General features: G+C 43.1%; 1 protein-coding gene across 1 annotated transcript; it reads left to right on the forward strand.

Annotated features, from left to right (window-relative positions):
* The first annotated feature begins 15,457 nt into the window (after positions 1–15,457).
* On the forward strand, positions 15,458–58,544 carry LOC120915484 (5-hydroxytryptamine receptor 3A-like). The gene is made up of 9 exons (XM_040326035.1): positions 15,458–16,146; positions 19,481–19,644; positions 24,753–24,797; positions 28,328–28,437; positions 38,239–38,408; positions 40,667–40,818; positions 51,822–52,026; positions 53,661–53,888; positions 57,229–58,544. Exons 1-9 carry the CDS (start codon positions 16,092–16,094, stop codon positions 57,495–57,497), a joined length of 1,398 nt encoding a protein of 465 aa, XP_040181969.1. The 5' UTR covers positions 15,458–16,091; the 3' UTR covers positions 57,498–58,544.
* Positions 58,545–60,948: the final 2,404 nt, after the last annotated feature.

Here is a 60,948-nt window from a genome sequence, read left to right on the forward strand (position 1 = left end):
GTTACTGATGCGCTAACCACACCAGGTATAAATACACAATAACTAAAATTATAAATATACACAAGCAGCAGCCATAGCAAAAGAAGTGTTCACACATTAAAAACAGTTTGTTAAAGAGGGTGTGAAATGATCTGTTAATAAATAATATATAGCAAAGATTCCTGTGCAAATAAATACTGTTCCCGTGCAAATGCAAAATTACTAATAAATATTTCTTCAGTGCCAATAAGCAAATGCAAAATTAAGGTTAAAAATAAAACACAAAAAGTGCAGCAATAGGCCCGGATTCACAAAGCACTTACGCCGACGTATCTCGAGATACGCTGCGTAAGTGTAACTATGCGCCGTCGTATCTGTGCGCCGTGCCCACAGAACTAGATACGCCTGAAAATAGGCTTCATCCGACCGACATAACTTTCCTACACCGGCGTATCTTGGGCGCATATTTACGCTGGCCTCCTCATTGCAAATATGCAAATGAGGGAGATACGTCGATTCACGAACGTAGTTGCGCCTGACGCATAATATACGCGGTTTGCGTAAAGCTTACGTCCGGCGTATAGTTATTCCCCATCTATGAGGCGCAACTCATGCAAAGGTATGGACCAGGCAACAGCCGTCATATTTTACATCGTTTACGTAGTAGTACGTGAATAGGGCTGGGCGTAGGTTACGTTCACGTCGCAAGCAGTGATCCGTCGTATCTTCGTGAGTAGTTTTGACGTGATTCTGAGCATGCGCACTGGGATACGTCCACGGGACGGCGCATGCGCTTGGCCCATCATTTGCATGGGGTCACGCCTCATTAGCCTGACTCACGCCCACTACCTCCTACGATGGCTTACGCCGAGGAAGCCCAGCGTATCTTTACCAGCGAGTGGGAGCAAGTGCTTTGTGAATACTGTGCTCGCCGCTCTGCGTTATGTCGGCGTAGCGTATATTCGATACGCTACGCCAGTATAACTATGCGCCAAGGTATGTAAATCCCGGCCATAATGTGCAAAGTAAAAAGTGAATAAAAATTTAAAGTCAGAAAATAAAAAATAATTATTTCTGTGCAAAAAAACGTTCAGTTTCAAAACAGTCTTAAATGCAAACAAGCAAAAAACATTTCTATCATAAGAAAGTGAGTAAGCTACTGGCTTCCTGCCGAAGACAGGTGTAGTGAGGACTACTAAGCCCTTCAGTAGTGCTGAAAGAATGCCCCATAATAGAACCAGATTTACTCTCCTGCCTGTCATGTTGGCTGACATCGCTACATAAGGTGGCTATGATGTTCAGATGCTGCTGGAGGAACATACAGCAATTACTTTTGGTGGCTGCAGCCATATAGCAAGACCTTAGAATTACCTTTAGAAACCGCAAGGTGATTGTGCACTGGTGCCTTCTACCATTGTGGGTTTCTATGGAGCTAGGCATAGCTACTATGGCTAGCTAATGACTGTTTGCAAGTGTGCCATTATTGATCTAGACATATTGTACTTCACCTAAGTTAGACAAAGCAATCTCTATATGGGATAGGCAAACACAAGCACACAGGCTCCTGATGCAATAACAGCAGCCAGGCTGTGAACTTATTGCAGCTTGAAGAGCCTCCCCAATAATTCTTATACCAGAAGCTGGCCTCAGATAAGGGTGAATGTCTGCCTGGTAGAAAAAAATTGAGCATCATCCATGATACTCTCCTCATCCACACCAACATTCAAATACCCAGGACAGGTCCCCAGAGCACATCCCTTAAGGGGACATCCTCCCAAAGTCTGCCCCATAAGTTACAGCACAGATGGAAAAAGGCAACGAACAGCACCCAAATGATTCCGTAGCAAGTGCGTTTATCCGGCTACAATCACCTCAAGCCCAAAAGCTCAGGATGCACTCATAGATTTAGTAGAGTGCATCTTGTCAGAACATGATGAAACCTGAACCCTAGACCATGAAGTTGATTGCTGGTCTACTGAGTTGACTTGACATGATGGAGCTAGAAATCGGAGCATCAGTACAGGGTCCATCTTAAAATACAAGAGGAAAGTAAAGGCTGAAGCCTCGTACACACGACTGAGAAACTCGACAGGCGAAACACATAGTTTTCCTCGTCGAGTTCCTTGTTAGGCTGTCGAGGAACTCGACAAGCCAATTTTCTCCATTCCCGTCAAGGAAATAGAGAACATGCTCTCTTTTTGGCTCGTCGAGTTTCTCAACAGTTTCCTCAACGAAAATGTACACACGATCAGTTTCCTCGGCAAAAAATATTTCCTCAGCAAGTTTCTTGCTGGTTTTTGTCATATGTACGAGGACTGAGAGATAAACCTTCCATCCTGACCACATCCAACCAAGAGGTAGAAACTTCCTTTGGGTGAACTGAACAAGGAAGTCCTGTTTGAGGAGAGCGATAGAAACTAACTCAAGCAAGATGGAGAACTGGGTTTTAACAAACCTGTCTTATGTTAAACCTGTAAAAGGTTCCATGCATAGAAGGTCAGCAGTCTTGAACAGTCACCTCCCCAAGTTAAGGCTATGAGTGAACTACTTAATATCCCATGAAGTCACATGGGCAGCAATATTAAGAGCTAAATTCTGATCTAGGCCCAGCTACAGGAGAGGACTTGTCCAGTGAAGACATTTTTGGGGAGAAAGTCCTGAGGCTCAGGCCTCGTACACACGGCCGAGGAACTCGACGTGCCAAACACATCGAGTTCCTCGGCCAGTTCAGCCCTGAAGCCGCCGAGGAGCTTGGTGGGCCGAGAGCTCCCATAGAACAACGAGGAAATAGAGAACATGTTCTCTATTTCCTCGTCGAGCTCCTCGTCGGCTTCCTCGGCCGAAAGTGTACACACGACCAGTTTCCTCGGCAGAATTCAGCCAGAAACTCGGTCGGAAGCTGAATTCTGCCGAGGAAACTGGTCGTGTGTACGGGGCCTCACACCAAGATAAGTTATCACCACATGTCCAACAATAGATTTAACATGAAGAAGTAGACCTCCCTGCTTAGAATCAAGGAATTCTTAGACTCCATGATGCCTGGTCTCAGAATTTGAATGGGCTGTTGTGTGGGTGTTAACTTTTTACTACTCTAACATGTATGGTGCCATGGAAGCACCGGGAAAACACCTTGGCTGACCTCCCATATGGAGGCTGGCCCACTGGTTTAAGAAATTTTGTTTTTTTCTATTCAGCCAAAACTCTGGGTTGGATTTACTAAAGGTAAATAGACTGTGCACTTTTCAACTTACAGTAGCACTCTGCAAACGCAGTTTCTCAAGCGCTTAGTAAATGAAGTGAAGAGAATCAAGCTTCAATTTGCAAAGAATACCCAATGGGATAACAGCCGATCGGCTTCTTAGCTGCATTGGTTGTTATCCCAAGAAAGCCGACTGCAGCCAGGCATCACCTCGGTACAACCCCTTCTAGCAGAGGCCGCATATTTGCGTACAGTCAGCCTGAAGGGGTTAAAATGTCTGCGGGCCGGGTACATGTGAATTCATCACGTGCTTGGACAAGCCGGTCATTTAGCGGCGGTTGGCCGGATGCGGCACGTGGGCCATAGGTTGCCGACCCCTGCTCTATGTGATTGATTTATTAAAGGCAAATAGACTGTGCACTTTGCAAGTGCAGTTGCACTTATTTGCCCCAGAGCTGTAATAAAATGTAATTTTGTATTGCATTATGTTTTAAGCAACATTCTTAGACATATATTATTTATCTGCTTTTTGGGGGTTTATGTATTACCATATTCAGAAAAATAACTTTTAAGAAACCACCTGAAAGCATCGTAAAACTTTAAGATTGATATTTACCCACAAGTGGTGTATAATGTAAAAAATTTTTTATTTCAACACAATTACATAAAAAGGGTGGAGATTAGATATTGATAATTATAAAAAGGAAGAACTGTAACTAGCTTGATGCTCTTTGCTGTGGACAGATTAATGATTCCCAGCCATAGAGACGCCTGAATTTACCTCCAGACAGTTGCACAAACCATTTGTTGGTTAATTCCAGTTATTACAACATAACAGATGCATTGCTCAACCTGTCTCTCGATATAGACAAGAATTTCAAGTCCTTTTTTAGGCAACCATCAGTGGAAATGGCAAGTTCCTGGATTCGGAGCATTGGGCTATATTTCCTCATCCTAATCTGTTCAGGTAAATCTTTTTAATGAGTAAATGTTATGGAGAATACATGCACCTCATTTCTCCCAGCCGTTTTAGGAATACAGAAAGGAGTGCCAGACCAAAATTGGATAAAAGAGTCCTAGATCATTTTAACTGTGTTATCCTGTGTTGAGTACTGATGAAGGGAGGGTGGTATTGTTTATATATTACTTTTTTATTGACAATTAAATGATCTTTGACTCTTGTTCTTTTCTGTATTTCTATGCTTTGTGTTACTGTTGGGTTCTCATTGGGGAAAGCCCTGCAGAGTGGGAGCTGCTTGCCAGGGCTATTGAGCTTGTTTGAAGTTTTCCTTCATCAACTTGATGTCTAAAAGTTCCCAGCAAATGGAGTGTAGTATTTAAATGCACAATTTATTCCAAATGATTAAAAACACTCACAAGAACAAGGTGTAAAAAGAGCTCATCTGGTGCTTTACAGAGCCCCTCTGATCCATCTCACGGACATTGTGCTGCATTCAGAGACCACAGGTGTATGTGCTGTGTGTGGGCTGAATGGCATCCTAGGAACCAGGAAGAACCCCTATTCCTAGGATGCCATTCAGCCCACATACAGCACATACACCTGTGGTCTCTGAACGCAGCACAATGTCCGTGAGATGGATCAGAGGGGCTCTGTAAAGCATCAGATGAACTCTTTTCACACCTTGTTCTTGTGAGTATTTTTAATCCTTTGGAAGAAGTTGTGCATTTAAATACTTCACTCAGGTTGGTGCTTCCTGTTTCTTTCACCATTTGCATTCACAGAGTTGGCTTTTCTCTGAGACCTCGTACACACGGCCGAGTTTCTCGGCAAAAACCAGCAAGAAGCTTGCTGGGTTTTTTTTTTTGCCGAGGAAACCGGTCGCGTGTACACTTTTCGACGAGGAAACCGACGAGGATCTCGTCGGGCCAAAAAGAAAGCATGTCTTCTTTTTCCCCGACGGGAATGGGAAAATTTGGCTCGCCGAGATCCTCGGCGGCTTCACAAGGAACTCGACAAGCAAAACTATGTGTTTTGCCCGTCAAGTTTCTCGGCCGTGTGTACGAGGCCTGAGGATGGCTGCCACCACTTGTTTTTTTTATTTTTTATTTGGACTTTCTTTCCCCTTCGCCCCTTCATGATAGTATTGTCGCCCCAATGTATTGTATTGAATTTTATCATTTTAAGAATTTTTATTTAATTACGTGCTCACAGATATCACTGTCATCATCCACAAGGCCTTTATTGTATATTGTGTATTGTTATTCTTCTGTTTATTTTGTATGTTGTTCCAACTTTTTATCTTCTTTAAAATTTCCCAGCGCCTCTTTGAGTATGCTGTTCTGGATCACAATAATTTTAGGTAGCAAAGATTTGTGTTTGGTGTTTGACAAAAGTGTATCAGCACACAAATATTTCTGACCTTTCCTCTTCACAGAAACTGAAATTGTTAATTCTCAATTAAAGTGAAAAAGGTAAAAATTTTATTTTACTATTGGATACAGTAGTTTTTATTTTTTATTGCGATCTGCATTATTGCAGGGGTTTGTTACCCCCAATTTTTCCTAATAACTTTTGTCTTTAACCACCTCAATACTGGGCACTTTCACCCCCTTCCTGCCCAAGCCATTTTCAGCTTTCAGCGCTGTCACAATTTGAATGACAGTTGCGCGGTTGTGCAACACTTTACCCAAATGAAATTTTTATATTTTTTCCCCCACAAATAGAGCTTTATATTGGTGGTATTTGATCACATCTGTGGTTTTTATTTTTTCCGCTATAAACAAAAGAATTTGGCTGTGAAAAACATATTCTAAAACCCCAAAAATTAGTGTAATAAAATATAAGCAGCGCTGTAAACAATATCAGATGAAATATCCGTTTTCACAGGTATTCAAAAATAATGCTAATGTCCATAAACATCACCATGTGACAAAAGTGAATATGTGCACAAATTTTAAAAAATATATAAAGGTCTTTAAATATTAATTAAATATAAGTCCATATAACACATCAGGTAGGTTTGTTAAAAAATAATGATAATAGCTTTCAAGCTTCCACCACACCCGGTGTCAGTGAATCCTCTCCCTTCAGATGCAAAACTCACCAACTCAAATTGCCTTACACTCTCGTGTTTGGCGTGTAAACGTGTACAAAAAGACCTCACTGGTAGGTATAGCAGATAATCCTAGTTCCAACCAATTCACTGCCAGAAAGCTCCGCATGTAAATAAAAGAAGTGCTCAAAATAGCGTGATACCGTAAAGTCAGTTTAATACCACACTCAAATCTTCAAATATAGCACTCACATGAATCTCAAAAAATAGAGCAATACACTGCACAGCAAACACTCGTTCAGAGATTAACCGAAAACCGAGTATATTGGTCACAGCAGACCCAAGGTGTCAACTGATCGCTCACCACCTCCCCTCTGTTCCTTCCTGGATCTCTGCTTCCTTGATCGGCCTTGATACGTCACACGGTCACTTCAGATGTTTGCCGCACAGCCACGTCCCGACGTGTTTCGTCATAAAAGACTTAGTCATGGGATGGAAGATCAATCCCATGACTAAGTCTTTTATGACGAAACATGATTTAAGATTTAAGTGTGGTATTAAACTGATTTTACGGTATCACGCTATTTTGAGCACTTCTTTTATTTACATTCGGCGCTTTCTGGCAGTGAATTGGTTGGAACTGGGATTATCTGCTATACCTACCAGTGAGGTCTTTTTGTACACGTTTACACGCCAAACACGAGAGTGTAAGGCAATTTGAGTTGGTGAGTTTTGCATCTGAAGGGAGAGGATTCACTGACACCGGGTGTGGTGGAAGATTGGAAGCTATTATCATTATTTTTTCACAAACCTACTTGATGTGTTATATGGACTTATATTTAATTAATATTTAAAGACATTTATATATTTTTTGAAATTTGTGCACATATTCACTTTTGTCACATGGTGATGTTTATGGACATTAGCATTATTTTTGAATACCTGTGAAAACTGATATTTCATCTTACATTGTTTACAGCGCTGCTTATATTTTATTACACTAATTTTCGGGGTTTTAGAATATGTTTTTCACAGTTTGATTTTTTTCAAAGTAGCTGCTTCACTCTTTTGCCAATTTGATTAACATTATATGTTCATAAGCGCAGTGGTGGGAACACAGAAAGGGCGGATTCATCTTTGTTACCATTATTTACAAAATAATTTGGCTGCTGGCTGGAGGATCTTATGTATGGTATGAGACAGATGCAACACCGTGTGGTGCCATACCTGGTGCAATCTTTGCTGATTTTGAACAATAAATATGGCGTTAAGCAATATATTCTTTTTTATTTTCCTTGAAATTGAAGCTTCACTTCTGTGAGTGACTGAGTCTGGCAATCCATTTGCTGCTTTAATCCCGGATATAAGATTCACATTTTGTGAGCCTATTTTGGTGGGAGACGTATCCCAGATATAGGTACTAGACACCTGGCTTGACATTGATGGTGGCTTTAACCACTTGCCGACCGCCACGCACCTATGTACGTCAACATAATGGCATGGGCAGGCAGATTGGTGTACAGGTACGTCGATTTGAATATGCCGCCCAGTGAGCTCACATGCGCCGCCGGGGCACGCGCCTGCTGCGTGCCTCTTGAGTGCGGCCACGGGTCACAGGAATGGGATGTTCCTGGGAGTGCCGTGATTGCAGTCGGTCAGAGCAGAACCGGGGAATGCCTTTGTAAACAAGGCATTCCCCTATTCTGCCTAGTGACACTGTCACTGATGACCATTCCCGTGATCAGGAACGGTCATTAGTGTTACAATAAGAATCTCTTCATAGGGAACACTTAACCCCTGCAGTGCCACCTGGCGGTTAACCCCTTCACTGCCAGTGTAATTTTTACAGTAATCAGTGCATTTTTATAGCACTGATCGCTGTAAAAATGGCAATGGTCCCAAAACGGTGTCAAAAGTGTCCCATGTGCCCGACATAATGTTGCAGTCACAATAAACATTGCTGATCACCGCCATAACTAGTAAAACAAAATTATTAATAAAAATGCCATAGACAGTCCCCTATATTATAGAAGCTATAACTTTTGCGCAAACCAATCAATAAACGCTTATTGCGATTTTTTTTACCAAGACTATGTAGAAGAATACGTATTGGCCTATACTGTGGAAAAAAAAAATTTTTATATATTTTTTGGGGATATTTATTATAGCAAAAAGTAAAAAATATAGAATTATTTTCAAAATTGTCGCTCTTTTTTTGTTTATAGCGCAAACAAATAAAAATTGCCCAGGTGACCAAATACCACCAAAAGAAAGCTCTATTTGTGGGAAATTTTGTTTGGGAGCCACGTCACACGGCCACGCAATTGTCAGTTAAAGCGACGCAGTGCCGAATCGCAAAAAAAGCCCGGTCTTTAACCACCAAAATGGTCCGGGGCTTAAGCGGTTAAAGAGACAAGTGCAGTTTGAACTTTGTTATGGGGTCAAAAAATAAAAGTGAGAAAACACCCAACAGGGGTGGTGGAGGTCTCACATGGATAGCACATTTTGCTACATCTACAATGGAGTTGGACTTTTTGGACTTTTTATCACTGATTGCACAATGTACACTTTTCATGTTCACATTGTCACTACATTTATTCCACAACTTGTCACACTAACAATGTTAATACGTGATTTCATATTTGATTTATTATGATTTAATAACACAAACATTTTATTTATTTATTTAGAGTTTTAGTAATGAGTAACTGGTGCATCTTTTGGGCTACATGGTCCAACCTGAGAAAATTCTGGTGAGGGCCCGCCATTAGTCAAATAATAAAGGGTAATGCACAAAGCTAATCATGGGAAAATGGGATTTTTTTAATGAAATGTCAGTGGTTCGGAACAAACTGTGACAGTGGTTGATTTCTAGTGTTAATTTAGTTGACTAAAACAACTAAAACATTTTAGTCGACTAAATGAATACAATTTTAGTAGACTAAAATACGACTAAAACTAAAACAATTGAGATGACTAAAATACGACTAAAAACAATTTTTTTGGAGTATTTGGAAATGGGTCGGTGCGAAAAGCACCATGCTTTTGAATGTCCCTATGCCCCAACACATTAAACCGAGATTGTTATTTCTACTACCAATGCATTTGGAGTAGCACTGTGGCTATATTTATATGTTATATTTAGGTGATCATTGGCCTCCGCTCTGAGCATTTTAGGCTGGATGGGATTTCTGCCATCCTGTTTTTGAATCCCTCTGCTGATTCCACTCGTTGCAGGCAGGGCTGTTTCAAGTCTTTGACTTGCTCGGCCCGTTCTTTCCAGCTTGTTGTGTGGCCTTGGTTACCATGGCTACCGTTAGGCCGTTTCTGCATTGCAAGACTCTGACACGGGGCGACATTCCCCATGCTTCACTTCCTGTTGTCTCGAGGTGACGCAATCAGTCCTATTGACTCCCTCTCCATGAGGCTGTCGGTATTTGTTCCTTCTCTATCCATCGGATTACGTGTGGGAGATGGCGCGGCGCGCCATTGAACTCAGGGGACGTGTCCCCAGCACGTCAATTCTGACTCCCCGTCTCACTTACCTGCCTGATTGGTCCTCATGACAGGACATCAAGCACATAAAATGGAGACATCTGTAGTTATCTGCTCCTGTCAACAACAAGTCAGTCAGGTAAGCCATGATGTCGCCACACATGGTGATCGTTTTGGATTTGAAAGGACATCAGAAGCCTTTATCCTCGTTCTCCCACTTTATATTTTTTACCCAGAATCATAACAGACACTGGTTACCAGTGTTGAGGGGACCTCCTTGCCAACTTTCCTTACTGATGCTAGAGCCTTACCATCTTCCCCTTGTGGCCATATTTTGGACAGTGAGACGCAATATGGTAGGTTTTCTTCCCCAATTGACAAACTATTTTTTGGCTTCCAAATGCCCCTTTGCAGATATGTACTACATGTATGCTTCCTTATCGTTTTTTATATTTATTTTTATTTTTTTTACCTCCATAGGGACGTGAGTGGAAACTGGCTCGTCCTGGATGAACAGGTAGTGCTTCTTGCCCTCAGGGGGCACTTGATGTGTTGGAGCGCCCTCTGTGGAACTGCAGTGTATAGGATATTGTCCATCTATCATGTGCTGTGAATACCCTCTCCGGTCCTGTTCATTGTGGGGGCTCAGTTTGATCAACTCTTTACCTTTTTTAATGGATGCTACAGATGCTCACGAATGTGTATACAATGTGTTTATGGTTATTATTCAGACCTTTTAATATACACAACATATGGATAATGTGTTTTGGGGCATGGGATAAACATTTGATGTATGGGATGCTTTTACAATTTCTGTTTTTTCTTTTTTCTTCTTTTTTCTATTTCAGACATAAGTGTTTTTTCAACACAACTACTTTTCCCTGAAGAAGAGGTTTACCTTTTATAACCTCGAAACGTTGGGTTCCTATTGTCATGTTCATGCCGATAGAATTGGTTAATGTATTGTTACAATTTATTCACAAATTGTCATCTGTGCATTGTGTTTTTCTCTTTTTTGCCTATATATAATTTTTGATATGTTATGTATTACAGATTTTTACCTTTTTCAATAAAACATTTATAATACTTTTTGAATATATTTATCTATGAGGTTTCACAGCTACCCAATTTAAAGTCCCAATGAGAGGATTTGCACTCTTTGAGTGATCTGTTTCTATATTGTACAGGGACGTGGGTTGGCTGAACTCTTATACCTATACAGGGGAAACCCCACTCTAGTTTTTTAATTTTTATGAGTAAGGCATAGAATGTGGGGATGCGTGGGAAAGGATTCACCAGGTATCCCAGAGTATCACTATCAATCAGGCCTTTCATATGGGCTTGTGTACATAGACCCTGAAACTCATTCTCAATGGGGATCAATTGGGCAGTACCATTCCCTATTATTGAGTATGTCAAAGAACATACAGTTGTGTTCAAAATTATTCAACCCCCCAATGCTGTAAAGGGTTTTAGGGAATTTAGTGTACATTTGTAATTGTATTCAGAATGAAATCCTACAAGGACTTCTTAAAGAACCATATGCAACTAAAATGACATCAATTGATTTTGTAATACAGTAGTAAATGTTTATTTTGCGAATTCTTCATTTACACAATTATTCAACCCCTTAAAGACTACCTCTCTGAAGAACAGAGGTTCATTGAAGTGTTTTCAATCAGGTATTGAAAACACCTGTGGATGTCAGGGAGCAGCAATAAAGCCTAATAAGCACCAATTAGGCAGCTTTAAAATGACTGTGATACTCAGCTCCTTCTAGACATTTACTGGTGTGGTTACAAACATGGTGAAGTCAAGAGAATGGTCCAGGAAGACAAGAGAAGAGGTGATTGCTCTTCACAGGAAGGGCAATGGCTATAAGAAGATTGCAAAGATGTTAAACATACCAAGAAACACCATAGGAAGCATCATTCGCAAAATCAAGGCAAAGGGCACTGTTGAAACGCTACCTGGTCGTGGCAGAAAGAAGATGCTAACTTCGACTGCTGTGCGCTACCTGAAGGGTAGAGTGGAGAAAAGTCCCCGTGTGACTGCTGAGGAACTGAGAAAAGATTTGTCAGATGTGGGTACTGAAGTTTCTGCTCAGACAATACGGCGCACACTGCGTAATGAAGGCCTCCATGCCAGAACTCCCAAGCGCACCCCCTTGCTGTCTCCAAAGAATAAGAAGAGTCGACTGCAATATGCCAAAAGTCATGTGGACAAACCACAGAAGTTTTGGGATTGTGTTCTGTGGACTGATGAAACAAAATTAGAACTGTTTGGGCCCATGGATCAACGCTATGTTTGGAGGAGGAAGAACAAGGCCTATGATGAAAAGAACACCTTGCCTACTGTGAAGCTTGGCGGGGGGTCAATCATGCTTTGGGGCTGTTTTGCTTCTGCAGGTACAGGGAAGCTTCAGCGTGTGCAAGGTACCATGAATTCTCTTCAGTACCAGGAGATATTGGATGACAATGTGATGCAGTCCGTCACAAACCTGAGGCTTGGGAGACGTTGGACCTTTCAACAGGACAATGATCCCAAGCATACCTCCAAGTCCACTCGAGCATGGTTGCAGATAAAAGGCTGGAACATTTTGGAGTGGCCATCGCAGTCACCAGACCTAAATCCGATTGAGAACCTCTGGTGGGACTTAAAGAAAGCATTTGCAGTGCGCAAGCCTAAGAATGTGACTGAACTGGAGGCTTTTGCCCATGACGAATGGGCGAAGATACCCGTAGATCGCTGCAAGACACTTGTGTCAAGCTATGCTTCAAGTTTAAAAGCTGTTATAACTGTAAAAGGATGTTGTACTAAGTACTAAGATTGAATGTCACTTGGGGGTTGAATAAAACTGATAATGATGTGAGCACAGAAAAGACATTTGTGGTTATTTCATTATAAATGTTATGTTATATTTGTCTGACCTACACGTGCCTCTTTGATTTAATTGTAAGCAGGATGACTGAATGATCAAAATCAATGTCAAACTGGCCAAAACAATCAATTTCAGTGGGGGTTGAATAATTTTGAATACAACTGTACATTGATACTGAAAGTGGGACATCAGGATGATGTTACCACCTTTATCTGATGGGTTTATGTCCAATTGGGTTTGAGTTCTAAGTTGTTTTAGTGCCAGTAGTTGTGGTTCTAAAAGGTTTGAAGGAAGAGAAGAAGAAGAAGGCCATTGTGCACACTTGAGGTCTCTAATGGAATTTTGAAGAAACATCCACACACTGGGACACAATGATAATTCCGGAAAGTGACGTGATTTAGGTTTAAATTTATTCACCTTATAAGTGGTAGGTACAGTAGTATCGTCTGGTACCTCGAGCGGGGGGATCAAGTCCTTTTTGTCCCTCATCATATACGATCATAATATCTCTCAAAGCCCTACAGTCTTTCATACTAAAGCCCTTAATTTTGTCAGATATTTCTCTTTCGTTTTTTTTTTTAACTTTACATTCAGAATTGAACATGTAACATGAATATGTTACTATGTATATTTTTGTAATAAAAATCTCTTTTACTATCTTAATTCTGACTGCTTAATATCAGTTAATATACGGTAGCATCAAAGTCCAAATACAAGCGGTCCCCTACTTACACACAACCGACTTACAAACGACTCCTACTTACAAACAGAGGGAGACAACAGTTAGTGAGAGGAAATCTATCCCTAGGAAGGGAAATTCACTCCTGTTATGCCACGTACACACGACTGGACATTCCGACAACAACACCGAGGATTTTTTTTCCGACGGATTGTTCGCTCAACTTTGTCTTCCATACACTCGGTCACACACATGTTGTGGGAAATTCTGAACATCGAGAACACGGTGATGTACAAAACTACGACAACCAGAGAAAAATTAAGTTCAATGATTCCAAGCATGCGTCAAATTGATTCCGAGCATGCATAGGATTTTTGTGCGTCGGAATTGCATACAGACGATCGAAAAAATTGAGAACCAGCTCTCAAACATTTGTTGTCGAAAATTCCGATGGAGCCTACACACAGTCAGAATATCCAACCAAAAGCTCACATTGAACATTTGTTGTCCGAAGTTCTGACCGTGTGTACGCGGCATAAGAGTTTATTATGGGAAAAAGATGTCTCCACTGATGCTTTATCACCAGTCTATGTTTCCCAAGCAACCCTAAATTTTTTAAACCCAATTGTCATAGGGACAGAAAGATAAAATATTCTGAACAGGGGCACAGACAGCAAAACAAATGTTACAGGGGTGATAACCCTTCCCTATGCTATCCAAAAGGTTAAACATTTTTTTTTTTTGGCTGGAACTACACTTAAAAAATGTACATGTTCCGACTTAGACCCCTTTCACACTGATGAGTTTTTCAGGCGGTACATCGCTAAAGATAGCGCTGCTATACCGCCTGAAAAACTCCTTCACTGCATATTCAATGTGAAAGCCTGAGAGCTTTCACACTAAAGCCTCGTACACACATCCGAGGAACTCGATGGGCGAAACACATCGTTTTGCTCATCGAGTTCCTTGTGAAGCCGCCGAGGATCTGGGCGAGCCAAATTTTCCCATTGCCGTTGAGGAAAAAGAAGACATGCTTTCTTTTTGGCCCGACGAGATCCTTGGCGGTTTCCTCGTTGAAAAGTGTACACACGACCGGTTTCCTCGGCAAAAAAAAAAAACCCAGCAAGCTTCTTGCTGGTTTTTGCCGAGAAACTCTGCCGTGTGTACGAGGCCTGAGGCAATGCGCTGGCAGGAGACCAAAAAATCTCCTGTCAGCAGCATCTTTGGAGCATTTAAAACAATGGGAACCGCGGCAATACCGCCAGCAATGCGCCTCTGCAGAGGCACATTGCGGGCGGTATTAACCCTTTATCGGCCGCTAGTGGGGGTTAATGCCGCCCCGCTAGCGGCCGAATTCCGCAGCAAATCCGACGGTATAGCGCCGCTATTTTTAACGGCGCTATACCGCCACCGCGGCCCCCGCCCCAGTCTGAAAGGGGCCTTACAAACAGATTCAACTTAAAGAGGGGGTTCACCCTATAATTTTTTTTTTTTCTAGCATTAAATTAAGCATAGTAGCGCGAGCTACAGTATGCCTTTATTTATTTGTTTGCCCCGTACTCACTGTGTAATCCTATAGTGAAGATTCCGACTCCCCGCGGGGAATGGGCGTTCCTATCCAGAGGGAAGATGATTGACAGCCGGCTCTGGCGCGTCACGCTTCCCCGGAAATAGCCGAAATAGGACTTGGCTCTTCACGGCGCCTGCGCATAGTCTGTGCGCAGGCGCCGTATAGCGCCGTGAAGAGCCGAGACCTACTCCGGCTATCTTCAGGGAGCGTGACGTGCCATAGCCGGCCGTCAATCATCTTCCCTCTGGATAGGAACGCCCATTCCCCACGGGGAGTCGGAATCTTCACTATAGGATTACACAGTGAGTACGGGGCAAAATAAATAAATAAAGGCATACTGTAGCTCGCGCTACTATGCTTAATTTAATGCTATAATGTTGTTATTGTGGGTGAACCACCGCTTTAAGAACAAACCTACAGTCCCTATCTTGTTTGTAACCCAGGGACTGCCTGTATAGCCTCTCCTTCCTTCTATTTACATTTTGATGGAACGAAGGTACCATAAATAATTTTTTTTATATTCATGGCACTTCTATACAAGTAATAAAAACGACATAAACTTTCTAAGCTATTACTCCATTCAAGGGGGAAAAAAAAGCTGGAGTTTTATTTTAACAGGTAGTGAAAGAACCGAATTTGACAGTTTTTCTGTATCCTATTTGTCCTGCTTTGTATCCTAGAAAAACAAAGAGCAAATTCTTCAGACCTACTTTTTATTTTTCATTTAGAACATTACTACAAGCCATTACCACATTTACATCACAAAGTACTTACATTCGTAGATTGGCGGAAGATGCTTTTAAATTTCAGCTAATTGAAAACCACTCTGAGTGATTACAATCAAGTGAACCTAAAGGTGCCAATGATGAGTAGGGAGGGGTTGAGCCATTACAGGGTAACATTTTTCAGAAGAGAGAAATTATGTCTGTGGATGAGGTATATATATGAAAGGACAGGACACAATACAATTAGCAAAGGGGAAAGGAATAAGATGTGAATCGGGTAAAGAAAAGTGAGCAGGTAAAGAAGAGAAAACACAAATTAAGGCCTGGAAAAAAAAGTATTTTTTTAATGGATTTTAAAGAACAGAATATATTTATAACAGTCATGGTAATGAAGGGTTATTAAGGTTTTCAGGAGAGAGTAAAGAGATCAATTCTGAAATAACAGACCTAGGATACAGAAGAACAACAACAAAATTACATCAATCACTCAAGCATATACCGAAATTTATTGAATCTTTGCTGGTGACATCTGTAGGACCACAAGTGAGAATGGCCTGGATGTACCCCACTCTATTCACTATATGTCTTTTCATAGCCTGCAGGGGTAAGTACCTTTTTATTATGTATGCACATAGTTAATGTGATTGTACATTTGTGTGGGAGAGACAGACTGAGTAAAATTTATAAACCTTAGCATGTTTATCTATCTATCTATCTATCTATCTATCTATCTATCTATCTATCTATCTATCTATCTATCTATCTATCTATCTATCTATCTATCTATCTATCTATCTATCTATCTATCTATCTCAGCATCCAGTGCAATGTTCTTTTTTTTGGAAAAGGCCCAATGTTTGCCAACAAGCCGTTTTTTTTTTTTATATTATTTACAGTAAAACCTTGGTTTGAGAGTAACTTGGTTTGAGAGCGTTTTGCAAGACAAGCAAAATGTTTTAATAACTTTTGCCTTGCGATGTCTTGATATAAGAGTAGCGTCATGTCACAACTGAGTATAAAAAAGAAGAGAGGAGTCTCTAAGTGTAGCAATATGATTACATTAAAATGAAGGTACAACATTTAGCAAAAAATATTCCTCGCACTACGGGAATAAATGTGAACCCCTTAACGAATAAAAAAAATTTGGTCAAAAGTGCAGCAAAACCTGTTAATGTTTACAATACACAAAAAATAGAGAATAAAAATAAAGTGATCTTGTGCAAAAATCGAATAAAATGGATAATAATATCCTCAATGTCCACTAGGTGGATAAAGTGGTAAATAACATACAAAAGATAAAGTGCAAATGTGCATAAATATGAGTGTCCAAAATGAATAAATAGATCATCTAATAAATGAAAACTCTTAAAGTCCACAATAGCAGCTGTGTATATAAAGTGTCCAAAATCTGGAAAAAAAGAGATTCCAAACAACATTTAGCAACTTATTGCTACACTTAGGCCTCGTACACATGATAGGTTAACCAGAGGACAACGGTCTGAAGGACCGTTTTCATTGGTCAAAACCGATCGTGTGTGGGCCCCATAGGTTATTTATCCATAGGTTAAAAAAAAGACAACTTGCTTTAAAATGAACCTATGGATTGGTAACCGATAGGTCAAAACCGATCGTTAGCAGGCACAACCATCGGTTAAAAATCCATGCATGCTCAGAATCAAGTCGACGCATGCTTGGAAGCATTGAACTTCGTTTTTTTCAGGACGTCGTTGTGTTTTACGTCACCGCGTTCTGGCATGATCGGTTATTTAACCTATGGTGTGTAGGCGTGACAGACCATCAGTCAGCTTCATCGGTTAACCTAGGACAACGGTCCTTCAAGTGGAGGTTCACCCAAAAACTCAATTTTTAACATTAGATTGAGGCTCATTTTGGGAAGCAGAATCGGGTGTTTTTTTTAAATCGAAGCAGTACTTACTGTTTTAGAGAGCGATGTTCTCTGCTGCTTCCAGGTATGGGCTGCGGGACTGGGCGTTCCTTTTTGATTGACAGGCTTCCGACAGGCTTCGGACGGTTGCATACAGCGCGTCACGATTTTCTGAAAGTAGCCGAACGTCGGTTTGCATGCGCCGTATAGAGCCGCACCGACGTTCGGCTTCTTTCGGCTACTCGTGACGCGATGTATGCGACCGTCGGAAGCCTGTCAATCAAATAGGAACGCCCAGTCCCGAAGACCATACCCGGAAGCGGTGGAGAAGATCTCTAAAATGGTAAGTACTGCTTCGTTTTAAAAAAAAACACCCGATTCTGCTTCCAAAAATGAGCCTCAATCTAATGTTAAAAATAGATTTTCGGGTGAACTCCCGCTTTCAGACCATTGTCCTCTGGTTAACCTATCGTGTGTACGAGGCTTTAGAGGTGCCTCTCTTCTCTTTTATACCCTGCAAAAAAAATGCTTTGATATACAAGTGCTTTGGATTACAAGCATGTTTCTGGAACGAATTATGCTTGCAAACCAAGGTTTTACTGTATGGTATTTATAGGTAAGTAAAATTGTTGAAACTAACATTTAGCTCTAAAACTCTCATAGCCTTTAAACTGATTTGATTCCCCTACCGTTGGCTATTTTCAAATTTCGGAAACTACCATTCTTCAGACGCTTTGGATATTTTATACAGTTTTCCTGATTTGCTTTTCAATATATCTACCAGAGTTCTGTGTATGTGTATTTGTTGTCGTATTTGCTGATGTAATTTATACACAGGGATTAATTCACTAAAAGACAATTAGGCTGTTTGCTTGTAAGGGAATTTTCCCTTAAAGCGGAGTTCCACCGAAAAGTGGAACTTCCGCTTAAACCACTCCCCTACATGCCACATTTGGCATGTCATTTTTTGGGGGGGGGAGTGGGGCTTCAGGAAGAGTGGAACTTCCTGTCCCACTTCCTCCTTCCGCCCAGGGACCGCTTAGGCAATATGTCATATGGCCTACGGCGGCCACTCCCTGTAGGCGATCGCCTGGGACACGTGACAGGTCCCAGGCGATCGCCTGTCTAATCAGGTAGCGCAGCACCTCTCGCGCTTGCGCAGTGAGTGCCCGGCGTGAAGCGGAAAGCTGTCACAGCCGGGTGCCCACAGTTGGCTGCAATCACACCTGAGCGTCGGTCGTTTTTTCGGGCTTTTTTTTCCGGCGTTTTGTCGCGCGTATTCATGCTTTTTTGCGCGTTTGCATACAGTGTCGTCTGACGTTTTTGTACTTCGACGTTTTTTATTTTAGCCAATAGGAAAAATTAGGTAGATTTTTTTAATCTTCTGCCTGGGTGAAAAGTTCTATTGATTAAAGCGACAAAACGCCCGTAGCAAACGCTCGTGGTCGCTGAAGTCGCTTGAATCAAGCGTTTCCATTACTTTCTATGGGAAATGGAAACGCTCAAATACGCCCAAACCGCCCGATATGCGCGACAAAAAAGGGTCTGGAACTTGTTTGAGCCTCAGTCGTTCGGCGTCAGGCGTATCGGCGTGCAGATGTGAACCATCTCCATAGGGTATAATGTATTTTTTCCCCTCTAGCGTATTTGAGCGTCGTGCTTCAGGCGACAAAACGCTCAGGTGTGAATGCAGCCTTAGGATGAGGGGGGGAGAGGAGTGGAGCTGGACAGTGGAGCAGGTAATTGTATGTTTATTAAAAGCCAGCAGCTATGCTTTTTGTAGCTGCTGACTTTTAATAAACATAAAAAAAGTCTGGAACTCCACTTTAAGTTAGTAAATGAGGTGAAGCTTTGCTGACTTTGCAAGCAAAAACATATTTTTTTCCATTCTTGTGATTGGGTATTCTTTGCCAACTAAATTTCCTGCCTATTCACTAAGCTAGAATGACAATTCATATGCAAAGTGATCAGCCTAATAGTCTTTAGTAAATCAACCCCTTAGACTGCAAATAGTTTTTTTTGTTTGCTATAATATATGATACCTTTATGTAAGGCCAAGAAACCTCCAAAGAGAAGATAAAAATGAACAACTCAACTTATGGAAAGCTTGCTAATTATTTGATGGATGGATACAACAAGGCCGTGAGGCCTGTACTAAATTGGAAGCAAAAAACCACTGTGGAGTTAGATGTCACTTTGTATGCCCTCTTGAATGTGGTAAGAAAATAATTTCCATTAATTAATTGTACTTTCCTATTCTCATATTTTCCTTATGCTTTTACTTGCAAATATGTCCTTTCGGTATGATACAAGGAAATAAAGAGCCAACCACTAGAGAGGAACTAAGCCATATGTATTTAAATGTTTTGAGCATGCTTTAAAAAGCTGCTACCTTAACATAACATATCAAAATGTATTTCAAATGAGAGGAAACTCATTTGAAGAAATGTACACAGGAAAAGCCACCAAAATAGACCACACACATTCTTTCCAGTTCAAAAGTTCATATCTGACTATATGAAATAAAGAAAACAGAAGCTGATTACACAAATAATGACAACAGTTTGCATTGCACAAGTTTAATTTGTGTTTCATTTTAAATTTCAAAAGACTTTCAGTTTTATACATGTCTACGAAACACTGAATATCCAAGTGGTCAATGCATTTACTAGACTATTCATGAAGGTACATAATTAATAGTTCATAATACACACATACACTATATTGTCATACGTTTTGTGACACTTGCCTTTCCACACTATTTAACTTTATGGGCATCCCAGTCTTAGTCAGTAGGGTTCAACATTGAGTTGGCCCACCCTTTGTAGCTATAACAGCTTCAACCCTTCTGGGAAGGCTGTACACAAGGTTTAGGAGTGTGTCTATGGGAATGTTTGACCATTTTTCCAGGAGTGCATTTGTGAGGTCATGTTGGATGAGAAGGCCTGGCTCACAGTCTCCGTTCTAATTCATCTCAAAGGTGTTCTATCAGGTTGAGGTCAGATCAGTCAAGTTCCTCCACCGTTTAACATGGGAGTCCATGGAAGGGGTGCCCAGTTTGAAAAATCGGTGCTCCCCAGCCGTAGGTCCCCCAGACAACAAACTTTGCACACTTGTAGAGGTGAAATGGAGCTATATGTGTGGCAAGTTCTCGCTCAACCATGTCTTCATGGACCTTGCTTTGTTCACTGGGGTGTGGTCATTTTGGAACAGGAAGGGGCCATCCCCAAACTGTTCTCACAAAGTTGGGAGCATGAAATTGTCCAAAATGTCTTGATATGCTGACGCCTTAACTAAGGGGCCAAGCCCAAGCTCTGAACCACAACGCCACACCATAATCCCCCTTCACCAAACTTTACACTTGGCACAATGCAGGCAGGCAAGTACTGCTCTCCTGGCAATCGCCAAACAAATCCCCCCTCCCACCAAATGATTTGGACCAGCGCACAAAGCAAGATCAATAAAGACATGGATGAGCGAGTTTGGGGTGGAGGAAATCGACGGGCCTGCACAGAGTCCTAACCTCAACCCAATAGAACACATTTGGGATAAATTAGAGCAGAGACTGAGAGCCAGGCCTTCTCGTCCAACATCAGTGCCTGGCCTCACAAGTGCACTTCTGGAAGAATGGTCAAACATTTCCATAGACACACTCCTAAACCTTGTGGACGGCCTTCCCAGAAGAGCTGAAGCTGTTATAGCTGCAAAGGGTGGGCCAACTCAATATTGAACCCTACGGACTAAGACTGGGATGCCGATAAAGTTCATGTGCATGTAAAGGCAGGTTTCCCAATACTTGTGGCAATATAGTGTAGTTCATAATACCGTATATACTCGAGTATAAGCCTAGTTTTTCAGCACATTTTTTTGTGCTGAAAATGCCCCCCTCGGCTTATACTCGAGTCACATTTTTGCGCCTGATCTCCTGCCTGATCCTGCGAACTCTTCCTCTACAAGTGTGCAAAGTTTGTTGTCTGGGGGACCTACGGCCGGGGAGCACCGATTTTTCAAAGTCGAGCACTCCTTCCATAGACTCCCATGTTAAACAGTAATTTCTCCTGTAAATTTGGGGACCCGGTACTGGCCGGTCGCAGGTCCCCTGGACCCGGAACTTGCCACACATATAGCTCCATTTCACCTCTACAAGTGTGCAAAGTTTGTTGTCTGGGGGACCTACGGCTAGGGAGAACCGATTTTTCAAATCTGGGCACCCCTTCCATAGACTCCCATGTTAAACGTCAGTCTAGTCATGGGCACAGTGAGGCATGGGCACAGTGAGGCGTGGGCACAGTGAGACGTGGGCACAGTGAGGCATGGAGACAGTGAGGCATGGGCACAGTGAGACATGGGCACAGTGAGACGTGGGCACAGTGAGGCATGGAGACAGTGAGGCATGGACACAGTGAGGCATGCACATGGGCACAGTGAGACATGCACAAGGACACCCTAGGCTTATACTCGAGTCAATACGTTTTCCCAGTTTTTTTGTGATAAAATTTGGTGCCTCGGCTTATTTTCGGGTCGGCTTATACTCGAATATATACGGTATGTACATTTTGTAACATTAAAATAAATCAAATGTTTTCTAACTTAACAAACTGACTAATAGATAACAGTATTGGGGGTTATTATTTTATTTAAAGGGTTAGTTCACTTTTACCAAAAAACTGCCTATGCAGATAAGTGATGCCTCAAAACAAACAGTACAGCTTTGACCTAAATTGAATAATGTCCTTTTACATACTTCATAATCCCATTTGCATACTTCACAAGGCCTGACTTGGAGACTTACAGGACATTGTACCAGACATACTGTAAATTTCCTCTATGCCCTAAATGCCTCTGGATTTTGAGCTTGGGCAAATTAGCAAAATAGCACCCAACTAAGGTTCTTCATTGGACAGTTTCAGGGTCAAGAGTTTCTCTCTTGGCAACACTGGCGTTCAGTGCAACTGTCTGGTATCTGACATGAGTAGAGTGTAAAGGGCAGGGAAGAGTACTAATGAAGATGTCCTCGGAGCTGAACATCTCACAAAACCCTCATGTAAAGAGTGAATTCAGCCTCAGGCTAGACTCCATCCAACCCCCATGTTTCGCCCCGCCTATGAGGCTTAGTCATGTGTTCCCAATTACTAACCCCTGTAAGCAGGGAAAAACATGTCAGCGGCATAGCTTTGGATGAAGTCTAGGCTAAGGCCCCGTACACACGTTTGAGGAACTCGACGGGCAAAACACATCGTTTTGCCCGTCAAGTTCCTTGTGAAGCCGCCGAGGATCTCGGCGAGCCGAAATTTCCCATTGAACAACGAGGAAATAGAGAACATGTTCTATTTTTCCTCGCCGAGATCCTCGTCGGCTTCCTCGGCCGAAAGTGTACACACGGCCAGAAACTCGGCAGAATTCAGCTCCGACCGAGTTTCTGGCTGAATTCTGCCGAGAAACTCGGTCGTGTGTACGGGGCCTAAGGCTGCTTTCACTCTTTACATGAGGGTTTTGTGAGATGTGCAGCTCTAGGGACTTCTTTTCCTTCTTCATTGACCTCAGTGGAGCTGAGACAAGCTTTTTCTCTGCCTGCACTTCCAGCAGTTGTCAGTATTCAAGGGTCTACTATAGCTAGAAGCGGCACCCTCAATTTTTCGTATATTAGATTTTTAACATTTTTATATTGGATACGTTTTGCGAAACATTGCAGTTTTAGTTAAGCCCATGGTCATTTAACCACTTCAGCCCCAAACCATTTTGCTGGTCAAAGACCGGACCACTTTTTGCGATTCTGCACTGTGCCGCTTTCACTGACAATTACGTGGTTGTGCGACGTGGCTCCCAAACAAAATGTCCTTTTTTCCCACAAATAGAGCTTTCTTTTGGTGGTATTTGATCACCTCTGCGTTTATTATTTTTTTGCGCTATAAACAAAAATAGAGCGACAATTTAGAATAAAAAGGCAGAATTTTTTACTTTTTGCTATAATAAATATCCCCAAAATATATATAAAAAAACTTTTCCTCAGTTTAGGCTGATACGTATTCTTTGCTAAAAAAAAATCGCAATAAGTGTTTATTGATTGGTTTGCGCAAAAGTTATAGTGTCTACAAAATAGGGGATAGTTTTATGGCATTTTTATTAATATTTTTTTTTACTAGTAATGGCAACAATCCGTGATTTTTATCATGACTGCGACATTATGGTGGACACATCGGACACTTTTGACACATTTTTTGAGACCATTGTAATTTTTACAGCGATCAGTGCTATAAAAATGTACTGATTACTGTGAAAATGACACTGGCAGTGAAGGGGTTAACCACTAGGTGGCTCTGTAGGGGTTAAGTGTGCCCTAATGAGTGATTCTTTCTGTAGGGGGGAAGGGCTGTGTGTGACAAGACTGTGATCACCGCTTCCGATTACAGGAAGAGATGATCACTGTCATTGTCACTAGGCAGAGCGGGAAGATGCTTGTTTACATCAGCATCTCCCCGTTCTTCCTCACCATGGGATGATCGCGGATATCCCCGCAGCGATCGAGTCCGCGGGACCCGCGGTCAGGCTCACGGTGCTTCCACAATGCCGCGAACTTAAAGGGGACGTATATATACGTCCTTCTGCCTGTTCGTGCCATGGCTGTCGATGTACCGTATATACTGGAGTATAAGTCGACCTGAATATAAGCCGAGGCACCTAATTTTACCACAAAAAAATGGGAAAACTTATTGACTTGAGTATAAGCCTAGGGTGTCCATCTGCATGCCTCACTGTGCCTCACTGTGTCCATGTGCATGCCTCACTGTGTCCATGCCTCACTGTGCCCATGCCTCACTGTGCCCATGCCTCACTGTGCCCATGTCTCACTGTTTCCATGCCTCACTGTGCCTCACTGTGCCCATGCCTCACTGTGTCCATGACTAGACTTACGTTTAACATGGGAGTATATAGAAGGGGTGCTCAGCTTTGAAAAGGTGCTCCCTGGCCGTAGGTTCCCCAGACAGCAAACTTTGCACACTTGTAGAGGAGAACTGGGGATACACGTGTGCCAGGTTTCGGGTCCAGGGGATCTACGGCCGGCCAAAACTGGGTCCGACAACAAACTTTGCACACTTGTAGAGGAAGAGTGGGGCTATATGTGTGCCAAGGTTTATCTTTCAACTTTTTGAATTAAAGGAAAGTTCTATTTTAAAATCACTAATTTCATATGCATTGCAAATACATTTTAAAGACCTGAACAAATTGACTTTACATGCTTTCAATCAACTTACCTGCCTCTTTCTGCTTTGTAAAACATTGTGTTATGTTATTATATTTGACATCAATAACAATTATTTTACTAGGATGAAAAAAATCAGTTGATCTCCTGTTACCTCTGGTTTAATCAGGTAAGGCCATTTATCTTCTTAACTTTAACTTTCCCGGCATGTAAAAACACCAGTAATGTCATAGTGCTTCTGTTAACATATTGAGGTTGGTTTACGAAAAGAGTTCAGAATCTTCACTCAATAAATGGTGTGAAAATTCACTTCAAGTCAGCAAACTTTGCACACTTGTAGAGGAGAACTGGGGCTACACGTGTGCCAGGTTTTGGGTCCAGGGGATCTACAGCCGGACAAAAATGCAAAAATCAAAATCCTGTTAGAAATAGTCAGTTCTGCTAAAGGGGAAGCCAAGGGTGTACTTATTTTTTTACATGGTACACTATTATCGTTTTTACTATTATGCCTCATGCACACTGGAAGTTTTTGGAAGTTTTTACAGCAGCCGTTTTTGTCAATAGACGTTTTTTTCTACAGTCAATAAACTCTCCATCGTGTTATCCTATGTGCCCATGCATACATAGGCCCGGATTCACAAAGCACTTACGCCGACGTATCTCGAGATACGCCGCGTAAGTGTAACTATGCGCCGTCGTATCTTTGTGCCGTGCCCACAATCTGAGATACGCCTTAAAATAGGCCTCCTACGACCGACGTAACTTGCCTACGCCGTCGTATCGTGGGCGCATATTGACGCTGGGCGCATTTTCCACTCCCATTGATTTTCTATGCACATATGCAAATGAGGGAGATACGCCGATTCACGAACGTAGTTGCGCCCGGCGCATAATATACGCGGTTTGCGTAAGTCGTACGTCCGGCGTAAAGTTATTCCCCATATAGGAGGCGCAACTCATGCAAAGGTATGGACCAGGGAACACAAGCCGTCGTATCTTTTGTTGTTTACGTTGTACGTGAATATGACTAGGCGTAGGTTACGTTCACGTCGTAGGCAGTGATTCGACGTATCTTAGGCAGTTGTTTAGACGTGATTCTGACCATGCGCACTGGGATGCGGCCACGGGATGGCGCATGCGCTGTTCATTTTAAGTACTTCTATGTCGCTTGGCCCATGGGGTCACGCCTCATTAGCATGGCTCACGCCCACTTCCACCTACGCTGACTGTATACAATCCTTGTCAGTGTATATAACCAATTATACCCCAAATCAACTGGGAAATTAACTATAAAATATTATATTTTAAATATAAAATGGAAATGGAAAAATTGGAGTCCCCTAAAAGGCAAAGTTCACTTTTTAGGAAATAATAATAAATGGACATATTTTTACAGGTGCAAAGCATTGCACCTGTGAACAGTGGATTGCAGGTGCAATGTCAGGCTGTTATGGGGTTATTACACAGCACTAAGGATGAGCCAAACACCCCTGGTTTGGTTCGCAATAGAACTTGCGAACAGACAAAAATTTGTTCGAACACATGAACACCGTTAAAGTCTCTTTTTGAGATTTACCTTGTCAAAATTTACTGCTGTGCGAGGAGCGCCTTAAAAGTTTATTGCCCAACATGAAAGGAATGACCTGAAACAGACATCAAACTTTATCACCACACCAAGCCACTCTTTCACGTGTTTGACGCTGAAAGTGGCATAAAGGGTCTATCCAGTTCAGCTCCTTGGGCTTGCTATGTAAGTCCAAAGAGTGAACCTTTGATCACAAGCTGATAACTGCAGTAGCAACCATCAGCCGTTGTGGGTTTTGTAGACTGGCTTCTAAGTGAAAGTGATGCAGAAGCACCATAGCTGCCGATCACTTTCACACAGCCGGCCACACGGTGCCCCCCTCCCTGTTCCACCGGGGGCCCGCCCTCCTCCTGTGGTTTCTGGGCTGTCCAGTGCTTACCGACGCCTAGGAACGAGGATTGAGCGAAACCCGAACTGTAAAGTTCGGGTACGGTACGGACTTTGGGTTTTTCCTGGACCCGAACCCGAACCCGAATAATTGAAAAAAGTTTGGGTCCGGGATCGAAGTTCGGGAAAAAAAATGCGCGGAGGTCCCCGCAAATTCAATAACCAGACCCTTTAGGTCTGGTATGGATATTAAGGGGAACCCTGCCGTCAATTTAAAACAAAAATGACGTGCGGTTCCCGGTAAATATCCATAACCAGACCCTTCAGGTCTGGTATGGATATTAAGGGGAACCCTGCCGTCAATTTAAAACAAAAATTACGTGCGGTTCCCCCTAAATATCCATAACCAGACCCGTTATCCCAGCACGTTGACCTGGCCGGCCGCAACAAAGAGGGGGGGACGGAGTGCGCCCCCCTCTCCTGAACCGCATCAGGCCACATGCCCTCAACATGGGGAGGATATCCCCATGTTGATGGGGACAAGGGTCTCATCCCCACAACCCTTGCCCCGTGGTTGTGGGGGTATGCGGGCGGGAGGTTTATCAGAATCTGGAAGACCCCTTTAACAAAGGGGACCCCCAGATCCTGCCCCCCCTGTGTGAAATGGTAATGGCGTACACTGTACCCCTACCATTTCACGAAGGAAGTGTAAAGTCTTGTAAAAAAAAAACACACTGACACCGTAGAATAAAGTCCTTTATTAATAAAAAAGAAAAAAACTCCAGCGGTGATAATCCACTCGTTCCCGGCTTCCTGCGTTGTCCTGATCCTGCGACGGCTGCGGGTGATCTCCAGCGATGAGAAGATCCTGCGCCGGGTGATCTCCGCTCCAGCGATGAGAAGATCCATCCATCCAGCGCAGCAGCATCCCCGACCTCCTCTCACTGCTGGACACAGCCCAGCGAATGACGCGCTGCAGCTGTGACATTTCTTATATAGAGGAGGCAGAGCCACCTGTCACGTGACCCCGCCCCCTCTGACGTACCCTCTGCTACGTCACTGGGTAAGCCCCGTCTTCCCTCTCCCTGGGCTTCCCCAGTGACGTACAGAGGGTACGTCAGAGAGTGCGGGGTCACGTGACGGGTGGCCCTGCCTCCTCTATATAAGTAATGTCACAGCTTCAGCCGCTCATTCGACGCGGGAACGACGGCCATACTTAACATTGACTGCGCCTCATAGACCCAGGGGCAACTTTACGCCGGGAAAAGCCTAATGTAAACGTCGTAACTTTACTGCGTCGGCCGCGCGTACATTCGGGAATTCGCGTATCTAGCTAATTTGCATACTCAACGGGAAATTAGCGGGCAAAAAAATGTTTTGCAGTTAAGATCTGATGGCGTAAGAGACTTACGCCTGTCGGATCTACTGAATATCTATGCGTAACTGATTCTATGAATCAGTCGCATAGATACGACGGCGCTAGGCAGAGATACGACAGCGTATCTGGAGATGCGCCGTCGTATCTCTTTTGTGAATCTGGGCCATAGTGTTTGTTAAGGAATCGGAGACCTCAGAACACATTTTCTATAGAGAGTCTTGCAATGAGCCCTCTTATTGAATTATGGGAATAATGCATTTTGGATTTACATTTTTGTAAACAGAAGCAATGCAATTTGCAGTTTTTTTGAACATCATTCTAATCAATTTACTTTTGCATATATATAAGAAGGAATAAGATTATCGTTTACATCACTTTATTTTACAATGTCTCCTTTTATGCCTGCTAGAGCTGGATGGATGAATTTCTCTCATGGGATCCTATGCAATTTGACAATGTGACTAAAATTTCCATTCCTGCACACCACGTCTGGCAGCCAGATACTACAATTACTGAATCGTAAGTATACATTTTTTGATTTTGTTGAGGGTAAATACGAGAATGAAGATACGACCATTCGGGTCTGACAATTCTTCAAGCAGGTGGAGGTCTATAGTATTCTTTATTGTTATTAGGACTCCTCTCTTTTTGGAGGTGTAAGTAGCATTGTAGATGTCGGGGTATCAGTTATTGGAGCAAAGGGTTATTGATGTAGGTAGTAAGTGTCTCTCTTGGACATATATGATGTCACTCTTGAGCTTGTCAGCTGTGTGCCATAAGGAGTGCCTTTTAGCTGGATGGTTTAATCCATTGGCGTTAAGTGATAGAATGGTAATCGGTAGGCTGGAAATCAGAGATGTAGGTGGGGGGAGGGGGTTGGTAAACACTTACAGTTAGTTGTTATGAGGCGTGTGATGGGGTGAGTTGACTTTACCAGAAGTGGTGAGTCCGCTGGAGGGTATATGCCGTGGCGCTGTGAGCTTGGTTCTAGAGCTGCGAGAAAAAGCAATACGTCAGTATATCTATGTTAACAGGTATAACTTTTCTGTTAGGTATTATTCACTCAGTGAAGGTTTTGAGGCGGCGTAAGTAAGATAAGCTGGAGTCAGCTAGGCCGCTGTAGGGGGAAACAGTTAGTAACTGAGAAGAACTGTGTATTGAACAGTATGCCGTGAGAGAGAGAACTTTGTTGAGGTTGTGGGCCTGTCCAGATTTTGTGCCAATCTGTCGTTGGTAGCTATTTGTCCCCTGGCTGCGGTGTGATTGTGAAGATCTACATTGCTGCAACGGTGGCACTTCATCCTTGGGCGGCTCTAAGATGATATCCCAGTCATGCAGAAGATGCATGTCTTTCCGGAGATCGCTGACAGCATGTGTAGTACCATTCTTGGTAATGAGGAGAGTCGCATGGGAGGGCCACTTATACAGGATTTTATGAATGTGGAATCCTTTGGTGATGGGGTTCAGGCTCCTTCTGAGTTGTAGCGTATATTTGGAGAGGTCCGGGAAGAACTGGACTCCATCATATGGTCGGGGTAGCAGTGATTTGAATCCTGTCAATAATGATATCTCTGGGAGATGCATCAGGTAGGATGGTGTGTATGAGTCTTTACGCCGGCAGACGTACTTAGGTAAGTCTGCCGGCAGGATAGATTCTGGGACCACCCGCAACTTAATGTTCTTAAGTCTTGAGCGGTCTTCTACATCAGCCAGCTTGGCCCAGACCCATTCTTGCTCTTCTTTTACCTCCTCATAGGGATCAATCAGATAATTTACCGTTGTTGTGCAGACTGATGGTCTGATGTGCCTACACACCATCAGTTAAAAAAACGATCGAGTCCAACGCGGTGACGTAAAACACAACGACGTGCTGAGAAAAATTAAGTTCAATGCTTCCAAGCATGCGTCGACTTGATTCTGAGCATGCGCGGGTTTTTAACCGATGCTTTTGCATACTGACCGTCGGTTTTGACCTATAGGTTAGGCGTCCATCGGTTTAATTTTAAAGCAAGTTCTAAAATTTTGGACCGAAGGATAACTGACCGATGGGGCCCACACACCATCGGTTTGGACCGATGAAACGGTCCTCCAGTCCGTTTCCATCGGTTTTGACCGACCGTGTGTACGCGGCCTTAGAGCAAGAGATAAGCAAAACTCTACCAACAAGGACACCTGTTATGGGGACAATTAAAATTGGAATTCACTTCAGTTCAGGAGATTTCCTCTACCTTATTGTTCATTTTTGGGACAGGAAGTGAAGGAATCTTTTCCTAATAGTACAAAGACAGCAGAAAATAAAAATGGGTAAAGGATTTACTGCTTCCCTAGTCTACATACATAAATGATAAATGTAATATACAGAGGCATTTGTTCCTGAAGAACTGGAATCACGTGCTGTATGTAGGGCTATAGGATACATCGTTGGTGAGGTTGAAAAAATACACCAATCCATCCAGTTCAACCTATGATGTGGGTGTGTGTGTTTATGTTAATAGTACATTGTATACCCCTGTATGTAATGCATAAGGATTACAAATAGTTAATGCTGATTGAGAGAGTTCAATTCAACATTAATTAAAGGCTAAAACATTGGCTGAGATTTTCACAAGACACAGATGTAAGTTGCAATCTTAGTGATAAGTCTGCAAGTACAGAACTGCGATTATCATAATCATTGCCCTTATTTACCGTTGGCATCCTAACCTGTGAAAAGTTCCTCCCCGGTCCACTCAGCTGTCAGCCAGGGATTTCCACCTAACACATGATTGTAAACAAAGCTATGAGGCTAGTGTAAAAATAAAAATAAAAAATTACACCTGGCTCCTCCAAAAATTCATGACGGACCCTGACAGGTCTGATATAGATTTTAAGAGCAAACCCCAATGCATAAATCAAGTAAAAAAAGTACCCCCCCCCAATCCAAACAATATCTTTATGCCAGGCATGTAGCCTGGCACGCCATAAAATGGAGAATATGCATGTGCCTGCCCAACCTGATCCATACTAAGCCAGGTCACATACCTGAGAGGGTACCTTGCCGGGGGGCTCTGTGGATGGGGGCTTTTCACAATCTGGAAGACCCTTGCTTTATTAAAAAAAAATCATGATGTGCAATGTCCGTCGACCCACTGTAAGAATTTTTTTTTCGAAATTTCGAATTTTTCATTTTTTATTTTTCGAATATTCATTTTCAAATTTTTCATTTTCGAATATTCGAATTTTTGAATTTTTCATTTTCAAATTTTTCATTTTCGAAGTTTCGAATATTCAAATTTTTTATTTTTCGAATTTACAATTTAGTTTCATCCTTTTTGTTTTTTGTTTTTTTTCTGAAATTTTGTTTTTTCCGTTTTTTTTGTTTTTTGGAAATCCGAAAATTTTCGAATTTCCCGAATTTACGAATTTACGAATTTACGAAAAAACGAATAAAACGAAAAAAAAAAATCCGAATTTACGAATTTCCAAAAAAATAAAAAAAACGAATGAAACAAAAACGAAAAAAAAATTTTTTTTTTTGAATTTCCGAATTTCCGAAAAAAAAAAAAACAAAATAACATAAACGAAAAAAAAATATTTTTTTGGCAGTGCACATGTTTAATGGTCATATGCATAAAGGGGGGCCCTCCACAAAAAGAAGTGTTCTGTTTTTTTGTGTGGGTTCTCCTGTTTACAGCTATACTAGATACTATACTCCATCAGCAAGGATAAAAGTCTGGTATAGATGAAGAAAATCCCTGGCAATTTCTTTACAACCTGAAAGAAGTAGATGCGAGCTGTTCATCACCGGCAATATAAAAAAAACACATTTTTTACATTAATTTATTTTTAAGTTTTTTACATACTGTGACCAGAGCGTATTGTTACCATCATTTTTTTACACACTATAATTGCTTTTAACTGTGAATTTCATGGTTATAGGCAACTATTTTTCTGAATGAAATGCATTCATTCATGGTTTACTTTTGTGAATAGCTGTGATTGGCCACAGCTAATCACATGGTACAGATGGGCTGTGATTGGCCCTGTCTGTACCATGTGATCACTGTGACCAATCACAGCGAGCAACACACATTTTACAATGAAAGGCATGAATCAAAGACATTGTTTAGGATTGTCATGTGATCTGCTGTGACTGGTCACAATGATCACATGGTAACGGCAGCGAGCCGTTACACTAATCTGCCATTGGCTGTACCCAGTGGATAGTGCTGCAGTGTGGCCCTTGGGGCCAATGTAAGGTGTGTTCTGGGGAGGACGTCATATCATATCTACCCAGAACGAGAGAGCTTCCCCCTGACTGTCATTTGTCTATAGACCAGGTGGGAAGCAGTTCAAACTCCTGCTAACATTTTTTTTTTTTGCTTTGATTTACGTCCTTCAGGCCATTGCCCGGTCCTCTAATGTCACTTGTTTGACAATTCCTTCCTTATTAGCCTACATAATTACTATTACTGTTTTTGCTCCCATTGATTTCAAAGTGGTCATGGGTGTAGGAACCCTTACAAATCTGGGGGGGACAGCATTTTTACTCGCCATGTAAATTCTTATTCAGTAAACTCGGACTCCCACATGCCATGTGGGTTAATTGTTACTTATGCCATGGGCCACATGGGCCACACGGCATTAGTAAAAATTAACCCACATGGCATAAGTAAAGATTAACCCACATGGCATAAGTAAAGATTAACCCACATGGCATAAGTAAAAATCAACCCACATGGCATAAGTAAAAATCAACCCACATGGCATAAGTAAAAATCAACCCACATGGCATAAGTAAAAATCAACCCACATGGCATAAGTAAAAATTAACCCACATGGCATTAGTAAAAATTAACCCACATGGCATTAGTAAAAATTAACCCACATGGTATTAGCAAAAATTAACTGGTTAGCTGGTAGTGGCAGGTTAGGTGATTGACAATAGTTCCAGGTTAGGTAGTAGTGGCAGGCTAGGTGGCAGTGCCAGGTTAGGTGGCATACAGTAGTGCCAGGTTAGGTGGTAGTGCCAGGTTAGGTTGTATACAGTAGTGCCTGGTTAGGTGGTAGTGTCAGGTTAGGTGGCAGTGCCAGGTTAGGTGGTATACAGTAGTGCCAGGTTAGGTGGTAGTGCCAGGTTAGGTGGTATACAGTAGTGCCTGGTTAGGTGGTAGTGCCAGGTTAGGTGGTATACAGTAGTGCCTTGTTAGGTGGTAGTGTCTGGTTAGGTGGTATACAGTAGTGCCAGGTTAGGTGGTAGTGCCAGGTTAGGTGGTAGTGTCAGGTTAGGTGGTATACAGTAGTGCCTGGATAGGTGGTAGTGCCAGGTAAGGTGGTAGTGCCAGGTTAGGTGGTATACAGTAGTGCCAGGTTAGGTGGTATACAGTAGTGCCTAGTTAGGTGGTAGTGCCAGGTTAGGTGGTATACAGTAGTGCCTGGATAGGTGGTAGTGCCAGGTTAGGTGGTATACAGCAGTGCCTGGATAGGTGGTAGTGGCAGGTTAGGTGGTATACAGTAGTGCCAGGTTAGGTGGTAGTGGCAGGTTAGGTGGTATACAGTAGTGCCAGGTTAGGTGGTAGTGGCAGGTTAGGTGGTATACAGTAGTGCCAGGTTAGGTGGTAGTGGCAGGTTAGGTGGTATACAGTAGTGGCAGGTTAGGTGGTAGTGGCAGGTTAGGTGGTATACAGTAGTGCCTGGATAGGTGGTAGTGGCAGGTTAGGTGGTAGTGGCAGGTTAGGTGGTATACAGTAGTGCCTGGATAGGTGGTAGTGGCAGGTTAGGTGGTAGTGGCAGGTTAGGTGGTATACAGTAGTGCCTGGTTAGGTGGTAGTGGCAGGTTAGGTGGTATACAGTAGTGCCAGGTTAGGTGGTAGTGCCAGGTTAGGTGGTAGTGCCAGGTTAGGTGGTATACAGTAGTGCCAGGTTAGGTGGTATACAGTAGTGCCTGGTTAGGTGGTAGTGGCAGGTTAGGTGGTATACAGCAGTGCCTGGATAGGTGGTAGTGGCAGGTTAGGTGGTATACAGTAGTGCCTGGTTAGGTGGTAGTGGCAGGTTAGGTGGTATACAGTAGTGCCTGGATAGGTGGTAGTGGCAGGTTAGGTGGTATACAGTAGTGTCTGGTTAGGTGGTAGTGGCAGGTTAGGTGGTAAACAGTAGTGGCAGGTTAGGTGGTAGTGCCAGGTTAGGTGGTAGTGCCAGGTTAGGTGGTATACAGTAGTGCCTGGTTAGGTGGTAGTGGCAGGTTAGGTGGTATACAGTAGTGGCAGGTTAGGTGGTAGTGCCAGGTTAGAGTGGTAGTGCCAGGTTAGAGTGGTAGTGCCAGGTTAGATGGTAGTGCCAGGTTGAGTGGTAGTGCCAGGTTGAGTGGTAGTGCCAGGTTAGAGTGGTAGTGCCAGGTTAGGTGGTAGTGCCAGGTTAGAGTGGTAGTGCCAGGTTAGGTGGTAGTGCCAGGTTAGAGTGGTAGTGCCAGAGTAAATACATGACATGAATAGATAAGAGTCCTGTTCCCCATTACTATACCTCCCCCCTCTCTGTAAACTGTCTGTAACACCCCCCCCCCTCTCTGAATACTATACCTCCCCCTCTCTGTAAACTGTAACTTCCCCCCTCTCTGTAAAATATACCTCCTCCTCCCCCCTGTACCTCAACTGTGTCGTTCTGGCTCTCCATCACATGCAAGTCTCTCTGGCTCTGCAGGCTGGTCAGGTGTAGTGTGGCCTCAGTCTGAACACGAGTGTCAGTCTGGGCCCCGCCCCCTTCCTGCTCCTTTCTCTCATTCAGCAGAGCGGCCAGCACAGCTATGCGTGTCTGTGTGAAATCAGCTGTGCGCCGCTCGGGAGGGGAGGGGTCGGGGCTGGATCGGCACTGAAGGGGGGGGGAAAGCAGTGACCACAGTTGGACTCAGCGGCCCCTGCCTGCGATCCGGGGACACAACCGGGGACGATCTCCCTATCCTAACCTGGGGGGGATTTTACTATACCTGTCCCCCCGCATTATTTCCTGGGGGGGATGGGTCCCCCCCATCCCCCCCGGTTCCTACGCCCATGAACGTGGTCTGTATTTGGCATCAAAACTTGGGTAAAGTTCAGCAAGCCCACCCTTAACAGTCGGGTACATTCAGTTCATCATTGGTTTACAGATTGGAATTTCAAAAGCACTTCTAATTTCTTCAGACTCTAAACATCCACCCACAGGCAGGCATATTTCACCAGTGTGGACATAATGAGCACACAAGGTTAATTCATCTGGTTGGACTGCGATTTCATTGCTGTACAGTTTTTAAGTAGTTAGAAATTAAGCAATAATCTTTCTCACATATATTGGAATTCCACATGTCTTCGTTATGCTTTTATTTATCAGTATTGTTATGGTAGTTGGCTTCTCTGAACCAACCTGGCCCTAGTAAAATAATTTGAAATATAAATAATAATGTGAGAGAAGTAAGAGAAAATCTTTCTAATGGAGTCCTGAATAGCAGTTAATAGGCATTCTTATGCCGCCTACACACGAACGGAATTTCCAACAACAAATGTTCGATGGGAGCTTGTTGTCGAAAATTCCAACCGTGTGTAGGCTTCATCGGACATTTGCTGTCGGAATTTACGACAACAAAAATTTGAGAGCTGGTTCTCAAATTTTCCAACAACAAGTTTTGTTGTTGGAAATACTGATCGTGTGTACACAATTCCGACGCTCGTCGTAGTGTTGTACGTTACCGCGTTCTTGACGTTCTGAGTTTCTGACAACATTTGTGTGACCGTGTGTATGCAAGACAAGTTTGAGCCAACATTCCGTCAGAATGTCCGATCGTTTTGTTGTCGGAATGTCTGATCGTCTTTACGGCATGACTCTTTTCCATTTTATCCAAAACTAGAAATAACATATGTAGCGCCCCTCTGCTTTCAGCATGGGCACTACGCCAAAGTAAATGGGGAATGGGAGAGTCACCTTGCTCCCATTCATGGTTTGTTTAAATTTTGGGACTTCTGTCATTCCAGAAATGTCCACTGGGTCAGTCTGTGGTCCAGGGGTGCAATACCACCCCTGGCCGGCAGTTGGCGCCAGAGGGGTTCTGGCAGAGCGAGTTTTCCCCAGCAGCCAATTGGAGGAGTTTTTCCCTTGCGGGGCATGCTGGGGGAGAGTATATCTGTGACAGGGGTCATGTGTTAAGAAATCTTCGCGGGGTCCCCCTTCCAGGTGCGGTTCCCACCTTCAGGGTACGCGCATCCATGGACCCCGCCGGCACGGCCCACCTGGCCGGAGCTGCAGTCCTCATCCTGAGGAGAAAGGGGACCCCGGTGCTTCACTGGGTTCCAGGACCTGTTAAGAAAATCCCAATCTGGGATCGGGTGTCCGGACCACTGACAGGTATGATTGCTGTCATCCGGGGGCCTATATAGGAAAAGTCTACTGGGAGGATTTGCTCTCTTTATTCACCTAAGTCCTTTATTGAAATTGGCCTGTGGCAGAGGCCCTAGAGCCAGGTCTGTGAGAGAGACCTGTTCCTCCCAGCTAATTCAGAGTGATGCTTCGGCTACCAGGCCTATCATAGGGGTCTGTCCGGGGGCACTTTACCCACTCCAAGCAGAGTGGCGACGAGTTACAGAAATTGGTACTATACAGAGCAGTACTGACTGTTCCATCCAATATCCAGGCCTGATACCGCAAGGTTCTCTTTCTTTCCTTCATCAACCTTGACCTTTCCAATTTATGTTGATGTTGGCCTGGACAAAAAAGCATTGAAAAAAACCTTTATTGGCTGTCTGGACCTTCGCTCACTACCGCTGTTCTCACAACTACACCCCTAGACAACGCCAGGGTAACTTAGTAGGGCGATCCCAAAATCAACCTGCGGCTCCTTCGGGGGTGAGCGCTACACAATTTTTTTGGCATGACATACAGTTTACGTTTTTTTGTCCTCCGTGCCCATTAGAAAGGAGATTGGATAGCCTGCTATGTATGGTAATATCCAACTTATATTAGTTACATTTGGTGGCTGGTGTTTTTTTGCTTGAGGGATCAGAGCGCACATAGACTCGAGGATCGGCGGGCACACATCGGCAGGGCACATTGGGCAGGGAAACAGGCTGCGGCGGGCATCCGGCAGCGTCTCATGTGTGTTCTTCTCTTCTGAAATCACGGCGGCTTCCGCTGTGCATCTCCTCTCCTCCTAATAGGTGTTCAATAGGATTTCCTGACCTTTCAACCAATTTGGGATACGGGTATCTGCGGAGAGGCGATGAAGCGTTAGAAAAGCTGCTGTAATTCATTCACAGGTTCTTTTGAGAAAAAGCTACAGTAAAGAGATCCGGGTGCTGAATTCTGTGGCAGAGGATTCTGGACCAAAATATCTCATCAAGAAAGGAAGATCTGTGGCAGAGACTGTACTTTATTCCGTGTGCCATCCCGGCTGCTAGGCCAGTGAGAGGGACCTATCTGGGTGAGCAATACCCACTCTGGCTAGAGTGGCGACGAGAACTGTTTGCTGGAAACAGGAGTGTTTCCTTACTTTGCACCTGAACCTACCTACCCTTCCACCCCTTATTCCTCTTTTCTACTAAAGTTCTCCAAAATAAACCCCAAGAGAAAGAGGTACATTGTGTGTGGACATTGAGCCTAGGTTCACACTGCTGCGAATTCAAAATCGCGGTAAAATGCGTGATTTTACCGCAATTTTGCGGCTGCGATTTTGCCGCAATTTTGCCGCGACTTTGCCGCGATTTCGGCCGCAATTTAATGTAAATCGCGGCCCGAAATCGCAAAAAGTAGTACAGGAACTACTTTTTGAAATCGCAGATCGCTGATTAGGACAGTGCCATTGCCGACAATTGCCGCCGATTTGAGATGCGATTTGACATGTCAAATCGCATCTCAAATCGTTCCAAATCGTACCCAGTGTGAACCAGGGCTCAAGTTCTTTTGACTCTCCTTTCACCCTGTACAGCGAGAATAGCGGTAACGTGCCACCCAAAATCGAAACCAGCAGCAAATACGGGGGTAGTGCTACAAATGTATGAGTAAAGAATGGACATCCTTTAGAATATTGAATTATCATGCAAAGGTATAATTATTTGTTGATGTATACTTATGATCTAATTAGGAGAGTTACACATTCACTCACTTTGGTTTGCCAACATTTTTGCCTGCAGCTCTACCTGATTTACAGACAATCAAGCTATTTAGGAATCCAGACAATTTTATTTCATGAATTTTAGAGCAAATTTCTATGCATGTACCGTGATGATTCACCTGATTTACAAACTGATTATCCAATCACTATTGATGTACTTGCTTTTCTACAGACATATCCAGTAACTCGCATATGTTTGTTTTTCATTTTAGGTTAAATGAGGAAAAGCCCCGTGAGATCAGTTATGTCACTATAAACAACAATGGCAAAGTTTCCCAGTACAAACCAATGCATGTAGATTCTGCTTGCATCCTCAACATCCACAGTTTTCCGTTTGATTACCAGAACTGCTCCCTCTCATTCGCAAGCTGGGCTTACACAAGTATGTCTGTTGTCGATGTCCTAAGTGGTCTAAAATTTACAATAATTCTAACATGTGATGAGACAATTCTGATGCATAAAGCCCAAAAACGTAAACACTAAATAAATGAAGCAGTATCATTAATTAGTGACTAATGTGCCATAATGACTAATGTAGAAGATGGTGCAGCGCTTATATGGGAACTGAATCACATATAAAATAAAATGTTATTGAACAATAATAAAGTCCATATAAAAATTCTTGTGGAGATCACTGGTTTGGACATTTGATGAAGTTGGCACGTGGTGAAAAGAAAACTTTTGTGTAATAGAAGATTTCTCTAAAAGTGGACTTTTTATGTTATGAAAATGGTTGAATGGGATTTTAGGGCGCACAAGTTTATTGGTATACACAAAAAGTTGTATTGGCTACTATCGGTTGTATAAGCACATGTATTTAAAGTATTGGTATTAGTCATTATGACACATTAATCACTGGTTAATAGACATGTGCATTTTTTTTCGTCCGAATGCATTTTCGGGTATTTTCATTATCATTTTAACAAACAAAAACGAACACGTAATTCACATTACAATAGGAACAATAACATATACAATTAAAGCCCTGTTCACACTTGTGTGACTTGTCATGCGACTTGGGACTGCACAGTTGCATGACACATTGTACCCCATGATTTTACCGCTCATATATGTGCAACTTCAAAGTAGTCTCTGCCGTAAGCTGTCATGTGCAGGTGCCCATAGGTACGATGGCGGTGCCGAGGAGAGGAGCGAGCCTCCGGGAGGCCGCATTGCTGGATTGTGGGGCAGGTAAGTGTCGGTTTATTAAAAGTTAATTTGATAAACTAAAACACGGGTGGAACTCCACTTTAAGGATTTAGAGAAGATCTGTAAAGAAGAGTGGACCAAAATCCCTCCTAAGATGTGTGCAAACCTGATCACCAACTGCAAGAAACACCTAACCTATGTGCTTGCCAACAAAGGTTTCTTCACCAAGTACTATGTCATGTTTTGTTTGGGGATCAAATACAAATTTTTACTTAAAGCGGAGGTTTACCCTAAAAACGTATTTCTAACATTACATTGTGCTCACTTCCAACATTGACAGTATGCTGATTTTTATTTTGCTGTACATATCGTTGTATAGCTATTTTCCCCCCGGCTTCCGGGTAGTGGCTTCCGCGGGAGTGGGCATTCCTATGCAGAGGCTAAGTGATTGACGTGATGACAAAAACTTCCCCCCGGCACATAAGGCGCGTCCCCCCGGCTTCCGAAAAGAAGCCTTCTTTCGGAAAGTGGTGACGCGCCTTATGCGCCGGGGGGAAGTTTTTGTCATCACGTTAATCACTTAGCCTCTGCATAGGAACGCCCACTCCCGCGGGAGCCACTACCCGAAAGCCGGGGGGGGGGGGAATAGCTATACGACGGTATGTACAGCAAAAAATAAATAAAAATCAGCATACTGTCAATGTTGGAAGTGAGCACAATGTAATGTTAGAAAAATGTTTTTAGGGTGAACCTCCGCTTTAACTGTAACTTAAAGGGGTTGTAAAGGATTCTTTTTCCCCTAAATAGTTTACCTTAGTACAGTCCTCCTTCACTTACCTCATCCTTCCATTTTGCTTTAAATGTCCTTATTTCTTCTGAGAAATGCTCACTTCCTGTTCTTCTGTCTGTAACTCCACACAGTAATGCAAGGCTTTCTTCCTGGTGTGGAGAAAGCCTCTTGAGGGGGGAGGGGGCGAGCAGGCAAGTCAGGACACTCTCTACTTTGCAGATAGAGAAAGGAGCTGTGTGTTAGTGGGCGTCCTGACACTCCTGCTCGCCCCTCAAGAGGCTTTCTCCACACCAGGAAGAACGCCTCGCATTACGGTGGTGAGTTACAGACAGAAGAACAGGAAGTGAGGATTTCTCAGAAGAAATAAGGACATTTATAAGCAAAATCAAAGGATAAGGTAAGTGAAGTGCACTAAGGTAAAGGAAGCTATTTAGGGAAACATTTTTTTTTCCTTTACAACCCCTTTAATTTATAGCATTTGTTTTATGTGTTTGTTCTAGATTTTTGGCTGATTTTCTGTCTCTATCATTTAAAATACACCTATGATAAAAAAAACTATAGACCTTTCAATTCTTTGTAAGTGGACAAACTTACAAAATCTACAGGAGATCAAATAATTATTTTCCCCCACTGTAGCACACTTTTTTAATTACAAAAAGTGTTATTTGTAGATTTATTTATTGTGTGTTTCTCTTTTCTAGTTGAGGATATTGATTTTGCCTATTTGAAGATTGGAGACGCATATTTCCCAGACAACCTTAAGAGTGAGGGGGAGTGGGATGTTAGGGATGTTATTTCCAAACACGTACAGCAACAAGACAATGGTTTAAACTATGGAGAAGTCCTCTATTTTGTAAGTATATAGTATGTTTTATTATTTAAAGCTGAGCTCCAGGCAAACAGCTAAATACACAGATGAAATATGTTGTGTGTTATGAAACTGTTGTGTTCAATTAGTTCTCACATTTACATAGCTCTGCCAAGCAGCACAGCCTGGTCTAGCAGGGCAAGGTACCTTATTTTGCTCTTGTCTGTCACCTGGACTGTGACTTGTCAGTAAAAGGAGAGGCAGCAGCTTTATGAGCTCATCTCTCTGTCACTCTGTTCTCTCCTTCAGTATGTCCCCTCTTAATGCATGAGCCCCACAGCATAGTTCACTGTTTGTTTGTTTTTTGTGCTTTGTTGTACAGGGAAATGCACTAGGCAAATAAAAATATTCAGGTACTTACACACTTGCATTTAATTGGGCCTATTGTCAAATGACGGCTGAGCGGGATCTTTGTCGTTTCAGGTGGACATCATATGAAGTCCTTTCCAAATCACGGCATTGGCTGCGCTGCAGTATAATCTGTGTTCACAAGACCCAGCAGATGAATGATCAGCGTACCAGCCTGTTGCCGGTACCATGTGATCGCTGTGATCAACCACATTTAATCACATGTATACCAAAAAACAGTGCTGTGCTACTAAGTGACTCAAAACATCTAAACCATAAATGCATTCATAGTATATATATACACACATATATTTATATATATATATATATATATATGTATATATATATATATATATATATATATATATGTGTGTGAAAAATATCTCAAAAAGATTGTGCAAATAAATAATAATAATCAGTTTTCCCCTCTGGGCATAATGAAGACATATGGATGCAAAGACCTATTTTAGGCTCCGTGGAACCCCAATCGTCTCGCACGTTGGATGTTATATGCAATAAAAAGGCAACATCTAGTGCTCTCTGTTTGAGATAATTTAATCGTATAAAAAAAGGGGTAAATAAACTCACAAATAAGGCACAATCAGCTTGTGCTAGCTGCAAGGCATTGAAAACATTCCAGTATCGAGATTGCCACGGTGTGATGTCAGTACCCAGGCTCCGCCCCTATACGCGTGTCATTAGGGCGTGGACTTCTTCGGTAGGGGTCTTCAGTAGTGAAGAAGTCAATGCACTGACAACATGCATCTAGGGGCGGAGCCTGTGTACTGACGTCACACCGCGGCCATCTCGATACTTGTAAAAATTGAGAATTTTTTTTTACATACTGGCACCAGTCAATGTCCCTGATCAGCGTCACACTAGTTATATGATGATGTTGTACTTCACAAGTGACAGTAAGTAAAAAAATAAATAAAAAATGTTAAAAAAAAAAAAAAATTATTTTAAATTCTTTAAAAAAGTGACAAAAAATTACAACTTTGAAAACTTGCCGTGCCTCTTACTAAATACATTGGACTGTCTACTTTCCAAAAAGGGGTAATTTGAGGGGTATTTGTATTGTGTTTTCGGCCTCAAGAAATGAGAAAGGTCATTAGTACATCAGGATTAATTAATTTTTAGATATATAAAATGAATACCCTTCAATTTTGTGGGACAAATATGCTCCAGGAAATGTAAAAAAATACAAAACTTTATTTATATATCAATAAAAATGTTAAAACCTAGTGGCTGGAAGTGATGTACAACGGTTGCAGCATAGAAATGGAAACCTTAAACAACAAATGAAACTACAGGAGCATCTACAGATTTTAGGATAAAGGCACTTCCATTCTTCCACCATATTCCTATAACAAATTTTTAGATATATAGAAAGATCAAACTTGGATAAAGAGATACCAAGATACAAGATGACTCCAAAGGGAAACACAATGCGGTGTAAATATCACAAGGTAAAAATGCATCAAAAATAGTCCATAGAAAAAGGCTTTGTGAGGCCTTAGGCAAAATTTAGACAGTAGGCCCCACTTACACACTTTGCAGGGGTTAGGGAAGAACCCTGAGGCTGAGCACCTTATTACTGTTGCTGCTTGTGTGGCTGGATTGTGTTCTACGCCAATCACATGGGATGAACAGTAGAGGAGGGGCAGAAGGGATTGGCGCAGTACACATCCCACCAACACAAGCAGCAGCAGAAATAAGATGCTCCACCTGGTGAGGAACAGCCATAGTATAATTCAAACAAATGGGCAGGCATGGAGGAGGAGGAAGGAAGACAAAGAAAGAAAGAGAAAGGAAGGATGGAGGGAGAAAAAAAGGGAAGAGGGTATGAGGGAGAGAGAGAGAGAAAAAGAGAGAGAGACCCTTACATAAGAGTACCCACTGGGAGGCCGAAGAGAGAAGAGAAGGGATGGATGGATAAAATCAGTGGGCCTGTATGCAATCTCAAAAGTGGGCCTTTTAAAGAAAAGATCCCTATACTTTCCTATTCTGAAGCCGCTCTGGTCCTGTCCCAGGATGAGCTGTCAGTGGTGGCTTCTGTGTAGAGGAGGGCAATACATTGAGATTTGTGGGATTTTGCATGTACCCTCCAGGGTTAAATGAATATTAAACCAAATATTTTAAAATAAAACACATTTTTATTGAAAATTACACATAGGTTATATTAAACGAGTAACATGATAATTAAAAACAAATTTACAAGCTAGTTGTCCAGGTTATAATCATCCTGGACAAAATCGGGTTGGATTGTCCGAAACAACGATTGATTGGCTAGCCGTCAACACGGGGATACACATGCATTTGGGTGTTTAATGTTAACATTTGGAAACACGATCGCTTGGAAGAACCATTCAGTTCAAAACATCTATTGGGGTCCCTCTCGTGCATCTGATTTTTCTTTCTCCCCCCCCCCAATTTTTTTTGGGGTCTCCCTTTAATTTTCAAAAGATCTTTTTTTTTATATTTAAAGTTTTTATTGAAGAATTTTCCAATACAATGTCATAAAAGAACAGTGGTATGTAAACAATTAAAACGCTCTAGCTATTCCAGACAGCTGTATAGAGTCCAGAGAGCAAGTCTCCCGTCTAACCATACCCAAAGAAACTCTCAGTTCAGCCCCCCTACAATAAACACGCCGTGGACGGAGATTTAAGCTTGTGACTGTTCCAAAGGCGCACTAGCCACTCCCGCTAAGCCATGTGGCGCCCCCGACCCCCCGCTCCCCGGACGCCCCTATTAGGGATCATGCTGCGTCCTGAGAGCCGGGGCCCCAGGCCCCACGCCGCCACCAACCTGCAGCCGCCAAAACGCCCTCTTGCTAAAGCTTGCCCGTTCCGGGTCAAACAGTATCGAATGGAGCTTCGAAAATAGCATTGTAAAGAACCAGTTTGCAGTCCAGACCACCAAGAGAGGTGTCAGAGAGGTAAGGGAGAGAGAAACGTGGTAGAGAGAGAGAGAGGAGAAGGATAGAGAGGCTCAATCAGACAGTGAGTGGAGTGGACTCGCTACCAGGCGGCATCCCAGGGATGAGCGACACCTTGCAATAGGTAGCCCAGGGTTCCCAAATAAACCTAAATTTATCCACCTGATCCTCCCGCTTAGCTACAATTTGTTCCTGGGACATGATCCAGGATACTTTTCTTTTAAACATCATGAAGGAAACTGAGGTTTTCTTCCAGGATTTGGCAACGGTCATTTTGGCCCCCAAAAGAATAAAAGTGCTCAAAATCCGGGAATGTTTAGGAAGGCCTGGGATGCATTGGTTCAGCAGGGCCACATTAGGCTGCGGGGTTACCACTATCCCCAGTAAGGATCCGATGGTGCGAAACACCCTTTTCCAGAATGATCTAACGCGGGGGCAGGACCACCAGGTATGTACTAAATTACCTTCCAATTCGCATCCCCGAAAGCACAGTGGAGAGGACCCCGGGAACATTCTCGCCAGCCTGGCGGGGACGTAGTACCACCGGAACATTAGTTTAAGACTAGCTTCTATGAGACACACATTTAGAATACCTTTATACGCTTGCTTCGAGGCGCGGAGCCACACCTCCGTGTTCCATGTGGTGTTCAGGTCCTCCTCCCAGGCCCTTGCATACGAGGGTTTATCGGTTCTGGTCATTAGTGCTATATATATCAGTGATATCCCACCCCTCTGATCCCTGGAGTTCGCACACCAGTGTTCATATGGAGTTATAGTTGGGGGCACTGATTTATCCGTCCATGTAGAGCGGAGAAAGTGGGAGATCTGGGAGAACCTAAAGGTTTCACCGTCGGGCATGTCGAGTTGAGATTTGCAATGTAAAAGGGAAAGTGGGCCCGCTGGGGAGAGAAAGTGTCCTATCCTATACAAGCCTTTATCCGTCCACCACCTAAAAGCCCTGATATCCATCCCCGGTGGAAAGTCGGGGTTATGAAATAGGTGCGAGAGAGGTGTCAAGGGTGATATCAGGGTGCCAATGGAGAATAGTTTGGTATAAAGTGCTACAGAGTGGGAGAGCGTGGGAGATAAAATGGCTGGTCTGCGTTTGGAGTCGCACCCCAACACATAGTCAATGGTATGCGTAGGGATAGCTTGACGTTCCATCGCAAGCCAGTCAGGCTTAGGGCCCCGGAAGAACGTCGTCGAAATTTGTGTCATTTGTGCCGCTCGATAATATCCCCAAAAGTTAGGAAGCCCTAGACCACCGTGGGTCTTTAACCGAAAGAGGACGCTCGAGGGACACCTATATCCCTTTTTCCCCCAAATGAACCGGACAACCTCCGCCTGGAATTTAGTGAGAAACTGTTTCTTCACCGGGATCGGGAGGGCACGGAACAAATACAGCAGACGTGGCAAGAGGGTCATTTTCACCGCATTCACCCTACCCAGCCAAGACAAGCCACACTTGGCCCATCTCTCGAGGTCCCCCCTGCACTTACTGATCGTATGAGGATAGTTCGCCTTAAAAAGGCCAGTATAATCCGGTGTCAGTTTGATGCCTAAATATGGAATCTGAGCTGGAGCCCAAGGAAAAATGAAGTTCCCGGAGAGCTGTTTGAGCAGGAGCGGGGGGACGGAGACATTCATAGCCAGGGATTTTCCCAAATTGACCCGCAGACCCGAAATCTCACTGAATTCCCGTAATGTCTTAAGAATGATTGGGGTGGAGAGCAGGGGAGAAGTAACGAAGAGCAAGAGGTCATCGGCGTACAGTGCACATTTGTGCTCCCTAGGCCCGCATGTTACCCCTTTGATGTCAGGATTTGATCTCAACGCTACCGCTAGAGTCTCAATGGCTATTGCAAAGAGGAGAGGGGAGAGAGGACACCCCTGTCTAGTTCCCCTGCCTATCTGGAAGGAGTCCGAATATCTGCCCATTAACCGTACCTGTGCTGTGGGGCTCGCATACAGTGATCCAATGAGGTTAAGGAAGCTAGGCCCAAAGCCCCACCTTCCCAGTACCCCCGTCAAATACCCCCAGTCAATAGAGTCAAAGGCCTTATGTAAGTCAATAGATAGCAGGTAGCCCTCCTGTGACGCACCCCCATCCCAATGTGCTCTAAGGAGGGAGATGACATCAATAGCCCGTCTGATCTGGTCCGTTCCCTGTCTCCCCGGGATGAAGCCCACCTGATCTTTGTGGATATAGGAAGGTATGAAGCTGGCCAATCTGTTCGCTAACATTTTTGTCATTATCTTAATGTCATTGTTTATCAGGGAAATCGGCCGATAGTTACACACCTCGCTAGGGTCTTTATCTGGTTTCGGAATGACCGATATATAGGCGGAGTTTAGATCAGTATCCAATCGGGCTCCATCCCGGAGAGAGTTGAACAGTCGCGTCAGGTGTGGTGCTAGGCATTCACCAAATTTTTTGTAGTAACCGGTGGAAAAGCCATCCGGTCCCGGTGAAGAACCCAGCTTGAGCGCTTTAATAGTAGACATAACCTCCTCCTGGGTAAAAGGGGCTTCCATGATATCCCTGTGGTCCCTAGTAAGAGATGGTAATGGGAGTCCGTCAAGGAATTCCCCCCTCCTCGGGCTGGGAGGCGCCCCAGCTGGGCTGTACAGGTCTGAGTAAAAACGCAGAAAGGAGTGCATTATCTTAGTAGGGTTCTGAGTCAGGTCCCCTGTGGGCTCCCGGATTTTAGGGAAGGCCAAAGACCTCTGTTTGGGACTTAATTTAGTGGCCAGACGAGACCCCATCCTATCATTTTGGGAGTAGAATTTTGCCCTGGACCACCGAAGATGCTGCTCCGCTGCCGTTGTGAGGGAGAGGTTAAGAAGCGCGCGGGCTTCGTCCAGTCGTGCCAGTGTCTCGGGCGTAGGTTGGCGTTTGTGTGCTTTTTGCAGTGTACGGAAGTCTTCCGTAAGTTTAAGATTGTCCGCCCTGTGTTCCCGTCTAAGTTTAGCGGTCAATTGGATCACTTTTCCCCTGATGACCGTCTTGTGCGCAGCCCAAACCGTGGCCGGAGACACTTCACCTGTGGCGTTAATATGGAAATATTCCCTGATGGCCTCCTCTAATAACGAGCAATGCATAGGGTCGCTTAAAAGCGATTCCCTCAGTCGCCAGCGAGGCGGATTCTTAGAGCCCTGTGGCCTCCGTGTAACCAGAGTCACCATGGAGTGGTCCGAGAGGGGGGAGTCAACGATTTTTGCGGTACATAGCAAAGGAATTGCCGTGGCCTGTGTGAATATGTGGTCTATCCTGGCATAGGAGTTGTGGGGGGCAGAAAAGTGTGTGTAGTCCTTTGTGCGCGGGTTGGCCTCCCGCCAGATGTCTATAAGTCCTGCAGTGTGTAGGAGCTTGGCTATTTTGCTGCTCTGTTTGGAGGGTCGTTTAGGTTTCGTCGTGCCGTTGGCTGACTTATCCAGCGAAAAGTCAAACGCTGTGTTAGAGTCTCCCCCCATAAACACCGTGCCCCTAAAATGCGGTTGCAGTTTGTGTAATAACGCTTCAAAAAAGAATCTTTGTCCCTTATTAGGAGTGTAGTAAGAGACAAAAGTGTATAGTTCCCCATCTATATGTCCTGAGATAAGGACGTAGCGTCCCTGTGGGTCAATTATCGATTCTACCAGGGACAAATTAATGTGTCTAGCGAAGCAGATGGCCACCCCCTTAGTTTTGTTATCTGCTGAGGAGAGAAAAAATTGAGGATAGCGGTGGTGTAGGAACGTAGGTCTGTAGGAGGATGGGAAATGCGTCTCCTGCAGCAGAAGTACATCTGCGTGCATAGAGTGATATAATTGAAAGAGCTTCCTGCGTTTCACCGGAGAATTTAGGCCCTGCGTGTTATGGGAGATAAGCTTGAGCGTTGGCGGGGGAGAGTGTGCATCAGCCATGGATCAGAGGTGTGTGAGCTATACCAGAGAATATTGGCCTACCTTTATCCCGTAGGGCCAATGAGCCGTTGAGGACTCGTCTGCTGAGCACCCGTGACCAGTCGACTGGTATGGAGGACCGGAACCCATTACGAAGCCTGGGAGAACTCCACTGTTGATGCTGAGAGAGTAGAAGTGAAAGAGATGAAAAAGAGAGAAGGGGGGAAAGAAACAGTGTCATTACATAGCAGTAGCATATCAAATTATAGCCCAAAAAGAGCAACCAGTATGTAACATGAAACTTGGGGTCCCCTGACCCCTCCCCACCCAGGGGTGAAAAGGGCAAGCCTGCCCCCACCCCAATAGCCCTAGAGAGCCGGTAAATCCCTAAGATCGGGAATCCGGATACGGATCTGGCTACACCAGCGGTGTTCCTGATCCAATGGAGGTGCACTGAGCCCACCGCGACCAATTCACCTTTAAACCATAGCAGAGGGCTATCCTAGAGCCCATGATACCCTGAGTCTGAACGCCCCTCCCAGACAAGTAAAGGCCCTACAGAGCCCCTAAACCAGTTAGAAAAATATAAACAGGGGAGAGTTTAGGAAAAAGAACCTGAGCCTCCCTAGCCGGCCCCCCCTACCCCCCTCCTGGGGAACCGGTAAATCCCTCTCATGTGTAATATGAACGCTAGGCATAAAACAATCCAAAATTAGCGCCCCCCTTCCCCCTCCCCAACCACTGTGAACTACCTCCAAACGCCCACCCCTCTCCCAGGAATGGCTGAAGTACATGCCAACAAGTGTATATAAAAAACAAAAAAGAAACAGGAACCAAGTTTAACTGAGTAAAGAGTGCTGTTCCCCCGTGAGCACCGGTGATCCTAGACCTCCTCCCCCCCTCCCCCAATTAGTCCCAGTCAGGTACCCCAAGTCCAAAAAAGAGATTTGGAGCTTAATAGCCTTAAAAACTACGAACAAAAAAAAAAGTCATTAATGCAAAAAGGGAAAAGAAAAAGTTTTCAACTAGTTTTACAAGGCCGCATTAATGCCTCCGGGCCATTAAAGGGTACCATCCGTTTTCAGTGAGGCAAAGACTGATTCACCAGGGGGAGACAGAGGAACCCCATCCTGTCCCGGACGGGGTATGTCTCCAGAGGCCGGAGTCGCCGTCGGTTTAAGCTGACCTCGGGGAACAGCTCTCATGTTTGACAGTTCTCTTTGGAACGCTTATGGTTCTGTGTCAGCCAGGTTTGCTGCAGCGGACTTGCCGGCGGAGGCCTCTTCGTGGAACCGGGAGCCCCCCGACTGTTTTGTGGGGTCTGATGTTCCAGGGTGATCAGACCCAGCTGGGTTAGCAGGCGCTCTCCTTCTGGAAATGATGAGAAGCCAAAACTTTTGTTTCTGTATGAAAAGTTCACACGGAGCGGGAAGGACCACCTGTAAGTTATTTCTCGTCCCATAAGGACCTGCAGCAGTGGCTTGAGAGCTCGCCTCTTCTGTACTGTGTAGGGAGACAGGTCCGCGAAGATTTGAATTTTGTGACCATTTAAAGTGAGATTGTCCGCGCGCCTAGCCCTTTTCATCACCTCCTCTTTTACTGCATAGAAGTGCGGTTTCACTATAATGTCCCTGGGGAGTCCATCCGATCGGGGGGCTTGCAATGCCCTGTGAGCTCTATCCAGCTCCAGACGGTGCTCCGCAATATCCGGAATGAGGCTTTTAATGAGTGTTTTAATCGCCAGGTGCACCTCCTTGTCTGACTCCGGGACCCCCCGTACCCTAAAGTTATAGCGTCTCGAACGGTTCTCCAAATCGTCGATCTTAGAAAACGCCATCTCCAATTGGTCCTGAACCTCCTGCAACCTGTCAGAATTCTGGTTAATCCGTGCCACCGCCTGATCTGCCTTTTGTTCCATAGTGTCTATTCTCATCCCCAAGTGCATCATATCCGCATGTATGGATGAGGTGATCTGTGCTGCATTTAAAGCCAAGCTTTTTGACAGCATTTGTGAGAAGGCTGCCATCATGGATGGGAAATCCGTGGGGACAGGGGTTTCCTCCTGTGCCTCACACACTGAGGAAACAGACAGCAGCATCCCTGTGTGTGGATCCATCATGGGAGTGGTGGGGAATCCGTCTCCCATCCTGCCCAGCAGGGATTCTGTGGAGGCAGGGGACGCTGCTACAGCCAGGGGAGGGAAGTCTGTACCTGGCGATTGCGGGTGGGGCTGGTCCTGATCCGCAATCGAGGCCCCAGGCTGGTCCGCCTCATGTAGGCCCCGCGGCGCCGCCATCTTGGCATAGCTGAGGGGGCCAGGAGATTCCGCCATCCGGGCCGTCCCGGTCGTCCTGGCGGTCGGCGATGACATCCGCGGAGACCAGCGAGTGTCCGCTACCGAAGGGACCCGGTGATGTAGCCGATGGGGCGCTCAGACAGCTCCGGTGAGTGATTGCTGGCCGCGGTGGAGCGGAGCTTTAGACGCCGGCGGCCATCTTGGAGTCCCCGCGCATGCGCCTCTTGTTTCAAAAGATCTTTTAGGTACATGTTAGCAGCGACCATCAAAGTCCTAATCAAATTTAGTTAATTCATATATGTGGATATCCCATTGGGGTTGGCTGGTGATAATCCCCACGGGCTCCACAGGCTCAATTACCATTAAAGTGGAGGTTCCATCAAAAAAAAACAATTTTGCTTTAAACTGTAGATTACACCTAAAGAATAAAAAAAATAAAAATAAATTGTACCCACCTTGAAATGCCTGTTGCTATGCGGTCCACGAAATCTGCCTTCCTATCCACCTAGGATCCTGACGTCACCCACCTCGGCTCCTAACAGCGCTAATGCTCCTGGGAAATGATGAGTCATTCAGCTGTGCATCTCCCCTGTGCCTCCCCTGTACAAGAATCACATTATTACTAGACAATGTCAGCCTATTAGCAAGGCAGGGGGCGGGACAGCTGCAGATCGTGACAGAGAGCGAGAGACTCTTCATAATAACAAGTGTAAGTTTGGCAGCTCTTGCTCTCTGTCACGATCTGTAGCCATCCCGCCCCCTGCCTTACTAATAGGCTGACATTGTCGGCCGCTCGGGAGAAATGGCAGAATACATACAGGCTGCTAACTATTCTGCGGTCCGTGACAGGGCTCACCTCTTGCTCCGATGGCGGTCACGAACCGGTACTGGACTGCTGTTTGATCGTCCTGGCTTGTTGTTGATGGGTTGCCAAGGCTGCAGCAGTCTTGCGCATGTGTGAGATAGGGGCGGGACGGGTGCCTCGTCAGAAAGCGCCATCCACACTATACCCGGAAGGAATCGCTTGTAGGCTTCACATTGCACACAAGCAAAATGGGAAATCTCAGGAACGATGAAGATAAAGAAATATAACGTTTTCATAACGTTTTCATTTCATAGAACTCGGTGGAACGGCGGGCCTTTTAAACACAGTAAGTGATACTATAGAGATTGAAAGAAAGCAAGATGAAAGGACATATTTTAAAAAATTGAAAAACAAAATGGAAACCCCGCTTTAAGCTGGTGACAATACCATACAGTATTTTGAGGATTTCCGAGGCCCTGATGAAGTGGGTTTGCCCGCAAAACGCGTTGTCAAATCCAACCCGATCTTACAGCCAGGAGGATCATACCCTGATTAACTAGCTTGTAACTTTGTTTTTAATACATAAATGCATTAAATAGTGCTGGTTAATATCTACCTGGAGTTGAGCTTTAGTTAATATTGAAAGGCCTTGCAAGTAATCCATCATCAAACACGTGATTTTAATATCCATATATACTCTGATTTTTTAACAGATTATTATCAGAAGGAGGCCTCTGTTCTACATTGTTAATCTGATTTTTCCAAGTATGTTGCTCATGATCATGGATATTGTTGGATTTTACCTTCCTCCTGAGGGTGGGGAGAGAGTTTCTTTCAAGGTTACTCTACTTCTAGGCTACTCAGTTTTCCTTATCGTCGTTGCAGAACAATTGCCAGCAACTGGGATGCCGGTTATAGGTAGGTGTAACTACAATTTCTTACATATTACTATTGAAAATTACCTTTTTTTTTTTTTTTTCTTTTTAATTCAATTGCATGTGGAATAGAAAATATTTTGGGGCAGATCCACGTACAGCGGCACATTTATCCACCGGGCGTAGCGTATCTAAGATACACTACGCCGCCGTAACGTACTTTTTTTTTTCAAATCCACAAAGAATCCGCGCCGTAAGTTACAGCGGCGTAGTGTATCTTTGGCGGCGTAATGGCGCGGCATTCAAATCTCTGTGATGGGGGCGTGTTTTATGTAAATACGTCGTGACCCGACGTAAACAATGTTTTTTTTTAACTGCGCATGCGCCATCCGTGGGGGTATCCCAGTGCGCATGCTCGAAATTAACCCGGAACAAGCCAATGCTCATGACGGTGACGTCATTCTACTCAAATCCCTACTCGCGAACGACTTACGCAAACAACGTAAAAAATTCAAAATGCGAGGCGGGAACGACGGCCATACTTAACATTGAGTACGCCTCATAACAGTAGCTTTAACTATACGGCGGAAAAAGCCATACGCAAACGACGTAAAAAAATGCGCCGGACGTACGTTCGTGGATCGCCGTAACTAGCTAATTTACATACTCAACGTGGAATTCGAATTCGACGGAAACGCCACCTAGCGTCCGCCGAAAAATTGCATCTAAGATCCGACGGCGTACTAAGACGTACGCCTGTCGGATCGATCCCAGATGCCGTCGTATCTTGTTTTGTAGATACAAAACAAAGATACGACGCAGGAAATTTTAAATTACGCCGACGTATCAATAGATACGCCGGCGTAATTCTTTTGTGGATCTGCCCCTGTATCTTTAGTTTAGGAAACAGTTCCTTAGGCCCCGTACACACTAACGAACATGTCTGCTGAAACTGGTCCGCGGACCAGTTTCAGCAGACATGTTCGGTCGTGTGTACGGCCGAGCGGACAGGTTTCCAGCGTACATTTGTCTGCCAGACCATTTTCGAGCGGATAAATGTTTCTAAACATGTTTAGAAACATGCCCGCTGGAATCCTGTCCGTCGGACATGTTCGGTCGTCTGTACAGACTTACCATACATGTCCGAGCGGCCGCCATCCCTCGCATGCGTCGAATGACTTTGACGCATGCGTGGAAGCATTGAACTTCCAGGGCCGCGCACGTCGCCGCGTCATCGTCGCGGCGACGGCGTGGCCTCGTCACCGCGTATCGTGTACGCGCGGATTTCTGTATGATGGTGTGTACAGCCATCATACAGAAATCTCCGGGCGGGCATGTCCGCTGAAAACGGTCCGGCGGACCATTTTCATCGGACATGTTTGCCCGTGTGTACAAGGCCTTACAGTAAAAGTGACTAAGCACTGCCTAAGTTAAGTTGGGGAAAAAACAATAATGGGAAAAAAAATGTCCATATTTTCTTGCAACTAATAATATTCTCAGTTATTATTACTGAAGGTTAATATAGCAATATTTTGATCCAGAGTATTAAGCTGACCGGCCCGGGGGGGGGGGGATTAGTGTGGGGTTCAGGATTTTTTTCCCCGAGTGACAAAATTAATATACGGTATATTACAGTCATGAGCTTTAATGATTTAATTTTTTTTTTCATTTGCATAGGTGTGTACTTTGTGCTGTGCATGATAATGCTTGTTGTCAGCTTGATGGAAAGCATACTGCTAGTTCGAATAATCCACAAGGAGAGCCTACACCCAGAGGTTCCTAAGTGGCTGAAGAAATTTATCTTGGTAGTAGTGGCTCCCCTGGTTTGCTTGAAAGAATGGATACAGTTTACTACACCTGAGGAAGACAGTTCATCATCAACTGAACAAACAGGGAAAAGCACCGGTAAGGCTTTAAGGCAAGGGTAATTAAAATATATGAGCACTTTTTAACCAAAAAGTCCCTCCTCCAGCTCTTAATTGAAAAATACAAAAACAAAGAAATGGGTTTGCTTCATACCCCCTGCAGCATATATTTACCTTTCCTTAATTTTCCTGCCACTTCATTTAATGCTGGGAATCAATGGAAATACCCAGTACTTCTGGGTATGGGGGACCATGAGACTTACACCCACTCTATTCTGGGCCAGTCAGCACTGTGAAATAGGCAGACCATAGCCCTTTGTAAGCTCTGATTTGAGAAACTTGTAGCTTATAATGGGCTTTGCTTTCACTCTTTCAGCTAAGCAGACTTCTGTTAAAGTGTGCATTGAAGTGAATGTTTCCCTTCATGGCCTTAAAACTTACACTGCTTGCCAAATATAGAAGCAGTGTGGATAATAAGGTGAAACAGTGGTCAACATGATTGGAAACCACTCTTAGTAGTTACCCATCATTAATGGAGTGACAGCTTGGTGATAACTGATTAATGTTCCTTTAGAGCAGGCATGCTCAACCCATGGCCCACAGTGCCGTCTGATGTGGACCATGACCTCGAACCTATGGCAACCCGTACAGCCTCCTTGGCCGTACTCTACTAAATGATTGCCAGTCCTCCATAATGCCGGCGGCTTTCATACACAAGCTGCTATTGCGGCCAGCTCCCTGCTCCTCTCTTTCTTTCTAACACACAGACATGGGGAGAGGAGCCTTTAGCTGGGTTGGTTACAAACAGGGGCTCTGAAGATCAATCCTCACAATTGTAGGATGAGCTTGGTGTCATTATGGGAGCATGTGAGTGCATTATGTGTCATTTTATCTTTGCACTACTAGGTCATATGCTTCCCCGGTCTGTTGTTTTTTGTTTAGATTGTTTGCAGTCCTTGTTTTGTCAGTCCAAGGGATGGCTGCAAAGACCATTATATAGTGAAGGCTGGTTAAGGGCAAGAGTGGGATTATTGGTGATCTGGTTAATAAAAAATGTGATTTTTGTCATTGTGATTATACAGGGGGTAAACATCAAATGTGGAGTTGCCCCACGGAAAATGATGATCATGATTGTTGTTTAACCAATTCCAGACTGGCTCACATACATATACGGCGACAGGTTGGCTCTCCTGCGAGAATCGCTGTATATGAACGGCGGCTCATTTAAGAGCCATAGCAGGCCCGTGCCTGCTGCACAGTGGGGGGGGGCAATTTGCGTGGCTCGTGGGTACGATCGCCACCAGCCACCCGCGGGCGCGAGAACCATAATGGGGATTTGTTCCCATCTGTTCTGACAGATGAGGAGAGACAGATCGTCTGTTCCTACTAAGTAGTAGCAGCGATCTGGCTCCTCCTCTAGTCAGTCCCATCCCCTCACAGTTAGAACATACCTAGGGAACACACTTAACCCCATGATCGCCCCTAGTGTTAACCCTATTCCCTGCTAGTGATATACGCAGTAATCGGTGCATTTTTATAGCACTCATTGCTGTATAGATGGTCCAAAAAAGTGTCAACAGTGTCCGATATGTCCCCCGCAATGTCGCAGTCCGGTTACAAATCGCAATTCGCCCCCATTACTAGTAAAAAATAAATAATAATAATAAAAATGCCATAAATCTATCCCCTTCTTTGTAGAGGCTATAACTTTTGTGTAAACCAATCAATATACGCTTATTGCATTATTGTTTGTTTTTTTTACCAAAAATATGTAGAACACATATTGGCCTAAACTGATGAAGACATATTTTTATTTTTGGGCATATTTATTATAGCAAAAAGTAAAAAAAATCAAAAGATAGGGTCTCCTCCAGCCCCTCCCACTTCACATTTCTCACCAGTAAGCTGAACTCTAGTCTCTGCCCCCAAACCATGTCATGAACTGAATGGGCGGCTGCAAAAGAGGCTGAGTGGGTGGCTGTGGGCTCCAGGAACAGCCCAGCTGGGTGTCCACAGGCTCCAGGGACATCCCTTCAGGGTGGCTGCAAAAAAGCTGGGAGAGCAGTGTGGGCTTCAGGAAAAGCCCAGGATATGGTGACCCCTGGCAAATCATCATTTGACCCCCAAGGGGGTCCCGACCACCAGGTTGAGAACCACTGATCTAAAATAATGCCCCAAAAGTCGGGGGTCGTCTTATACGCCGGGTACCTGTGTGTCAGATGGCGGCCATCCATTATTCAAAAGCCGCGCCTCCTCCTCAGACTGTTCTGTGATAGGCGGAACACTAATTTTAACAGCAGAGCCTCTGTTCAGTGTTCCACCTATCACGGATGCCTTCTCATCCTCAGCCTCGGCCTCGGACGAGAGGACATCCGTGATAGGCGGAACACTGAACAGAGGCTCTGCTGGGAAAATTAGTGTTCCGCCTATCATGGAACAGCCTGAAAAGGAGGCGTGGCTTTTGAATAATGGATGGCCGCCGTCTGTACGCTGCAAACAGGAGAAGGTAGGGAGATCGTCGAGGCAGGGAATGGAATGGTACAGTGAGGCATGTAATAATTGCACAGTGAGGGGTTGTCTTATACGGTGAGTATATCCCAAAACCAACATGTTAGCTGGAAAATTAGGGGGTCGTCTTTTACACCCAGTCGTCTTATACGCAATCAAATATGGTATGTGTTATATTACCAGGTTTCAAGTTGAGCAATGCTGTTTTGAGGTCTAAAAGAATTTTCTTCTTAGTCAAACTGCTTGCAATTTTGAAAATTTCCGTCCAAAATGTCAGCGCCTTCGGAGACGACCATCAAATATGATGATATGTACCTGTATCAGAACAACCCCTAAAACACTGCGCAAAATAATTTTGCACATATTTTGCTACCCTAGCCAGTACTAAGTACAGTACCATCTTGTTAATACTTTATAATTTGCCTCCATCGCGAGTACGTTTGGGGAGGCTGTTATGGGGTTATACCATATTTGATTGCAATCAGAGGCATTTAGTTCAGATTCCAGATCCTCCTCCCATTTTCGGACATAGGATAGTTTATCCATGTTGAATTGTATTAGTGACTGAGAATATAAAGCAGATATTATACCCCTAGCATATGGATCTTTTTTTACAAATATCTTCAAAATTAGACAGACGGGTTAACAAAGGTGAAGAATTTCTACTTCAATTTTTCAATTGAATTGTTTGTTGAGCTGGGTGGTTCTGGCAGGGCCACCCACAGCTCAAATTTCAGCTGATTCAACCAAAATCGGCCAAAATTCAAACAGTGTATGGCCAATTTTAGTCTTGAGTAGAATTACATTTATAAGTTTTACAGTTGTCATTATTAAAATTTGTTTTGTGGAAAATCTTGGCTCTTTGTCTACAGAGAAACTGACAATTTACAATAATGAAAATGTATTGGATGACACCAGGCAGCTGCAAGTGGGACAGGATTCAGAATTGCTTCTTAACATACTAAAAGAAGTTGGATCCATTCGAGAACATCTGAAAAAAAGCAACCAACAATATGTTATCCAGGAGTGGCTTCAAATTAGCTACATTATTGACAAATTACTTTTTCGATTGTATCTCATTATATTGTTGGTATCTGGACTTTCTATTGGATGTATATGGGCACGCTGGCAGGTTATTTGAATTTAATTAGATCCATGGAGAAGGTTTTATGCCTGAAAAAGTTGTATTAAAATTAGGACTATGAATAGTTTTTCAAAAAGGAGTGCACATAGCAAAGTTTCTAAAACATACAGTAGCTTAGACCAGTGGTTCTCAACCCTGTCCTCAAGTACTCCCAACAAGCCATGTTTTGGGAATTTCTCTTAGATAAAATAGCTGTCCAAAATACCAAGCCATTGACTCTGAATTAAAGCACATGTACATGATTAAAGAAAACCTGCAAACATGGCCTGTTGGGGGTACTTGATGACAGGGTTGATAACCACTGGTTTAGACCATGGAAGCCAGAGTAGTACATCTATCTATATATTTTGATTTATGGGTAGGGGTGAGCATGGTAATTTTGGCTAAATTGATTTCTTTATATAATTACCAATTTTGTCTATGCTTTTTTGTTTTACCTTTTTTTTTTCATTTTTTTTGTAAAAATAAAGTAAGTAATTGAGGCTAAAAGGTGTCCATTTTTTTTTTTTTATACAAGACCATTGATGGGAGCTCATCTATCTTTTAGAAACCTTTTAAAGTCCACTGTAGCCTTATTAAACCACCTTAATTTTACCTTCCCTATTTATTTTAAAGCATTCCATCAAAATTGTGAAAACTTGACAAAATATCTTGATTTTTACAGATGTTTCATGAAGGGGAAATATCTTGATTTTGCTCATGGACACTGTATTACTTTTTCTAATTTGATTAGCTAAATTAGTGAACCAAATTGTGTGTAGCAGAGAATCAACGTTTTTAATATTGCGAATATAATATATAGGAAGATAATTTTTCTGTAAACTTTTGATTGGTGGGAAAAAAAACTATCAAGTTCTTCTTTCAGACATTTGCCTTAACAAGTTCCAATAAAAATTCACCTCACTTAAAGTCCATATATAGCTAAAACTTTGCGATAACGTTTTGGAGATTTTCTGAGTATTAGAACCTTTGTAACATTATTAAAAACAAATATTAAAATAAAAATTGTCCCAAAACCATTATTAATTTTAACCAGTGTATTTATATTATCCTTTTTTTTTTTTTTTTTTAAGATTCAACAAGTTGTATGGGATTAGGTGCTCTCCAATGTTAGTTTTTTTTTAGAATGTCAGGCAATTTTTCCTGCTACCCACAAAAGGAATGCACCTACTAATTTACAAAATGTATATCGTTCCACAAAATCTACACAACAAATTTCATAAAACAGATTCATGCACATTGGTAAATGTCTTTCAAAGGAACTCCCATATGGTTGTACCACAGTAATCTGTGTTATGTTTTTAGACTTTAACCCCCCCCCCCTCCCAGACATACAATGTACAAACTCTATGCAGACAGCGCTCAAGGTAGGAATCAAACCCCCCCAAATGAAAAGAGCTATAATTGCTTTACCTCTATGATGATATTTCAGAGTTTAATTTAATATTTTATTCAGTGCAATTGTTGAATTGTGAATGTAGGAACACAGCATTACAGACAGCTCCCAACTCTTTGCAAGTAGTACTGATTAAAGCCGAATTCTACCACATTTTTTCTGAGTTTTGGATAAAAATAGAAACAGAACCACTGTATTTATTTATTGTTTGGCAAATCAAAATTAAGTTTGGGTTTGCCACTCTCATGGGTTTGTGAAGATTGCGAATTGCAAATTTCTGATGATTTTTGATGATTTCCTGATAACTTTGCAACCAAAAAAATAATACAGTGCAATACAATATAATAATGCAATATACAACATAATACAATACAGTTCTTCCCGGTCAGCTGAAGCAAAAGAGTTAAAAATTTGAAAAAAATAGATAACTCAGTCCCCTCAATATGAAAGGCTTGCATGCTTATAGCCCTGAGTTGGACCTGTTAGGGAGAACTGACAATTCTGTGTAGGGAGAGATACTGTTTTATTTTTATGATTTTTTTTTCCATTGACACATGTTGACAATGGCTGATTCAGATAGGAACTTGCTTATTAGCCCTACAAATGGCTACAATTAAATAACAATATCCGCTCACTCTATAGGCTTCAAAGAAATTCACTATAAACTTTATGAACTTTGAACAAGATTATAAAAACTGTTGGCAAATCAAACCCAGACAGATTTTCCTATCTATATTGTTGAATCCCTGTTGGAGGAAGTTCTTTTTAGATCCTGTTTTGGTGGCTGGTGCCACTTGGAGAAGAGTTACAATGGAAATTAACACAGACAGTTATAAAAAAAAACATTTTATAGAGTATAGTATTTCTTATTTTTGCCCTCTGTGACCGAAATCAGGATACAGACAGCAATAAGACACATTTATAAGAAGTGCTTTCCCAATCATAAGCCTAGTACACACCATGAGATTATCAGACGAATGATCGTCCTTTTTTTTTTTTGCATGCTAGTCTCCATATCGAAAATGAAGAGGTTACTAAAGTTATGAAAATTCTCGTACGACAGAATAAGAATTTTGACGTAGTGTATTGTATTTCTGAACGAAAAGTGTACCACTTAAACGAAAATCGTATGATCTGGTATCGTACGAAAACTATTTTTGTGCTTGTCACTTTGGATATATTTACACGACCTGTCCTGGTTGGTTCTCAAAATCTGTGCACTAATGATCTTTACCAGTTATTTCAAAATGAAAATACAAATATGAAAGCTTCATAATGTATCAAGTTTATATATTTTTGGTTGAACTAGATGGACTTGTGTCTTTTTTCAACCTGACTAACTATGTAACTAACTATGTAACTATATACTATATATATGATTACAGCTGTATTACATTGCCATGAGCTATGATTAAGCACTAATTTATAGTGTGAAACGTGTCAGCTGTTTTACTCCCGTGTAGTGTGCTGTGACTTGTAGTTCATTTTTCCTTTTTTAAATAAAGACAACCATCAAAGTTTTTTGGAGTGCGACTGTCCATATTTTCTTTTTCCATTTATTACAATGCCATACCTTGATTATAGTGATAATTGTGAGTGAAATCAATGTACCTATTTTTCACTTTATTGTGTAATCTAGGTGTGTGTATGTGTGTGAAAAAGTCTAAACATCAATTTTCTGAGAGAAATATATGTATACATGACTTACTATGGTGTAACAGAATGTGTGTATGTATTGTATAAGATTTTGTGATAAATTACATAGCATATGCCATTCTTATTGTTTATGAATTGCACAGAATTCTAATTTATTTGTAACTGCCTATTTAAAAAACTGTATTCACATTTGCTGTTTTTTGGACAACAATACATCATGTAAAAATATTATAATGATAAATATGAAAATGTATTAAAACATAAGTATTATAATCTTTATTTCGCAGTATGCACCTATTTTTTTCTGTTTTAAAAATAAGTGAAACTATAAAATAAAATATGGTACACTAAACAGTACATGTAAGATTTACTGTGTCGTGGCATGCACAGTTTAAG

Source organism: Rana temporaria, chromosome 10 (genome assembly GCF_905171775.1).
Source record: "Rana temporaria chromosome 10, aRanTem1.1, whole genome shotgun sequence".
NCBI lineage: Eukaryota > Metazoa > Chordata > Amphibia > Anura > Ranidae > Rana > Rana temporaria.

Bases quoted from the DNA above. Each gene is read 5' to 3' on its own strand.
- LOC120915484 (XM_040326035.1), top strand. From the start codon at position 16,092: ATGGCCTGGATGTACCCCACTCTATTCACTATATGTCTTTTCATAGCC. The intron at 19,645-24,752 runs GTAAGAAAATAA...TTATTTTACTAG, and splicing joins TGTATGCCCTCTTGAATGTG to GATGAAAAAAATCAGTTGAT. The intron at 52,027-53,660 runs GTAGGTGTAACT...TCATTTGCATAG, and splicing joins AACTGGGATGCCGGTTATAG to GTGTGTACTTTGTGCTGTGC.